The following is a 72,089-nucleotide window of genomic DNA, read 5'->3' on the forward strand; positions in this document are numbered from 1 at the left end:
GTGTGTAGGAGAGAATCACCAGCAGCAAGGTGAAGATGAGGGTCACAGCAGCCAGGAGGAACTGGATCACTTCTATGAAGTGTGTGTCTGAACAGGATAAATGCAGCAATATAGTATAGTCACAGCAATAGTGATTGATGATGTTCGATGCACAAAAAGGCAACTGAAGAGTCATTGCATGAGGCACAACAACAACTATAAAACCAGAGAACCAGGAACTTAAGACTAGTTGAAAGCAAAGTCTCCTACTCATGACAGTTGTGTAATGCAGGGGTCTGCAAATGGCGGCATAGCGGTCATAGGACATAACTGCTAAGAGGTAAAATTCGGTTGCTCCCAGAAGGATTGCGAAAAAATACTGTGTGAAGCAACCGGCAAAGGAAATGGTCTTGTCTCCAGTGCCAATACTGACTAGCATTTTGGGAACAAAGACAGAGGTAAAAGATATCTCCAAAAATGCAAAATTTCGGAGGAAAAAATACATAGGCGTCTGGAGGCGGTAATCCAGCAGGGTCAAGAGAATGATGGCCGAGTTTCCCGTGGCACTTAAGGCGTAAGTTAGGAGCAGAAAGAGAAAAAGCACAGCTTGAAGGTTGATGTCATTTGTTAATCCGAGAAGAACGAACTCTGTCACTGATGTGTGGTTTACCATCTTCAGCTTCAGGCAAGTCAAAATAGAGAGTAACAATGACAAATGTTGAAATGAAATTGAACTTAGTTTCAATATAAAATCAGGATCCACAACTAAAATCAAATGTTTTGAACCATGACTCTTTTTTCTATACTTGTCTTTGAAAGGTAAGTATACTAGAACAACAAAAAACCCTTGATGTATTGACCTGTTTTACTTCAGAAATATAAAAGTCGTCCTACTTGGGGACCAGCTGTTATTTCTTCTAAATTATATCAACGCATTTTCTCATTGGCTTATGTTCCTTTCTTATTTTCTGTTCTGATTTTCCTCTCTGGAGTGATTAGCAGCTGTCATATTTTCATAGATTTCTAAAGAAATATGCATGGATGGGTGTGACATAAAAGTAGAAGGGGATTAGGTGGGAAAATGAAAATGACTTGAGAAGGTGAAAGGATATAAATGTATTTAAAATATATACTACACCTGAATAAAAATCCTGCTATGAGAGCCAGAATTTTATGTAATGAATATATGCTGATGAATTTTTAGAAAAAAAATGCTTATTAAAATCAGAATTTTTTCAAGGGAAAAGTTATTTATTAATTCATAAAACTCTGAATCAGAGCCAGAAATATTTAAAGAGAAATTAAAGATGGGCTGGAAATGAGAGACTTACTAAAATTTAAAATAATGAAAATTTAAAATGAACAAAATTAAGTCTTATTTTTGTGGGGCACAGAAGGATAATTAGGACTTTCACTCAAGTGTTTCCATTTTATAATAAACAAAATTATATACTCATGAAGCTCAACCTTTCTTACAGAGAAGCTGTATCTCAGTTAAATAACACAAGGAACTGGGCAGGAAACACAGCTTTTACGGAATGACATCTATTTTGCCAAAGTTAATTTGAGCTTCTACAATCTGTTAAAGAAGATGCTGATATGTAGAACAAGCTTTAGTAAGGATTTAACAGGCCCTCAGATGACCTGGAAGAAACAAGCAATTGTTAGAAGTTTAAATAAAATGCATATCATAATATATGTAAATGAAGTTCAAAATTACTGTTGCAATAAGCAGAAATATTATTCTCACTGTGCAATTTAAGTTGATACTTGCTCTCACATTAGGCTTATCAATAAAGCTTTTAAAACTAGACAATATCAAATCAATTTGTTAGTCACAGATAAATGTTATCCAAGACATGAACTATCATATTAAAACTGAACTTGTTATATTTAGGGATATATATGTATATACAAATACAAATACATATATGAATGCAATAATAGTTGGTGAAAAAAGAGGCCATTAATTTGGAATAGGAAGGAATGGGTGAATAGAAGGGTTTGGGGGCAGAAAAGGAGAGGGGAAAATGTTTAATTATATCATAATCTCAAAAATAAAGTAACAAAACCTGAGCTTGGCTGTTATCACATCTTTGTTAATTTGCACTTTAAAATTATTTTTACTTTCTCATTTTAAATAACACTGTGTGGCTGCTGAAACTCAAATATTTTGAGCTTACTCCATTAAAGAAAAACAGCTTCTCCTACATTTTTATTTGCTTATTTTGTGTGCGTGGAAGTGGAGAATGTGTGGTAGTGCAAGTGTGGGTCAAAGGACAGCTTGTGGGCGTTGCTTCTCGCCTTCCAGGGATTAAAGTGGTTGTCAGGCTTGTTGGTATTGCTGGTCCAGTTTAATCCCACCTAATAGCATTCAGAATTCATACTAACCACTTTTCCTGTGCTATGATGAGGTTGTGCTATGACAGCTACTGTGAATTCCTGGTTTGTTATGGCTGTGTTTTATAAATAATCCTCACATTTACTGAATGAAAGATTAAAAAACAAGAGCAAATCAATTTTTTGTTGATCTTTTAAGATGGCCTTGCTATGTAACTCTGGCTACCTTTCAACCTGTGGCAATCCTCCTGCCTCTACCTTCTGAGTGCCAATATTACAGATGTGTGCCACCAGGCAAATATTTTTGTATTAGTAAGTCATATCTATTAGATTAAGCAATGTATTATCATTCTAAAAGAAAAATATATTTCAAATATTTACTAGCATAAAATATTTTACAATAACTAGTGGTATGCATATGATAATCTATAGTTATATAGATTTATATAGTTTGTATATGGTTATATATAGTTATATATGTAACCAAATAATAAAGCTTGATCCAATAAATTTTGTTTGGCAAGAAATAATTGCCTTTCAGAAAACATAAAATAATATTTTATATGTAGTTAAAAGACCATGAAAGAAGCTTTCCAAATTTTTCCAAAAAATGTAGAGCTATGAATTTACTTATGACAAAAATTATCTCCATAATGAATTATACCACTCACACATTTGCTTCTGTTCTTCACATGGTGGAACACAAAGGCTTAACAATCACCTGCTAGGATATGAAAAGAAATGGTTCCACATTACATAAGGAGGAAGCTAATGAAATAGACTCCATGGGAAGGAAGAATGACACAGCATAAAACATAATTTGACTTATTTTACCATTTTAAGCTCTAATTGTGTGTCACTGAAGTTTTCTACATATGCCAATATCTTACAAGTCATATTTGTCCTACTCGTTTAAATCAAAAAAGGGCATGAAACATGTATGTGAAGTGATGTCATCAAAGATGAACAGTAGCTGTCACAATAAAAAGGCAACAGATCACTAGTTAAGTTCAGCTATTGCCAACCCCCTCCTACCTCAAGCAGAGCCAGTTCTATCTTTGGTACAAATTAGATCCTTTTGTAGCTGAACTGGAGAATATAAAGGTTGAGAGCCACTGGGAAATGATCCCTGGGCCTTCAGAAAGAAAGAAAAAACACACCCAGGCTATTTGTGTGAAGGTGAATTCAAAATTACATAAATTTATTCATTCCACTTGCTGTATAAACCATCATCCACAAAATTATATAATCTTCTTATTTATCCAGAACTTTAAATTTTTGTTAACTTCCATGTTTATCAGTGTATACATGAGCATTGCTAAAGTATAAATTTTCCTCACAGTCATTAATGCTGCAAGGTAAAGAATTGTCCAATGTTTGGAGGAGGCATTTTAAAAGAATTTGAGCCAACTTAAAATGAGCTAATTGCTTAGACCCAGGAACTGCCTTCTCAGGCACACGTTCTTTCCATCAATGTTTCAAATCAGTAGACTTGGCTTACTGTTATCTCCTTGTGTTGTTTCATGGTCGTTTACAGAGTCAGGGAGGAAAATACTCTGTGACATCTTTTAGTACCAGAAATACATAATGGAAGTGATTTGAAAGACAGAGTTGCTCAAAATAATGACAACAATAACACACAGGCCATTTGAGCACCAAATTACATGAAGATAATATCAAATTTGGAACAATACAAATAAATTAACATACTTGCACTGACTCCTATTGATTGTCTAAAGCGTAATGGAGCAAGGATAAGTTTACAGTGAAATTTCAATTAATGAATTGGAAAAAAGGAAATTGAAGACAAAGATGAGGCAAACACTATAAAAATTGTTACAGATATGATATATAATATATGAATAGAAACTTGAGAGGGAACAGAATTTTCATTACCTCAAACTCCCTTTCCCAAGTATTTGGCAGTTGTGAAAGGGGACGGGAACTTTGCAGTGTGGAGGGAGTGGCAAGCACCAGCTTAACTCAGGGAATAGAATGTAAGTCACTGGTAATAAGGCACAGTAATACCATGAACACTTTGTATGATGTGCGTAGACACACATCTTTTGTAGTTGTGTCAAATGCACTTTGTTATTCCATTCATGTAAAAACACAAGCTCAGTCAGCACCGAAGGACTAAACAACTGGTAAGTGTTCTTCCAAACTGTCAGCATGGATCTTGAAGGAGTTGGGGAGGAGTGTGAGATTAAATATGATCAAGATACAGCTTATGTGCACATGAAATTTTCAACAAAATAATACCAATGTAATTTAAATGTCACATCGTAAAGTGAAAGTGAAGAGACTGATGAAAAATGGAGTCAAAAAGAGTAAGAAAAAAAACAACTTGAAGGTAACATGAAAACCTGGTTCAGGAAATTGACTTTCAATTGAAACCATTTGAAATATTTATTTTAGTTAAGCATTTCAGTAGGGTTAGTGTGCTGGTTTTTATGTTGTATTATTATAGTTTTACCATATGCTAATCACATGTAACTAGGGAAGTAGATCAAGGAGTGTATGGAAACTGTTGTTTTAGCAACTCTCCTATAAATCAACTAGCTCAAAGAAATTTTTGTCTTAGTTGCCTTTGCAAATTCAGAAAACAGAAATAAAAAATGTAAAAGTCAGGCTTTGTCAATTAAAAATATCCAGAACTCTTCCCTGGGCCTGGGAGCAGATGGTATAAATGTCTCTTTAATGTTGAGCAATTAACACTTAGCATTTTAGCCATTTATGTGTCTGCTTTAGACTGTAGGAGCCACAGGAAGGAGAGCACTCCTAAGAAGCACCATCTCCTGCAAATGATACAGGCATTACAATCACTGAGATGCAATAGCTGTTACCATCTGTACAAGACCTACATATATATGCACTTACACACACGTGCACACACACATAGGAAGGAAACTAGTTATAAAGAACAGCATCAGTAGGATTGGAAAGAGGTACAGGAGGGTAATGGGAGTATATACAAGCATAATGCATTGTGTACGTGTATGAAATTATTCAAAATAAAACAACTAAAAATTTCCAGGAATGTCTGACTTTCTAACCCAACATTCACACATTGAGTAAGAGGTAAGATCAAGAAAGTCAGTCCAGCCAGGCAGTGGTGTCCCACACCTTTAATCACAGCACTCGGGAGGCTGAGGCAGGTAGATCTCTGTGAGTTCCAGGCCAATCTGATCTATAAATCCAGTTCCAGGACAGCCAGGGCTGTTACATGGAGAAACTCTGTCTCAAAAAAAAAAGAAAAGAAAAGAAAGGAAAAAAGAAAAGGCAGTCCATTGTTAGAGCATATGATCAAGTGCAGCTTTTGTAGACACTGTTTCTTACCTGTTAGAATTTTCTGTTGCTGCTATGCTTAACTTTGTCTCACATCATGCTACTTCTTGGTCACCTAAGCTCATTTTCAACTCAAAGTCACACTACCTGCTGTTGAGTTGCCCTGTACATAGTGAACTACACACTCTAACTTTGGCTGTAACGTCACTCACCCCCTCTGTGGGTAGAACATTCTATGTCATTTTGGTACTTTGTGCTATTTAATTCATTTTCCTTTTGTTGCTCTGAATTAAAATATGCTAAATTTAACTTGTCTTATTTTTAGCTTTTAACACTGTTCTATCTTTTATCAGATATCATACTTCCTCACACCACTCGAATCTCAAATATTCATGCCTAGGAAGAAGCTTCCTTGACCATGCCACTCAAGATAGCCACTGCCCATCATTGCCCAGCCCACGAACTTGCTTGATATTGCATACAGAGCAGCAGCTTTTGTTCACCTTGTTGGAATCAGAATGGCTCTGACCCCTCTAAGACTGTCCCCACCTCCCCTGTTCTGAGTGGCTGAGGTCAGGTTGTTCCATGGATGTTTTGCTGATCAGTACATCTCCTGGTTTGGCAGCTGTGGCTTCCTGGGGCGTGCTGGCCTTTCCTAGACCCTGGGTGCTTGGTAAACAATTCTGTTTGTTCCTCCTTCTGAAAGGGTATATAAGATGGGGAAGAAAGAATAAAAGGGTCCTGATGCTTGCAACTTAACTGGTGTGTGCTGTGTTCATCCTGACTACTCCCGCCAGATTTCAGGCTCAATTGCCATGCAGGTGCGGCACACCTGACTTCTACATTTCACACACACACACACACACACACACACACACACACACACACACACACACACACGCTTAAGTTTTAATTGTCTATCATTTTTACTCCACTAAGTGAAGAACTTTATTTAATGCCATATCTCTAAGTTTAAAAAAGTGATTAGCATATATCTGGATTTCTGAGTATAATTTAATTGAATCTTGTGTTTTATATGAATCTTATTGTATATTAGCTTTATCCATACTCCAGAATGTTATGTTTACATAATTTTTAAAGAATCAAAAATCTTTGAAATGTTTTTGTTTCATAAACAGCCTCAAAATAAGTGTATGGTGTAAACAAACTCTAAATGAATGTTGAAGTATGTAACATTTTTGTTTATGTTACGTTGACTTAGTAAGTTTCCAGTTACAGAAATAGATTTCTGATTGGGGACAAAAGTGTTTGCTGTGTAAACATGAGGATCTGAGGTTGGATCCTCAGCATCCATGTAGAGAAAAGCTAAGTACAGTTTCAACTTCATGCATAATTTTATTGTCTTGCCTTTTTTTGTAAAATTTAATTCAGATTAAAGTATTTTCATAGTTAAGATTTGACTGTGGCTGGAGAGATGACTCAGCAGTTAAGAATGCTTGCTACTCTTGCCAAGGACCTGGGTAAAGTTCCTAGCATCAGATGGTGGCTCAAAACTATATACAACTTCAGTCACGGGGGATCCAGCCAATGCCCTCTTTTGGCCTTTTTACTTTTTCCTTCATGCACTGTTTTCTTTGTATTTATTTAGAAGTGTGTCCTTTCCTCTCCTTCTTTTATCAGTCATTACTGAGAATGCTATCCTAGCTTCCATTTAGAATGTTTTCCTGGTGCTTATTTTTAGCAGTGTCTCAAATACCTGTTTGTTTACTTCTGCCTAATTGAAACATCATGTTCTTACCAAAAATTATTGTTTTAGATTTACTTTTGCCAGCAGCTGTGTTATCTAGCTTTGTGTTGCTATGACTTACATCAGACACAAAATTTAAAAGAGGAGGGATTTATTTTGTCTTGCAGTTTCAGGGTTTTCAGTCCATGGCCCTAGTGTTTGCAGTTTGAAATAAATCACAGGATGATCGTGGCAGCAATGTGGCAGAGTGAAGTCACCCACCCCATGGGGGCCTAAAAGGAAGATGCCGAAGAAGGAGAGGGGAATAAAATGTGTTTTTACAAAGCATGTTCTCAATAACCTACTTCCTCCTCCTAAGCTCTCCTCCTACTTTTCTATATATCATAATATCATATATATGGTATTGTATATATAATATACGTATATATATATATATATATACTTTTCCATATATCATAATAACATTATATCATGATCCATCGAGAGATTAATCCATTGATAGGGCTACCCACTAAGAACTACCTGTTTCCCCAAAAGCACATCATCTGACAAACAAGAAAGACCCCAACACACAAGCCTTCAGGATGTCTCATACTGAAACTGTGCATTGGTTTGAATTAGCTTTGATGCCATCTGATATGTGATTTCTTTTTCATTGTGGATTTAAGTTCATTTACAATTCTACATTTTTTCCTCACATATTTGTTGATCAATTGAATGTCTCTTTTTGAGAAAATAGAATTCTTTGTTATTTACAGATTACATTTTTTATATTCTTGAAACTATGCTGTTTGAATTTATTACATAGTTTAGATACCAACCCTTTGTAAGATGTATGGCTTATAATATTTTCTTCCATGATTCACATCAACCTTTCAGGATGATAATTTTTTCCTTTGATCTGTGGAAGCCAGTGTGCACAAAAGTAATCAAAAGAATGCTAGATTGTTACTTCTTTCACACTGGTGATTGATTGTATCAGTTTGCAATCCTTACAAGCTTTACATAATCAGCCTATTTGTAATGAAGACTTCTTTTTCGCTATTTGCTTTTTTTTGTTTTATTTATTACTTTGTTTGATAATGACCAGAATGACTAGAAAATTACTTAAATGTTAATAAGACAAAAGTGTTCAAAATTTCATTGTTGGGAGAATTTGAGTCAGTATGTGGGGTTTTGTTTTGTTTTTCTTTAAGTGACTTTGCATGACAAAGTGCTTTATCATTTCAGGTTTTCCTGTTATGAAAATATTTTATTTAATATATACACATGCATGTAATATATGTGGATCAAATCCAACTCACATTCCATCTCCTCCAGTTCCTCTCCTGTTCCTTCTACCAATTTTCTCTCCCAACTTCTTGTGCTCTTTTTTTTTAATGTCCAATGATTTCATACAGTGATGCTCATTTGTACATGGGTGTGAGATTATCTACTGGAGCATGGGTAACCTCTTAGGGACTGCATCTCTGAAGAGAACAGTATTTTCCTCCTCCAGCAGCCCGATTATTCATCCAGATAGGATTTTGTCTGGCTTGATCTGGTGCATATAGTTTGCATACTGTCACAGTCACTGGTCGTTCATGTTTGTGACTGTGCTCTTATGTTCAACAAATACTATTTTGCTGAAAAATCTACTCCTTATGTGTAGCTTAAAGTTTTCCTGCCTGGCCCACAGTCAGGACAAATCTCTGACACCCGCCAGTCCCACAGCCATTCAGACCCAACCAAATAAACACAGAGACTTATATTGGTTACAAACTGTATGGCCGTGGCAGGCTTCTTGCTAACTGTTCTTACAGCTTAAATTAATCCATTTCTATTAATCTATACCTTACCACGTGGCTTGTGGCTTGTGGCTTACCGGTACTTTACATCTTCCTTGTCCTGATGGCGGCTGGCAGTGTCTCTCTCACCCAGCTTCCTGTTCTCTCAATTTTCCTCCCTGTTAGTCCCGCCTATACTTCCTGCCTGGCCACTGCCAATCAGTGATTTATTCATTGACCAATCAGCAACACATTTGACATACAGACCATCCCACAGCACTTATGTCTCCTAAATTTTTTCTGTTCCTCTTCCACAATGATACCAATGCCCGGGAGATGGAGGTGGGAGGTATACAGCCACCCCATTTAGAGCTGAGCACTCAACAGTTTCTTATATTATGCACACTGAGTATTGTAAGTTGCTATATGAATCACCATCTAGTGCAAAAAGAAGTTTCTATGATGAGGATTGGATGATACACTAATCAATGGGTATAAAGATAAGAACATTGAGGGCAGTTTAGCATAATAATATTATGGGTTTCCCCCCGGACCCTATGACCTAGTCAGGTTTTTTGTTTGTTTGTTTTGATTTTGTTTTTGCCAAATTAATCATGGGTTCCATCTTGTGAAGTGGGCTTCAGAGCTATTAGAAAGTGGCTGATAACATGACATTCATGTTACTATTGTAGGAGTAGGCACATCTTGCCAAGCCAGTCATTACTGAAGCTCACAGGGTTCACAGCTTGGTAAAGCTGGTGATGACTTCTTCCTTTAGTAACACTTATAGGACCTTCAGCACTATGAAATCTACCCAATAGATATGAAGCCTCCATGTTGGTACCAGCTTGATTACTTCATACCCAGTGACTCAGATATGTGGTATCTACAGCTATAAGTTCTTACCATCAAGTTTTGGAGAGTAACCAAGAGCAATGGCAATAGCATATTATGTTTGGGGTGGTCTACCAGACCCCAGTGATCAATAAGTCAAAAAAAGGTAGTCCATACCTTGCACTAGGCTTTTTATTTAATAGTTTTTTGTGATGGGGAAATATTGTATCCCTGTAACTTTTTTAAGTCTCTAATGAATATAGTTTTTGGCTTTTCCTTTTCTGTGCTGATCCTTATTAATTGAGATACCCTGATTGATTTTTAAATCATAACTAATAGCATTCACTGAATAAATGCCATCTTATGATTTACCCTTTTCTCTGATGTTACAATTGACATACAAACATATATTAATTTTTGTTCTATATTTATAGCTGACATTATATTTTTAAATTTTATAATATTTCATATGGTGTATATGTTATGTTCCCTTAAAGAGTTGGATTGTGAAAATTATCACTGATTATTATTATTTTATTAATTTAATATTATGGTGTTTTAAAAAGGAAAATAAATTTGGCCTTTTATTTTTTCCTCAGGTTTTTGTTAGTTTCACTGGTTTCCTATATTCATTATAAATGTCCTTTTGTCTTAATTTAGATTTAATTTTCTCTCTTTTGCTTCTTACAAAGAAAACTAAATTCATTCATAAATTTTTATTTTAGTATAAACAGTTGAAGTTACAGTATTCCTTTAAATAAACTAAAGTATTCTTAGATGAATAAGGAAATTTAATTGGAGAGTAGAAAAGATAGAGAGATATTACTTTAGTAACTATGATAGGAGATTTAATGTTCAAACATGTAATATTGGTCTGAAGTTAGTAAATTTCACTTTTACCGTGGCATTGGATATAAATTCTAGAACTACCTTATGCATAGTTAGGATAGGCCAGCTTAGTTAATAACATACAGACATTATTAGAAGCCAGGTTTCACACCATAATAGTCAAGAAAGAAATACTGCAAGAAAGAAAGGGGCCTGGTTAGAGCAAGTTAGTGTAGAATTGAAAGTGGACTTTTCCCTTCAGTTCATAGACTTTAGAAAAGCAGTTGTAAAGGTAGACAAATGTGTATATGTATATGGCTGTACTTCCTAACTCTGTTCATTAAAAAAATAGCTAGAAATGGTGGCAGTCTGAACTTCTAAAGTTCCTTTGATTGCAAATACCATTCTCCAATAAATGAGGCAAATAATTTTAAATTATCTTTTAAAAACAGATATTTATTTTAGAATATTTTTGATTATATTTTGTTTCACTCACAGCCAGAACACCAACTAAATAATCCAGGTAACTTTCTGTGAGTAACAGAACAAAAAGCTGAGGGACTAAGGGTGCAACAGTAGCTCTGCTGTAACTGCAAATTCGTAAACACAGTCTTGTCATAGAAAAGTAACAGCAAACTTAAGGACAGGTATCACTTACATTGTTCGCAAAATAACTACTGGTATTCTTTATAAGCAAGGAAGTCCTGAGGGATACAGAACACCGAGGAATCATTCATTAGAGCATACAGAGACCTTAATACTGGACACAACAGGTTAGCTTGAATTGGACTCTAGACTTTCTCTCCCTTCCAAAAATCATTTGTGTGAAAGTTGACAAAACTGGCTTCTGGCATTAGCTTAGCAAATTGTGTTGTGTTACTGTCTTAATTTAAAACACAAACAAAAAAAACTAGTTGTGATGTGCTTAAGGTCATCTATGTTTCAATGTACTTTATTTTTGTTATATTCATTTGGGGGTGTTGTTGACATAGGATAATGTGAATGAGTTGGTTCTCTCCTTCCAGCACATGGATACTAGTAATCAAATTTTGACCATGAGGTCTTTTAGAACAGGGCGTTATCCACTGACGCATCTCAATGGCTCCTCAATGTACTTACTTTTAGAAAATGTGTAACATCAGTATCATATTGAAAAATGTTTTGAGAAAGAGAGCTAGGGAACAGTATGACAAAATACACTATGTGGGCCTTGGTGAAGGATATAGGAAAGTCCTTTTCCTACTTTTTGTTTTTAATTGGATTTAATATATATAATTATACAAAATACAGACAGAAAATTTAAATAAAATGTATTGTTGGTTATATATACTTAAAAATACTTTTAAAAATTTAAGTACTGCTGCTGTTCTATTCACAATAGAAAGAAAGTGGAATCAGCCTATACATCAGGTTCAGAAAGACAAACACCACAGTTCCTTCTCATAAAGGATCCTAACTTCTAATTTTCACATGTGTTATTTATGGGGGAGTAAGTGTGTATAGATGCTAAAAACTAGAAAGAGCCTAAGATGGGGATGGGCTTTAAGGGAGGGTGAGGAAAGTGGTAGAAGAAATATGGTAACTAATTGGAAGGGGAAATACTGGAGTTCGAAGGATTTAAGCAGGGATGGGGCCATTGAGGGAGGGGAAGAATATGAAGATGAACAAAATCAGTGTATGAAAATGCCGTAAGGATGCCTACTGTTTTCTAAGCTAATTAAAAATAACTTTAAATACTTTCAATATTAGAAAAAAAGTAATAAGTAATGATTTAAGCCCCTCCTAGCGAGATACTTTCTAGGGCAGAATGTAATTTTCATGGTACTTACAATGGGAATAAATCATTCTAAACATAACAAATAAAATCTGAGTGGAGATGAAAGGGAAATGGTTCTGGGGAGAGGGGATGTGTGTGTGGGGAGACTGGGGGAGGGAAAGGAGGGAGAAACATCTAATGTAATGTATGAAAGAAGAGTTAAAAAAAGAAAAAATAGCAAGTGTAATAAAAGATATTGCTTTGGAATCAAAGCAGTTGCTTTGGAATTGATCAATAACAATACCAGACAACTTATTCTTACACAGCTATTGTTGGTCAGTAAATTGCCACATATACTTAAAAATACTTTAAAAAATTTAAGTACTGCTGTTCTATTCACAATAGAAAGAAAGTGGAATCAGTCTAGCTTGGATCACTGATGATACTCATAAACAGAGAAGATAACATGAAAAACAAAATAAACAAATAAACAAACAAAAACCACCTCTGTTATATGTGTAGATCCATCTCTACTTCCTCTAAAGCAGTGGTTCTCAAGCTTTTTAATGTTGTGATCCTTTAATACAATTCCTTATATTGTGGTAACCCTCAATAATAAAATTATTTTGTTGCTACTTCATAACTGTAATGTTGCTACTGTTATGAGTTATAATGTAAATATCTGATATGCAGGAATCTGATATGCGACACCCCCCAAAAGTTGATAATTACTGCTCTAGGCAAATGAAGTTTCAGTTCAGGTGAAATATAGTAAGTCAAATCAATGTAAAATTCTAGGAATTATGGGCCTCAAAATATATACTTTCCCTCCCTAATCTCTAAATATGCAGTAAGTACATGACTAGTTAAAATTTTTGTTTGCATATAACAGAAAGAAATTAATTTTACTATTCAGTCAATATGTAACATACATACATAAAACATTTGATATGGAGTATGCATTATAAATTTTGATATTATATTCAGATATTGTTTGCTATGTGTTAGGTACATTCTTAATTTTCACACATTATCTAAATTTTACCATGTTAGACATAAACACATATTTTAAAATACTTGTGAACTACTAATTTTATCTTACAATTCTGAATTCTGTTCAAAAATTGCATTTAGATAGAAATCATTGTGACAGAATTTTGCCTGACCTTAATAAAATTCATTTTAACTCTCTTAGGACTTTCAAAATTAAATGTCAGAGAACGATTTAAAGAACATACATTTCTAATCTCAACTAATACTTCATTATATCAAAAACTAAAATATTCATCACAACTTACAAATTCATGGTAACTTAAACATTTTCTGGGAAATTGACAAACATGATAGATCGTAATTACTGGTTGAAATAACTAAGATAAACATTAAGTGATAATTATAGAGGGGAAAATATCATCATATACAACTCTTGTATTTAAACCAATATGTTTGTACCGAGTTTCCAAAATTAAATTTGGCTCATATCATTATTTTGTCTCTATTATTTTTAAATTTTAATTTTTGCTAGTTAGCATATAAGGTAACAAGCTGTAATTTTCATACATAATTTGCTTTGGTTAATCTTTCCCCTTCTTCTCCCACATCTTCCACACTCATCCACACTGTATCCTTCCTTCCCCAATACTCTACTTTCTAGTTTCATTTCACATGCGTTCCATTTATTATCTCCTGTCCCTAACAACTGTATTCACCCTCCAGGTCTCATTTCTAGTTTCATGGTCTATATCCACACTCCTTTTCACATAAATACATGTACATAAAACCTACAATCTAGGACCCACATATGAGCAAAGACACATGGGATACATCTTTCTGAGTCTGAATTACTCCACTTAATACAGTAATTCCAGCTTCAACCATATTTTTGTGTGTGAAAATATTCATCAACAAGTGAATGGGTCATGAAGAGGTGTGGTATGAGTGGAATTTTATCCAACTTTAATGAAAATGCATGTTATTTTCAATGTCAAGCTAATTTAGGTGGTAGCTTTATCATAATAAAAATGTTACTAAAGCTATTTATGACATTAATATAATGGATTTAAAATTCAAGAAGAACAGATTTAATTGAGAAGCAGTTATCTCTCAGTAATTCTGCTTTGTCAAGCTATTTATACTGTTTGATACTAATTTTCTCTCATGAAAAACAAAAATTCAGCAGAATTTACCACTCGATTTGCCTCAGGAGTATTATCACAGTAAATCACATTTGTAATATTGCTACTATTTTAATTTAAACATTTTTTCTTACAATATATTTTGATAGTGCCTTTTTCCTCCCCATCTTCTCCCAGATCCTCCTCCCCTATCAACTTTATGTTCTTTCTCTTTCTCTCCTTTTCAAAAGGAATACAAAAATGAAATTCAAATAAACACAAAACCAATTAGGCAAAAGCAAAGCCAAAAATAAACAAAAAGCTCATAACAAAACAAAACAAAACCCCAAAACATGGAGTTCCTTTTGTGTTGGCCAACTACTCCTCAGCACTGAGCCTGTCCTGGAGTATGATTGATATACTCAGTGGTACTCCATTATAGAAAACTGAATTTCCCTTTGCTTGCATGAATCAGTTGCAAACAGATTCCTGGTTTGTTATGGGGCCACAAATCTACCTCCCCCTCTCAGTCCTGGGAGGCCGCCTGGTTTGAACCTGTGCAGGTGTTGTGTGCTGCCATAGTCTCTGTGAGTTCATATGTGCGTCAGTGCTGTGTCTGGGAGACACTGTTTCCTTGGAGTCATCCATCCTCTTTGGTTCTTACAATCTTTCCACTTCCTCTTCCCATAGATCTCTGAGCCTTGAGAGAAGTAGGAGTTTGATGAAGACATCCTATTTAGGACTGAATGCTCCAAAGTCTCTCACTCTCTACACATTGTCCAGTTGTGGGTCTCTGTGTTAATTCCCATTTACTGCAAGAAAAAGCTTCTCTTATGAGCAAAGCGCTGGTCTATGGGTATAGCAATGTATCACTAGGAATCATTTTACCGTTACATTTGTTTAGCAGAATAACCACAGCAGATTTTCCCTTAGGCCTGTGACCTATCTGTTCTCAGATAATTAGCCACATTAGCACTGGCCATTATGAGGTCCATCTCATGGAGTGGGCCTTAAATCCAATCCGAAGTGGTTGATAACTCCCATAACATTTGCACCAACTACATCAGCATGTCTTGCAGCAGGTCTCTGTTCTGCTTTTGTGCCATGGTGTACTGTGAATATTTTTATTTAAACTATAAAAACAGGTGATTAGTAAATAAGTAATACCTAACTTAGTCTCTGAGCAAAAAGTCCATAATTATATAATCAAACTTTAATTCTAAGATAATTTTATTTTAAAGGCTCATTTAAGTATGGAATTCACATTAAGAGTTTGCATTATGAATTCCTTGAATCTGTAAATCTCATTTTTTAGAAAATCTACATTAATAAAAAAATCACTTAAACCACATTACATTCTTCTATCTCATTAACAATAGATCACAAGTTTGTGGTGGATATTTACATTTACTCTGCATCATATTTGTTGCCCTTTTCCATCTGGCTTCATTCCCTAAAAGTCTGGTCTTCATATACTGAGTCAAAGACAGTTTCACTCTCTGCTTCAGATTTGGTTTGGGGAAGAATAGAAGCAATCATATACTTAAAATAAAAACAGGATAAGACTGGGATCACTGCTGTTTTTTGGTGCAGAGCTCCTGTAGTTTTTTCATATATCATGTTCTGAGGAATATCTGCATATGTGCAATTAATAAAAACACTTACCACTTCAGGCCAAAGGGTGTCCAATTTCCATCATATGACCTGAGTGGCAATCACATAAACTTTCCCACAGTTTTTAAATGGTCTGCTTAAAATCTTTTCCTCAACTACTTCAACTTGAGAGTTCCATTTCTTCCTTGTGAGGACTCTGATCGATGGCTTGGGATGAGCCCAATATTGAAGTTATTCTGATGAAACAAGAAAAAACATCCACTCCTTTCCCTGAAATGTAGGTGAATACTGTATCCCCACTTTGCTAAGAAATGCTCTGCATGAAGGATCTTATAACGCATCTAACTTCTTTAAGACCTTTCGAGTGATAGTTCTCTTGACTGCTCCTTTCACTTCATTGTTCCTTAGGCTGTAAATGATGGGGTTTAACATAGGTGTAATGACAGTATAAGACAAAGAAACGAGTTTCTTGCTCTCAGGAGACTGGCTAGATTTGGGCCTTAGATAAGTCAAGCTGGCTGTTCCATAAAAGAGGGATACCACAATAAGGTGTGATGAACAAGTAGAAAATGCCTTTTGGCGACCAGTAGCAGATGGCATCCTCAAAATGGTCCCAATAATGCGGGTATAAGAGACCAAAATGAGAGAAAATGGAAACATGATAAAAAGAAGAGTGGATGCAAGTGCTTGCATTTCATATGTAGTTGTATCTTCAGTAACTAATTTTAAGACAGGAGGACCATCACAAAAAAAGTGGTCTACAGAATTGGGCCCACAGAAAGGAAGCGCCATCATCCAAGCTGTCTGAAGCATGGACACAGGAACACCAGACAGCCAAGAACCTATGGCCATATACAAGCACAGGGACCTATTCATTATGACAGAATAACGGAGAGGGTTACAGATGGCCACAAAGCGGTCATAAGCCATCATCGAGAGGAGAAAACATTCAGAGCTGCCAAAGAAGAAGAAGAAGTACATCTGGGTGCCACAGGCCACGAAAGAGATGACTTTCCTTGTTGACACTAGGTCTACCAGCATCTTTGGCACCATGACCAGAGTAAAACACACTTCAAGCAGTGATAGGTTTCGCAGAAAGAAATACATGGGTGTTTGAAGAGCAGGGTCCACACTGGTAACTGTGACAATGAGAAAATTCCCCAGCAAGGTAACTGAATAGATGGCCAGAAACAAAACGAAGAGGGAAACCTGCATGTCAGGGTTGCTTGTGAATCCCAGAAGAACAAATTCAGTGACTCTGGTGTGGTTTTCACAAGTCATATTTTAGACAATTTCTAGTAAAAAAATCAAGATAAGATATATCAAAAGCATTCATCAATATAGATACCATCTTAAATAAAATAAGTAACAATAAATAACAAACAATAAAAATCCATAAAATACATTCTTGTTCTCAGTAGAGTATTGGATTCTAATTTAATTAGTTATATGTTACTGAGGCTGAAACATTTATTCATGACCACTAAAAAATTAATTGACCTTTTAACACAAGAAATAAAATTTTATTTCTCATTCTAGTTGATTCTGGGAAAACTGTATTTTTTTATAAAAATAATTTTGACTCAGTGTTGTTATGTGATGAGTATCTATGAAACCTATGAGTACCTACAATATGAAGCTGGTGTGATGGTCTTAGGATTTCCCCCAAAACAGCAGGACTTCTAACAAGCCTACATGCATATGAACAAATACCTTGGTGTCTGAACTGCACATGCTTGTGTGATTAAAGTCCAAAGTGCTTCTATGTACATCACTATTGCTTTATCAATGAAATCAGCCCAAATCAAATTTTAATAAAATATAAAATAAAATAAATTTTATTACTTTTTTAAAGTAACCAAATTTTTAGCATCCCATGACTTTCCAGGTAATACAAGTGTTCCATCATTTGTTTTATTTTAATGCAGGACAAACTTATTCCATCTTCTCTAATTAAACAGTTCCATTATTTTTCTTAGAATATTTGGGCAATACAGGGATGTAATATAAAATAACATGTTTAAAAATTGAAGTTGAGAGGCAAAAGAAATTACAAAGAAATCTCTGGATATATCTTACCAACTAATGGCTGACATTTCTCCTTTAATTTGAAGTCCAACCAGTTTTTCAAAGGGTAATGATAACAGAACTTGAAATTTTTAATATCTCAGTCTTCAATAAAACAAAAGGCTTAGATAAACTAACCTGCTTTGTTTTGGCACTAAATGGTGAATGTGTTTTAGTAACAATATTTAAAAGTGTAACTAACCTTGGGGAAATGATCCCTGGGACATTGTAAAGGACTACTGTTAATTGAACAACATTTTACCCCAAAGGGAGACTATGGATTGCCTTTTAGAATTGACTATGATTTCTGTAAATTATGACTACATTTCAACATACACTTCAGAATAATGCTTCTTTTGTTATGGGACTCTTGGGTATTACAAATATTGCTGTATTAAGACTATGTGAAGAATATATTTTAGTTTTTCCTGTAATATTTTCACATTTATTATGAGAAAAAATCAAATTCAATATTTATATAAATTTATAGCCCACACTTAGAACACGACCTTTAAATTTTATTTTAAATACCAAATAAACTCATCCAAAAATGGTATGTAAGATAATATTTAAACATGAAATGTATATAACATTTTTTCACTTGAGCATTTAAAACTGGGGATATATATTTTGATTATATGACTGTTCTGTATGAACTCAGAAGTTACATTTAAAAGTGAAATAATGTATAAGAATAAAAATAGAAGCTAAAATGTCTCTTTTAAGGTAGGATTAAAATACCACATACACATTTGAGATTTTTTTTCATATAGATTAAGAAATTAATGAAAAGTTTACAATAAGAATTATTCATTAGAAAATTCTAAGGGTAACAAAAAATAGTCATAAACATGCTCAGTCAAACATTTACCACAATGCTCCAGCACATGGCTAATAATAAGCATCAGGTGTATGTTCCCTGATAATTCAGTTCCACTCTATTACAAGAGAATTTTGTATTTCCAAAACAGATGGGTATCCTAGCTAAGTACCAGCTTTTTGAAGTTTTTAGTAATAAACATATTATAAATTCTTGATGACACAAGTAAGATTTATAGATTAAAGTAATATTCCAAATGTCACTTCAAATAAATGTCCATTTATTTTGTCCATTTTTTTCAGTGCTAGAAATGAAACACAGGGTTCTGTGAGTGTTAAGCTAGCACTCAAATACTGAACTACAATGCCAGCACTATTTACTTTATGAGAATTTAATGAACTAAAAAATACTTACCTTGCCACTTAATAGATAAAGACATAGAGTTTTAGTCAGAGCCCAGGATATTCCTGAGATAAACAAAGCATTTATTTTGGCGCATGGCTTCAGTCCAGGGCCACTTAGCTATGTTGTTTCTGGGTATGTAGTAAAGCAGAATGCCATGGCTGGGATCACATGGCTTATTATAAGGATTTCCCAAAGTTATCAAGTCCTGATTCCTCTTTGTTTAAGTTATTGGCTCAACTCTCTCTCTCTCTCTCTCTCTCTCTCTCTCTCTCTCTCTCTCTCTCTCTCTCTCTCTCTCTCTCTCTCTCTCTCTCTCACACACACACACACACACACACACACACACACACACACACACAGACACAAGCACTTTTTGTATAAGTTTCATCATTTTGCTAGGAAATTTCCTCAGTTAGCTACCCAAGTCCATTTACAAGCTCTGTTTCCAGACCGATTTAGTTTTCTTTTTGTTGTTATTATAAAACACCAAAGACCTTGGAGAGAAAAGGGTTTACTTGGCTTACACTGCCAGTTCAGAATCTATCAAAAGCAAAAGTCTATGTAGGAACGTGAGGCAAGAACCTGAAGACAGGAAGCCATAGACAGGAACCTGAAGAAATGGTGTTTGCTGGCTTAGTTTCTGGCTCACCCATAGGCTCGTGCTTAGTATTTTTATACAGAAGAGGACCACCTGCCCAGGAAATATTGCTACCTCACAGTGGTCTTGGCTTCAGAGATGTATAAAATAAATGCATATAAAAAACTTACACAGTCTTTGGTGAAATTATTAAGGCCACTCCACGTAGTTAAAAGGAGATTTATTTAATGGCGTAACTTACAAGTTAAGGGATAGGTAGGTCGCGGGGTCTGGGGAAGGTGTATGGCAGTCCAGCAGTGTTCTCTGGAGCTCTGCTTGGCCCACCTTCACCGTCCAAGGTCCCGAACCGAGTGAGTGCGCCACCCATCCTGATCTCAGGTCTCCAGGCACCTCCGTTGGCCCCGCCTTGTAGGCGTGACAGTTGCCGAAGTCTCAATGGGGGTTGGAACTTCCAGATCAAAGCTGGAATGGCTACCCACTACATAGTCAGATGTAGTAACACATGCCTTTAATCCCAGTAACTGGGAGGCACTGTGAGACTGAAGCCAGCCAAGTCTACAGAGTTCCAGGACAGTAAGAGCTACACAGTGAAACCCTATGTTTGAAAAAAAAAAATTAGAATGTCCAGTGCTCTGGGTTTGAACATTATCATTGCAAAGAACACATAGATAAGATAAAGAGCAAGAAATTTGACAGTCTTTTACATTACTAAAATGCTAATGCAAAATGAAGGAAATTAATATTGTTTTATAGTTTTGCAGTTACTGCTATCAATAGGTAAAGTGATACAAGTAATAGATGAGATAATACATAGATAAATTTCTTGTTTCTGGGTCCACATAAGTGAAATTAGAATTTTAATATATATTTTTATTTTTTAAAATTCATATAAGAATACCTTTAATAACATAATTTCTACCTCTCTTGCTTTTGTTGTTGATTTCTCCATTCCTACTCCATAATTCCTTTTCAGATTCATGACAATTTCTTGAAACCTACTGAGTCCATATAGTGTTGCTTGTTGTACTCATATGCATCCAACACTGTCCATTTGTTACAGGCTAACCTATCAACCTATAACCTATTCCCCAGGATCATGTGGGGAAAACGATTCTCTCTCTCTCTGAGCAGATACTATCTTACAGATCTTCATTCAGGGGCCTTGTAAAATTGCTCTCTCATTCCTGTTGGCATGTCAGTTGGTGTTGTTATTATGCAGGTCTTATTTAGGCAACTATATTGTTGAGATTTCATGGGTACATCATGCCTTTTGTGTCTCATAGACAATATCTAGCAGTGGCTATCCTGGACCTCTGGCCCCTACAATCTTTCTACCCATTTTTCTGCAATAGTCCCTGAACCTTAGGTATAGGGGTTGTGTTACAGATGAACTAATTGGGGTTGGGCACTCCATGGTAACTTACTCTGTATTTTGACCAGTTGTGAATCTCTGCAGTAATCTCTGTCTGCTGCAAAATGAAGCTTCTTCAATGAGGGATAAGGCCTACTCTCACCTGTGGGTATAATAAGTGTTTAGAATATAGTTAGAAGTTATACTGATTTAAGAAAATTTTAGTAGTAGTTTCTTCTCTAGGGTACATGACCTCTACAGCAATAGATACTTACATAGGTTTACAATATCAGTTGTTGTGGGATAGTCTTTTTGTACACTGTGAAGATATGTCTTTGCCAAGGCACCTTCTGATTGGTTTAATAAAGAGCTGAATGGTCAATAGCTAGTCAGGAGAGAACAGGTGGGCCTTCCAGGGACAGAATGGAACTGGAGATGAATCTAGATGAGGCATGACACTCACAGAGACTGAAGCAGCAAACACAGGGCCAACACAGCTCCTCTGCATATATATTATAGCTTTCAGTTTAGTATTTTTATAGGACTCTGAGTGTGTTAATGAGTGAGTCTCTGATTCTTGTGCCTGTTCTTGGTATTCTTTTCCTTCTGCTATTTTGTCTTGTCCAGCTTCAATGTGATGGGTTTTTATTGTATTATATTTTATTTTGGTATGTTTTGTTGTTATGTCATAAAAGCTTGTTTTTTTCTAATGAGATACAGAAAGGGAGTGGGTCCAGATTGAAGGAGAGGTGGGGAGGAACTGGGAGGAGCAAAGGCAGGGGAAACTGTAATCAGGATATATGTATGAGAGAAATATCTAATTTTGATAAAAGGAGAAAATAAATAAAAACTTTAAAACAAAAAAGTAATAGAAATTATATACTGCAAATGGAGAGAATAAGAGCCACATCCAGTATAGGCAGATGTGATCCAATTATAATTACCTGAAGTTGTGGAAAGCTCAGAGAGATAGAAATCTGATAGGGAAATGCCAATTTGAGTATCTCTTTGAGTGTGGATACACTCTTTCTAATTTCTTGGGTATGAAAACTCCAAGATCTCTGGCTTTAGTGGCTTATGATTATATCTTCAGATTCTCAAACTTCCAGTCTCACACTGAAAACTTACATGACAAGTTTTTCTGTTCCTGAGACCTTTGGGATGGAACCAACATCCCAGTGTCTCCAGCATGTAGATGGTCTGTTGTGGAACATCTTAGTCTCCTTAAACATGTAGTCAATTCTATAGAAATTCCAGTACTATCTGATCAATATATCTCAATTTATGTATCTATCCACTCATGTGTCTTTCTCTTCTTGAATAATTCTCTCCCTTGGGACTTCTCTCTTCTAAAAACTCCAGTGTTTGACTGCAGTTGGTAGCTGTAGAAGAAGTAGAAACAGATCTACCTAAGATAATACCTTCAAATTTGGTTTCTCACTGTTCCTTTCTTTTGCTTTTAATTCTTATGATAGTACCTGAGGATGTTGGATGTCAGTGAAAAGACATACTTTAACCAAAGCATTAACTTTGAATTAAAAAAATTGTAATTATATCATTTACTTATTTGTTGTGTGTGTTTATGTGTGTGTGTGTGTGTGTGTGTGTGTGTGTGTGTGTGTGTGTGTGTGTGTACACATGAGCATGTGTGGTGACTTCCTCACCATCTACCATATTGGTTGAAGGATTAAACTCTGGTCACCAAGTTATTACAGCAGATTTCTGTTGTGGGAATTCGTTCCACCAATAGTTTTGTGATACAAGCCTTGGGGCGTGGCTTCTTGTCTGTATATGTCACTGCTTAAGAGGGAAGAGAGAGAGAGTCCTGCTCTCTCTTGGGGTGAGGAGACTGGGTCAGAAAGCAGTGGAAGTGGCTTGCAGTTGGTCCCCATCAGCCTTGAGGAGAACAGAAGCTGGATCAGCAGCGGATCTGCAGCACATCTACCTTGCTTTGTGTTAGTGAGTCTGTTTCCCCATTGCATCCCTCAGATTTCGTTACCCACTGGGCTGTGATGCCAGACCTCAAACTGTTCATTTCTTTTTTTATTTTTATTTATTAAGAAATTTTCTACTCACTCTACATACCACCCACAGATCCCACCTCATCCCACCCCCCAGCTCTCCCTCCCAAGCCACCTCACATCTCCACATCCCCCAAATCAAGGTCTCCCATGGGGAGTCAGCAGAGCCCTGCACACTGAGCCTAGGCCAGTCCAAGCCCCTCCCCACTGTACCAAGGCTGCACAAGGTGTCACACTGCAGGCACTAGGCTCCCAAAAGCCTGCCCATGCACCAGGGACGGATCCCGATCCCCCTGCCTGGGTGCCCCCCAAATAGTTCGAGCCAATCTTCCATATCCAGATAGCCTAGTCCAGTCCCATGGGGGCTCCACAGCCACTAGTCTACAGTTCATGGGCTACCACTAGTGTGGCCAGTCATCTCTGCACATTTTCCCACCATGATCTCAATGTCCTCCGCCTGCAGAATCCCTCCTTTCTCTCATTGATTGGATTCCCAGAGCTCAACCTGGTGCCTGGCCATGGATCTCTGCATCTGCCTCCATCAGTCACTGGACAAAGGCTCTATGATGACGGTTAGGGTATCACTAGACTGATCACCAGAGTAGACCAGTACAGGCACCCTCTAGACTACTGCCAGCACTCCAAGGTGGGTGTCATCCTTGTGGATTTCTGAGAACCTCCCCAGCACCCTGCCTCTTCCTTTTCCCACGATGTCCTCATCTATCATGGTATCTCCCTCCTGGCCCTCACACTCTGTCCCTGTTCCAGCTCGACCCTCCTATTTCCCTATGTTCTCATGCCCCACTCCTCACTGCCAACCCCCCCACTCCCAGTCCACTCATGTAGATCTCATCCACTTCTCCTTCCCTTGGCCATCCATGTGTCCCTCCTAGAGTCTTTCCCTGTTAGTTAGCCTCTCTGGAGCTGTGGGTTGCAGTCTGGCCATCCCTTCCCTCGAATCTAGTATCCACTTATGAGTGAGTGCATACTATGTTTGTGCTTCTGAGTCTGGGTTACCTCACTCAGGATGATATTTTCTAGTTCCATCCATTTGCCTGCAAATTTCATGATATCATTTTTTTTTTACTGCTGAGTAGTACACCATTGTGTATATGGACCATATTTTCTTTATCCATTCTTCAGTTGAGGGGCATCTAGGTTGTTTCCAGGTTCTTGGTATTATGAATAATGCTGATATGAACATAGTTGAGCATGTGTCCTTGTGGTAAGAATGAGCATTCCTTGGGTATATGCCCAAGAGTGGCATAGCTGGGTCTTGAGGAAGACTTATTCTCAATTTTCTGAGAAACCACCATACTGACTTCCAGAGTGGCTGTACAAGTTTGCATTCCCACCAACAGTGGAGGAGTGTTCCCCTTGCTTCACATCCTCTCCAACATAATCTGTCTCAGTGTTTTTGATCTTAGCCATTCTGACAGATATAAGATGGTATCTCAGAGTTGTTTTGATTTGCATTTCCCTGATGACTAAGGATGTTGAGCAATTCCTTAAATGTCTTTCAGCCATTTGAGATTCTTCTGTTGAGAACTCTCTGTTAAGCTCTGTAGCCCATTTTTTTTTTAAAATTGAATTGTTCATTATTTTGAAGTCTAGCTTTTTGAGTTCTTTATATATTTTGGAGATCAGCCCTCTGTTAGATGTGGGGTTGGTGAAGATCTTTTCCCACTCTGTAGGCTGTCGTTTGGTCTTATTGACTATGTCCTTTGCTTTACAAAAGCTTCTCAGTTTCAGGAGGTCCCATTTATTAATTGTTTCTCTCAGTGTCTGTGCTACTGGTGTTATATTTAAGAAGTGGTCTCCTGTGCCAATGAGTTCCAGACTACTTCCTACTTTCTCTTCTATCAAGTTTAGTGTAACTGGATTTATATTCAGGTCTTTGATCCACTTGGACTTGAGTTTTGTGCATAGAGACAGATATGGATCTATTTGCAATCTTCTGCATGTTCACATCCAGTTATGCCAGCACCCTTTGTTGAAGATGCTTTCTTTTTTCCATGGTACTGTTTTGACTTCTTTATAAAAAAACGAAATCATATGTTCATAGGTATGTGGATTGTCAGGGTCTTCAATTCAATTCCATTGGTCCAAAGTTGGTTTTTATGAAAGTACCAAGCTGTTTTTATTACTATAGCTCTATAGTAGGGCTTGAGGTCAGGGATCATGATACCTCCAGAGGTTGCTTTATTATACAGGATTCTTTTAGCTGTCCTAGGATTTTTGTTTTTTCATATAATGTTAAGTATTTTTCTTTCCAAGTCTGTGCAGAATTGTGTTGGGATTTTGGTGGGTATTGCATTGAATCTGTAGATTGCTTTTGGTAAGATTGCCATTTTTACTATGTTAATTCTACCTATTCATGAGCATGGAAGATCTTTCCATTTTCTTATATCTTCTTTGATTTCTTTCTTCAGAGACTTAAAGCTCTTATTATACAGGTCTTTCACTTGCTTAGTTAAAATTACCCCAAGGTATTTTATATTATTTGTGGCTACTGTAAAGGGTGATGTTTCTCTGATTTCTTTCTCAGTCCATTTATCATTTGTATATAGGAAGGCTACTGACTTTTTTTTTGAGTTAATCTTGTATCCTGCCACCTTACTGAAGGAGTTTATCAGCTGTAGGAGTTCCCTGGTAGAATTTTGGGGGTAACTTATGTATACTATCATATCGTTTGCAAGATGTAGCACGAATCTTAAAAGGTCTTATTAATAAAAACAAACCTGAAGCCAGATATTGGGGTGAATGCTGGAAGATCAGAGAAGCAGAACAAGCCACAGTCACGTCGTCACCTTGCCAATTCCTCAGCTGATCCTGTTTCCTCACACTGGCAGCTTCTGAATCCTCATCCAAATGGATCTCAGCTGAACTGTGCTGCTCAAAGCCTAAAAGCTTAATCAGCTCTAGTTCTTGGTTTTCATGCCTTATATACCTTTCAGCTTTCTGCCATCACTTCCTGGGATTAAAGGTGTGAGTCACCATGCCTGGCTGTTTCCAATGTGGCTTTGAACTCACAGAGATCTGGATGGATCTCTGCCTTCAGAATGCTGAGATTAAAGGTGTGTGCCACCATTTTCTGGCCTCTGTATCTAGTGGCTGTTCTGTTCTATGACCCCAGATAAGTTTACTAGGTGCACAATATTTTGGGGAACACACTATCACCACAGCAAATAGTGAAAGTTTGACTTCTTCCTTTCCAATTTGTATCCCCTTGATCTCCTTTTGTTGTCTTATTGCTCTAGCTAGAACTTCAAGTACTATGTTGAATAAGTATGGGGAGAGTAGACAGCCTTGTCTTGTTCCTGATTTTAGTGGAATCGCTTTGAGTTTCTCTCCATTTAATTTGATGCTGGCTGTCAGCTTGCTGTAAATTGCCTTTATTATGTTTAGGTATATTCTTTGTATTCCTGATCTCTCCAAGACCTTTAACATGAAGGAGTGTTGGATTTTGTCAAAGGCTTTTTCAGCATCTAATGAGATGATCATGTGGTTTTTTTCTTTCAGTTTGTTTATATGGTGTATTACATTGACAGATTTTCGTACATTGAACCATCCTTGCATCCCTGGGATGAAGCCTACCTGGTCATGGTGGATAATTTTTTTGATGTGTTCCTGGATTTGATTAGCCAGCATTTTATTGAGTATTTTTGCATCAATGTTCATGAGGGAGATTGATCTGTAATTCTCTTTCTTTGTAGCATCTTTGTGTGGTTTGGGTATCAGGGTAACTGTAGTCTCATAAAAAGAGTTTGGTAATGTTTCTTCTGTTTTTATTGTGTGGAACAATTTGAAGAGTATTGGTGTTAGCTCTTCTTTGAAAATCTGGTAGAATTCTGCACTGAAACCATCTGGTCCTGGGCTTTTTTTGGTTGGGAGACTTCTAATGACTGTTTCTATTTCCTTAGGGGTTATTGGTCTATTTATATTGTTTATCTGGTCTTGATTTAACTTTGGTATGTTGTACCTATCCAGAAAATCATCCATTTATTTTAGATTTTCCAATTTTGTGGAGTACAGGTTTTTGAAGTATGATCTGATGATTCTCTGGATTTCCTCGTTGTCTGTTGTTATGTTTCCCTTTTCATTTCTGATTTTGTTAATTTGGATGCTCTCTCTCTCTGCTTTTTGGTTAATTTGGATAAGGGCTTGTCTATCTTGTTGATTTTCTCAAAGAACCAACTCTTTGTTTCATCGATTCTTTGTATTGTTCTCTTTGTTTCTATTTTATTGATTTCAGCCCTCAATTTGATTATTTCCTGGCATCTGTTTCTCCTAAACTGTTCATTTCTTTTTTCTTTTTTTTTTTTTTTTTTTTGGTTTTTCAAGACAGGGTTTCTCTGTGTAGCTTTGCGCCTCTCCTGGAACTCACTTGGTAGCCCAGACTGGCCTCGAACTCACAGAGATCCGCCTGGCTCTGCCTCCCGAGTGCTGGGATTAAAGGTGTGCGCCACCACCGCCCGGCAACTGTTCATTTCTTAAGAGAAAAATGTTTCATTAAGATATTTCAACCAATTCAATGGGAAATTTAATAGTTATTGGTCATTCACACTTTTTATGCTACTCCAACTGAAAGATTGATAGTGAAGGGCTTGGAATGTCTTTGTGGGTTGTTTGGACTTCATTTGTGTTTTAAACAACAACCACTGGTATTGCAAAGATCTGAATGGTAACTCAGTAATAGAGCTTCATTAAGGATGCTATAGCACAGTCCTTAGAGTTTCAGGTGAATCATGGGTATCAGTTAGAAACTTTTACTTTACTGTGTCTTCAATGAAATACTTGATAGTAATAGATTATCTCTAAAAATATACTAAAAAAATAAAAGCCAAGTTGCACAAAAAACATCATTTTGTGTTGTTGTTGAACATATTTCTCCTGAGACTAACATAATTACACAATACAGGGATATAATCCCTATGGTCTCTCATAAAAAATAAAAGTGTTGCTTATGCTTATAACTCATGTCATTTGGCATTGTAAAACACAATACCAACAGCAAGAAGAAGCTTTTCCTTCTAGGCAGTCTTCCAAGCCACAATATCCTGAAAAAGTTTATTAATGTTGAGAAGATCTTATATGTTTTTCTATGTCTGTGTTTCTTATTTGTCTAATCATTAACATACTCTATTTAAGCCAAAATTAGATTGTCATGTAGATAAATGCTAAACTAAGTGACTGGAATAGACTTTCTTTCTGTTGGATATTTAAGTGGAGCCTTGAGATGATTGTAGAGGTCAGATAATTAGATGACACTTCCTTATTTAATTTTGTTCTATAATTGAAATACTGTCATATGTCAATTGTAAAAGAGCTTGTGTGAATTACTAGGTGAAAATTAGAATTCTTTACTTAGATGCCTTTTTATTCAAGTTTCTGTGAAAACAGAACAAGATCCACAACAGAAATATGCATTCACTTGAATGGGATGTTTGTCTCACCGGCATTCAGATGTCTCTGTTCTTTTGTTAGCACACTGGTAGTGGAAGAGTTCCATTGCTGAGGGTGATTGGCACTGATCACTGCTGACTGTGTCCCTTGGAACTTTCTGCCTGCTCTTTTGTCTTCACGGATGTCTGACTCTGAGCTCGTGAGGAATGGAAGCCTGTCTCTCTGCACTGAATTCACATTGGTGGCCTTTTCTTCTCTAGCAGAGCTGCAGCTTGTCCTCTTCTTTGTGTTCTTGGTTATCTATTTGTTTACTGTGGGAGGAAATCTCCTCATCATCTGTGTGATCTGGGCCACCCCTTCCCTGCACACTCCCATGTACTTCTTCCTGATCAACCTCTCCTTTCTGGAGATGTGTTATATCAGCAGTGTGGTGCCTCAGATGCTGGTGCACCTACTGGTGCATCCCAAGACCATAAGTGTGGGAGGCTGTGCAGCTCAGATGTATGTATTCACCATCTTGGGACTGACAGAATGCTGCCTGCTGGCAGCCATGGCTTATGATCGCTTTGTGGCTATTTGTTACCCACTGCATTACACTCTGCAGATGGGTCCTTCTGTCTGCTTGAAGTTGGCTGGGATGTCTTGGATGACTGGAACAGTGGTGGAGTCTGTCCAGACCACATGGATCTTCACTCTGCCTTTCTGTGGAGCAGGAAAAATTCAGCATTTCTTTTGTGACATCATGCCTGTGGTGAAACTGGCATGTGTGGATACCTCCCAGAACGAAATTGTGCTATTTATCGTTTCCCTGATCTTCATTATGAGTCCCTGTCTCTTTATTCTGTGCTCCTATGTGCGCATCCTTCTGACCATCTTGAGAATGCCTTCAGCAGCAGGCAGACACAAAGCTTTCTCTACCTGTTCCTCTCACATTCTGGTCGTTTCTCTTTTCTATGGCACTGCCTTGTTCACTTATCTCCAACCCAAGAGTTCACACACCCCAGACACCGACAAGGCTACTGCTCTCATGTACACTGTGGTCACCCCTGCTCTGAATCCTGTTATCTACACTTTGAGGAACAAGGAAGTGAAAGAAGCCTTTCGAAAGGTAACACAGAAGAAGCTCCTTAGACAAATGGACTAGTTTCACCCCAGCAGCTGAAACTTTTACCTTTGTACAGAGAGTTTACTCTATTCTATGACCCCTCTAACATTTCATGTTGTTATTGAAGCACTGATACCCTAACAAATATGTTTAGTTTAGAGTTTTCAATGTAAACAACTAAAGAGTAACACATACTAGGATTATTTATTTGTTTAATCATTCATTCAAGTTTTTTATGGTATTTAGAATTGAACTCAATCTAAGACAGTGCACTGATATCAAGCTAAATCTACTCTTTTTTTTTAACTTTGAACTTTCAGACAAGCCTTAAACTCACTCTGTAGTCAAGTTAGGCCTTGAATCCATGGTTTTCCTACCTCAGTCTCTTGAAAATCTGGGATTTTCCCTGAAATTTTGTTTAAAGCTTGGTCCTAGAAGATTCTCATGCCATTGCTTGCTCACCGTTGGCTAGTGCAGATTTATAGAAACACAGTAAGGAATTCCTGTATTTGTTATTCACCATATTAAAGAAGATGAAGGATGCGTAGAAATGGTAAAGAATTATCTTGTATAATGATTATTCTTGGTTGTCAACTTGACTACATCTGGAATTAACAAAAAACCCAAGCCATTGGGCACACCTGTGAAAGATTGTTTTTAGTTAATGGTATCATTTATGGTGGAATGATCCAGTTTAAATTCAGATCACTTGAAGGTGGAAGACCTACCTTTATTTTCACACCTTCTCATGGCAGACTATATAAAGGACAAGAAGAAACAAGCTTTTGTTCTTTGCCCTCTTCCTTGACTCTCCTGGCAAGTTTTTTCCTTCATTGTCACTAGAGTCTACTTCTTTGTGATTCCAGTGTAGACTGAAGACCAGATGAGACATCCAGACTTGTTGACTGAACAAATACTAGATTCTTAGACTTTGGGAGATAGCCATTTTGGACTGTCTGGACCACAGCCTCAAGGCACTCATATATATATATATTCTATCAGTTCTGTTCTTCTACAAAACCCTAACAGAGACTGTGGTCCCAGAAATGGTTCTAGTGAAACAGAATTGTAAGGATGAATTTTAAGTATGTTAAGTATGTCTGGGAATTTGCCAATACCTACGGTTACTGGAAACTCCCCAGGTAGTATGAAAAATACTGAAAGCCCATGGTTAGCAATCTTTGAAAGGCTTGCTGCACAGAATAAGGAATTCAGTGACTCTGAATATAGAACTTTTAACAATTGATTGAAAAAATAAGGAAAATAATGATGCTGGCTGCTTCCTTCTAGCATTTCTGGATAAGTTGACAATAGAAAAAAATGATTTTAAGGATAAAATTAACCAATTTCTATTATCTCAGAATACAGTGGCAAATGGAAAAGAGTGAACTCAATGAAACAATCACCTAGATCCAGATTGCATAAACAATCTAAAGGTTTCTAAGTGTGCTTTGGAAGGGAATCTTCTCTCTGGCAGCCATAGAACTCAAGTTGTGGAATATCAAATCTATGCCCTCATAATAAGATTGGCTGAATTACAATTAAAAAGTCAAGTCCCAGTCTCAGAGGTGTCAGTTCTTAAAGTAAGGGCACTGATTGGTAAGGATGGGATCCTGTAACTTGGAGTGGAGATGCGTGGGAAGACCTTGCTGAAGCTGTGGACTTTGTACATTCTGATTTTGAAGGGTTTATGTCACTTGAGGAAGTAATCTCTCCATCCTTAGCAGAGGATGTATTCCAATCCCCACCTCTTGTGGCAATTAATCCTTCATTGTCAACCAAACAGCAGTAAATGTCCCTAAAGGAGATGCCAGGCAAGAAAATACTGATGTCTCTCAGGGCCCTTCAGTAGTTACCTCTAGATCTATAACCAGACTCAGAGTAGGCAGGCTCCCAGATGGGAGATAGAAAGTTAGTCCTTGAGGAGGTGTTCCATACTACTAGAGTTTCTAATTCATTAAAACAGAAATTGGTGTGCAAATGGATTTTAAAAGATGTACTGGACATAGATATCCTCAATGATCTGTCCTAAGTGACAGGGGTGTCTTATCTCCTTAGGTTCCAGATCTGCCCCGAAATAGAATCACAGGCTTGAACACTTGGGTATATAGAAAACGTTTCTAACCATGACATTTTTAATGCAAAATGATATAGTCACTCTCGATTAAAAAACATTAATTTTTATCGATGTAACTGGAGTCTTTCTGTATAAAAACCATATCTTCATTTGATGGGGGAATGTCTTTCTGTACACTGCGAATATGTGTGACTCTGATCGGTTGATTAATAAAGCTGTTTGGTTTATGGCAAGGCAGCTTAGCGGCAGGTGGAAAATTCAAAAGGGAGAGACAGGAAGAAGGCAGAGAGAGAAGCCAGCCTGCCATCCAGGGAGCAGCATGTAATGGCATACAGGTAAAACCACAGAAAACGTGGCAACATATAGATTAACAGAAATGGGCATAGGAGTTAGTCAGTGGTAGGCCTGAGCTAATGTCCAAGCAGTTTTAATTAATATAAGCCTCTGTGTGTTTACTTGGGTCTGAGTGGTGGCAGACTGGGTGAGACACAGGAAACACTTCAGCTACATTTATTAGTTATCAATATTTTGCGAATTCATGTTCCTAAAAGCATCTCTATGGTAATGATAAGAATCTTTATTCATAATGAAGAGAATCAATTCATACTATCTTCAAGAGGTAAAGGGTGAAACATGTGTGATATATCCATATGCTGGGATCATTAACAATTAAATAAATGTTAGGATTGCGAAGGCATATATGAATTTTAAATACATAGTGACTGAATAAAAAAGGAAGGATTGAACAGAAGTATACTAAGGGAATTGGTTCCATTTAAATAAAATTTTAGGAGACATAAGCTCATACAGAGGAAACTTACAAATCAGTGTTTGTCAGGATTTTGGTAGAGGGTTTTAACAATTGTGGATCTTGAAATTACACTGAGTGATGCATTCATTCTCTAGAATATCTTCAGTTTGACAGTTTTCAATACACAACCTGCTCAGCAAAGAAATAGTAACATCTATCTCACTCAGTTCTTCTTGGTGCATGTACCCAGGTTCTGGCTAATGGAAACAATTGTCTGTAAAAAAATATTTCTCAACTCATTGTTCTGGAAAGCAGTCAAGAATACAGTAATAAATGACTATGAGAACATATTTTGAAATTTAACATTGCATCATTATCCTTTTCATTAATGATGCATTCTTCTTTCTCTTTTTTTTTTTTTTTTTTTTTTTTTTTTTGGTTTTTCGAGACAGGGTTTCTCTGTGTAGCTTTGCGCCTTTCCTGGAACTCACTTGGTAGCCCAGGCTGGCCTCGAACTCACAGAGATCTGCCTGGCTCTGCCTCCCAAGTGCTGGGATTAAAGGCGTGCGCCACCACCGCCCGGCACATTCTTCTTTCTCTTAACTGCAGACCCATAGCATTCTGCTAGTGTAGTCTCCAGACAGGAAATAAGAAGTCTTCTACTTGATCTTGTCCCCCTCAGTTCCTCAGACCTGGAAGGTGAGGTCTAGAGAGAGGTATTTGGATCACAGGGTAGAGCCCCAGAAGAGAATCAATACCTATCTCTGCTTTCTGTTGTGAGTTAAATGGTACAGCCTCCTGATCTTGGACTTTCTAGCCTTCAGAAATTTTAACCAAAATAAAACTGTTTTCTTTATATGCACTCTGTTTTTGATATTTGCCATATACATCTTTTATCATATTGTTGTATCAACATCTTCACTAAGTAAACAAAATCTTGAATATTTATCTGATAGAGAAACAGAAAACAGACAAAGAAATAGAGTTAAAGAATTCCAACTTGAGGCTGGGAGGTGGTGGCACACACCTTTGATCCCAGCACTTGGGAGGCAGAGGCAGGTGGATCTCTGTGAGTTCAAGGCCAGCCTGGTCTACAGAGCGAGATCCAGGACAGATACGAAAACTACACAGAGAAACCCTGTCTCGAAAAACAAAACAAAACAAAAAAGAATTCCAACTTGAATTAAATTTTATAAAAATAAACTTGTCCCTCATTTTCCTGAACATTCCAGGTGAGAGTCTTGTGTGGTGGGGGAAAGGGATGAGGATGTAGTTTCATGGATCCCCTGGATTGGTAGAACTATAGGTGAAGAAATCTTTGCTTTAAAAGTATGGGAATAAGTATTAACATTTTTGCCTTGCAGAACTCTCTGGAGACTTTTTTCTAGAAGTAAATGTCCTGTGCACAGCTAAATGGCTTCAGGAGACTTACTTCAACTGACTGATGTGTATGAAATCCTCCACCAGAAGATTTTGTCAGGATATTGGGGAAAATGGGGACTGCTACAGTTCTTTTCTGGTTCCAATTTCATCTATGCAATTTCCAAACAAAACACCTCCAGACATCCTCACCAGGCTATTCTTAGTCATAGAACAAGACAGCCTATGTCACATAACATGGTCAGAGTAAATTGATTATGTTAATTTTATTGTCAACCCTTTAAAACTGAATTGGTAGTCCAAGATATACCAGTGAGGTACACAGTGATGTAGGAAACAATTCAAGCCTAATACAGGCACATAAACAATTAGAATTAAATACCTAACTAATGGTTATTTTCTTAAATGTTATAGCAAACCCTTCTCAAAGCAATTTATACTCAAGTCTCTAGTCATTGTTTTTCTAAGCACATTTTTTCATTTTGTTTTTATTTGTTTTTACAAGTAACATTTATTGACAGAATAGGTTATATTTAGGAATATATGTATACACATATATGCATACACACACACACACACACACACACACACACACACACACACACACATATATATATATATATATATATATATATAATAACTATTAGTGGAAAAGAGGCCATAAATCTGAAGGAGAATGGGCAGGGGTATGGGGCAGGGTTTGGAGGGAGGAAAGGGAAGGGAGAAATGTTGTAATTATAAATAAATAAATAACATAACATAACATAAAATGATATATATCATTGCTATATATGTTATGCTTATATTTACATATATACACACATATATATAATGCAAAGCTATTCATGTGTCTACTTGAGTATTAACCTTTTTCTTTTATATTGAAAATAGATTTTTCTCTCATACATCACAACCACAGTTTTCCCTCCCTCCACTCCTCCTAGCTCCCCCTCCATTTCTACTTCAGAAAAGAGCAGACCTCCAAGAGAGGACAGACAAACAGGACAAAACAAGATACAATAAGACTAGGTAAAAGTTTATCATTTACTTAACAGCTAATATGTTGAAGATGGACAAGGTAACCCAATAGGAGGAAAAGAGTCTCAAAAGCAGGCAAAAGAGTCAGAAATACACCCACTACTACTGTTAGGAATCCTATAAAAACACCAAGCTAACAATCATAACATATATGCAGAGGACCTGGTGTAGACCTATGCAGGTCCTATGTTTGCTGCTTTAGTCTCTGTGAGCCCATGAGAGCCCTGCTTAATTGATTCAGTGAGCCATAGTCTCATGTTATTCTCCATCATCCCTCTGACTCCTACAGTCTTTTCTTTCCCTCTTCCTATGGGTTCCCCCATCTTTGAGGGGAGAAACCTGGTAGAAACCTTCAATTTAGACTCTCTCCTCATAATGTCTGGCTGTGATTCTCCACACCTGCTCCCATCTGCTGCTACAGGAAGCCTCTCTGATGATGACTGGATAAGGCACCAATCTATAGCAGAATATCATTAGGAATCATTTCATTTGATTTTTTTTTTCAGATGTGTTTAGTTCCACTCTAGGTCTCTGGGCTATCCTGTCTCTGGTTCCTGGCCATCCAGGCAGTGTAGGGCGTGGACTCCCTCTTGTGGCTTTGAGTTAAACTAAACATTGCTGGCCACTTCCACAAGTTCTGCACCACTATTGCCCCAGCGAACCATGCAGGCAGGACAGATTGTAGGTGGGGGATTTTGTGGCTGGGTTGGTGTCCAGGTTTCTTCTTCCATAGCCTGAAAAGTAACTTCCCCCTCCAAAGAGACTAGAACTTAGGGGTGAAGACTCCAAGCTGGCATCAGCTCAATGTTCCTAAGTTCAATGGGCTGTGTAGAAGTTGTCTTTGACAAGGAGGTGAGCTGCCAGTTTTCAGAAAGGGACTTTCTATCCTAGCATCAGACTGGATGGTTTAGTGCTCTCCACGGGACCCCCAAGGCCAACAACTCAACTGAATGTAATCCAGACCAAACACTGGAAGACTTCCTTGGCTACAAAAGATGGCCAGTTCAGATTTCATACCCTCCATTACTAGGAGTTCCCACTAGGGTCATCCTCATGTATTCCAGGAAGTTTCCACTGCACTAGGTTTCCACACTGCCCCCCCCCAATGCCTCCCAATTCCAGTTGTCTCTCCCCACAGTCTCTCCCTCCACCCTCCCTACCATCTGATCCCTCCTGCTCCATCTCAGAATATATTCTGTTTCTCCTTCCTAGGGAGATCCATCCTTCCCATCTACAACCCTCCACTTTATCTAACCTCCCTAGGTCTGTGGATTGTAGCTTGGTTATCACTTACTTAATAGCTAATATCCACTTATAAGTGAATTCATACCATATTTGTCTTTCTAGGTCTGGGTTATGCAGAGGGAATCTTAGAAGGTCTTATTAATAAAATCAAACCTGAGGCCAGTTATTGGGGTGAATACTGGAAGATCAGAGAAACAGAACAAGCCACAGCTAACCTCACCTGGCCAACTTCTCAGCTGATCTTGTTTCCTCAGATTGGAAGCCTCTGTGTCCTCATATCTGAATGGCTCTCAGCTGAACTATGCTGCTCAAAACCTAAAACCTTAACCAGCCAAATGCTTAACCAGCCAAATGCTTCTAGTTTCTGGTCCTCACGCCTTATATACCTTTCTGCTTTCTACCATCACTCCCTAGGATTAAAGGCTCACTTTCTGGGATTAAAGGCGTGAGTCACCATGCTTGGCTATATCCTTGAACAGATGGATTTCTGCCTCTGGAATGCTAGGATTAAATGTGTGTGCTACCACTGCCTATCCTAAGTATCTAGTGGCTTTTCTGTTCTCTGACCCCAGTTAAGTTTATTAGGGTACACAATATTTTGGGGAACACAATGCCACCATAGGGTTACCTTATTTAGGATGATTTATTTTTCTAGTTGCATCCATTTGCCTACAAATTTCATGATGTCATTTTTTAACAGCTGAGTAATAGCCAATTGTGTAACTATACCACATTTTGTTATCCATTCTTCAGTTGAAGGACACCTAGGTTGTTTCCAGTTTCTGGCTACTATGAATAACACCACCATGAACATAGTGGAGTAAGTGTCCTTGTGGTAGGATGGAGGTCATTTGGGTATATACCCAAGGTGGTATAGCTTGAGGTAGATCAATTCCCAGTTTAGTTTTCTGAGGAACCATCATATTGATTTCCATAGTGGTTGAACAAGTTTGCACTCCCACCAGCAATGGAGGAATGCTCCTCTTGCTCCACATCCTCGCCAGCATGAGCTGACACTTGTGTTATTGACCTTAGCCATTCTGACAGGTGCAAGATGGAATCTCAAAGTACTTTTGATTAGCATTTCCCTGTGGCTAAGGATGTTGAACATTTCTTTAATCATTTCTCAGCCATCTGAGACTATTCTGTTGAGAATTCTCTGTTTTTAAAAATATAGATTGTCTGGGGAGAACATCTGGATAACATGAAAAGTGCTGAATCCAAGGGAAATGTTGTTATGAATCTCAAATTCTCATGAGAATTTTCATTGTCTCTTTAAATGTTGATTCAGGAAGTAAGCACATGAAAACTCCCTAAGATTGAGGTTGATTCGTATTATATGGCAGTGTGGACAATAAGTAGAAAATGATTCAATGCATGGACCACATCACTGCAGTAAAAAGAGGACTTAAACACAAAAATCTTCCTGTAAAACTATTGCTAACAAAATTGTCTACATGATTGTCTTAATAGGTGAGTAACACACATCATATATTGTAGTTTAATGGCAAATGCATTCAGAGAGGAATGCAATGTCTCTATTAATATCAGCAACTTGATCAAACAGTTTAGTATGAGCAGTCTGGTCCAAGTACATTTATGCTAGTATCTCTACCTTTTTACGATATGTGTAGGGGTGTGTGTGTGTATATGTGTTTGTGTGTGTGTGTGTGTGTGTGTGTGTGTGTGTGTGTGTGTGGTGTGTTTCAAATAAATGCTTGTACTTTTTAGATGTTTACACTGTTATTTGGGATTCATAAAGATAAAAACATTTGCAAAAGTTAAAAAATATTTTCTGATAGGTATATTTAATTCATTTAAAAATTTTCTATTGAACAATTGATGTTTTGATCACCTTTAAACTTTAATAGAGAAAATAAGATAAAACCTTTCACTGTAGTGATAATTATAACTAAAAACTTTTTCCATTTTAAATTAATCTGATACTCAAAATGGGTGATATGACTAAATGTAAGTTCATTCCTAGATTTGACTTGAATGTTAATTCTACTTTTTTCAGAGTATTTTTGTGAAATTGTTGGTATGTGTGATTGAAGTTGGAGAAATGAATGATCTTAAATAATAACACTGTGATTTCTGTGGTATATATACACAAATTCCTACATTTTTTGTCATTGAGGTAATCTGTGTACACAAAGAAAGCATGTAAGAGATGCCTTCATGAATCTCTGAATGTGAGGGAACATCTAATAAATGATGGTCTCTTCAGCCATGTTTGTTGACTGGGATGGTATGCACAGTTCTGACAGCAGAACGCTCCTCGTAGCTTCTAAGTAGATTATGGGTTTACCAGCACTTTGCCTCAGTTCTCCTCACTATTCTGGAAATGTTTTATTCCATTTCTGTTTCTCAGTCTAAGACTATCATAGAGTCCAAATGTTTCCTGTAAACATTTCTTAATATTATCTGAAACAAGTATTCTTTGCACTTGAATATCTGTTTGCTTGTTTTTTATCTGTGACCTCTCTTGGAACTAATATATACATTAGAGGTTGAAAATAATTAACATAATATCCTGAAGACAAAAACTAATATTGTAGAATGTCATGCCCTTGATGGAAATGTAAGCATCTACATGTGAAGATCCCAGCTAAGAGGTTTTCCCAAGAGATATTATTACTTCTAATACTAGACATCCAACTTACTGGCTATGTAAATCTAAGCAATTTTATTTATTAATAGCACCATTTCAATATATACAGGTATCTACATCACTTGTTAATATCTTTCCTCATAGTTCCCACTCTTTCTTCTCCTCTCCTCTCCCCTTGACATTCTATTTCCCTGTAAAGCCCAAAGTCTTATGTAGACTAGTCAAGCACTCTGACACTGAGCTATATCCCCAATTACATAATTTTTCATTAACTGAATGTTTTTTTTTCGGTTTTTCGAGACAGGGTTTCTCTGTGTAGCTTTGTGGCTTTCCTGGAACTCGCTTTGTAGACTAGGCTGGCCATGAACTCACAGAGATTCTCCTGCCTCTGCCTCCCGAGTGCTGGGATTAAGGGTGTGTGCCACCACCGCCCGGCTCATTAACTGAATGTTAACTAGAGATTTTAATATTATTATGAGGGAAAACATGTCAACTAAAATTTGAGTCATGTTATTTGATAATACAATACTTTTAAAATTTATATTATTCATATATATAATTTTTATATATTAAGTGCTTTATAAATTTACCAAATAATCCTTCTCTTTTGTAGGTCATGTATTCATTTTGTCAATCTCTTCATAAGATGAACCAGGAAAATATAAGCTTTAGACATACATAAAGAGAGGTTTAAAGATTCAAAAAAATCACATTTGCTTCACACACACACACACACACACACACACACACACACTCCTTTAAAATTTTCCTTTTCAAGCTCATTTCCCATCTCTAAATAGCTTATATCTCAGATATTTCCACACAGATTTTTATCCTCTCACCTCATACAACCTCCTAAAACTGTATTTACATGTTTCTCCCTGTCTGGTGCACCTGCCACTCAAGATTTATTTTCTTGATACTAGAATCATAAGAAATCACAATGGTTTACTATGGACACTGATAGTATCAAACTGTTCCTAATAAAGTGGTATGGGAAGGAAAATTCAACAGTATATAGGGTGACAGCAGAAATCTTTAAGCAATAGAAATAGTAATAGAAACTGTAAAGAAAATTATTCCAAATTACTGAATTCAGTAGAAACTATAAACATTACTTCAATGATTTGTTTTCAATTTTGAAACTGCATCACTGCCATGGAAGTAGTGAAGTGGAAATCAGACAGTTCAGCTGGATGAGCTGAGTAAACTGTAAAGGTATACTGGCCCTAGTGCTGCTTTTCTCTCTCCTTCTTTTCTTCCCCCACTCCCTTCCCCTCCCTCCCTCTCTCCTCTTTCTCCCTTCTACTCCTTTTCAATATAGACCACTGCATGTCAAGTGACTAATGTCACTGAATTTCTTTGAAAATATTTAATATTGTAGTAAATTAAACATCTTTAAGTGAACTAGAAATATGACTTGCCATCCTAACTGTTGTATGCTCAAGAAACAAAACAGCTTTTTTTGTCTTCTAGTGTCATCTTTTCATTGAAAAAAAATTTTTCAAATGGACTCCCGGGGGTCAGGGAGAGGGTAAGGCTTGGGGGATAGCAGGAGGAGGGATGGATGTGTGATTGGTATGTAAAATGAATAAAAAAATTCTTAGAGAAAAAATATATTGAAATAAATAGAAAAAAATCTTTTCATTTTGCATACTAACTACAGTTCCCCCTCCCTCTCCTCCTCTTGCCCCTCACCTTCCCCCACGGCACCTCTCATCCACTCCTCAGAGAGGGTAAGGCCTCCCATGGGGAGTCAATAAAACCTGGCATATCAAGTTGAGGCAGGACCAAGTCCCTCCCCCCTACATCAAGGCTGAGCAAGGCATCCCACCATAGGGAATGGGCTCTAAAAAGCCAGTTCATGCACCAGACCCAGAAAGAAAAACACGGTATGTACTCACTCATAAGTAGATATTAGATGTAAATCAATGGATAACCAGGCTACAATCCACAGCCCCAGAGAAGCTAGGTAACAAGGAGGACCCTAAGAGGGACACACATGGAATGCTAGGAAGGGAAAATAGGTAAGATCTCCTGGGTAAACTGGGGGCAGGGGGACAGGAGAGGATGAGAGATTCTAGGGTCTTTTAACTTCCTGATAATTCTTAAAAGAGATGAATAGATAACACCATCATATAGATTGTTCTAGAGTGAAATCAAAAGTAACTGTTAATTTTTGTCCAGATACCATGAAGCTATAAGCTACTATTTTCCTGGTACAGCTCTCTTTAGACCATGGATGAGCACTGTGTTGCTGTCTGAAACCTGGTCCTTGCAATGACAATGATATTTCAGCACTACTTATCACTAGGATAGTTCTGTAGTGATAACCTCCCTCCACCCATCTCTCTTGTCCTCTTAGACCAGCTAACAGCCAGAGGATCACAATGGGGAACCACACAAGGGTGACAGTTTTCATTCTAGCAGGTCTGACAGATGACCCACAGTGGAAAGTTGTGTTATTCGTCTTCCTGCTTCTTACCTATCTGCTCAGCATCACTGGCAATCTGATCATCATCTCACTCACCCTGGTGGATACTCACCTGAAGACCCCCATGTATTTTTTCCTTCGGAACTTTTCCTTCTTAGAGATATCCTACACTACCACATGCATCCCCAAATTGCTAGCTACAATGGCAACTGGGGACAAAACCATTTCTTATGGTAATTGTTTGACTCAAGTGTTCTTTGCTTTCCTACTTGGAGCATCAGAATTTTACTTGCTGGCAGCCATGTCCTATGACCGATATGTGGCCATCTGCAAGCCCCTGCACTACATGACCATCATGAACAACAAAGTCTGTGTGCAGCTGGTCCTCAGTTGTTGGCTTGCTGGCTTTTTTGTCATTTTTCCACCACTCCTGTTAGGCTTGAATCTTGACTTCTGTGCTTCCAACATCGTTGATCATTTCTACTGTGACACCACTCCACTCCTGCAGCTTTCCTGCACAGACACGCAGCTCCTGGAGATGATGGGGTTTGTCTCAGCTTTGGTGACACTCTTGATCACACTGGTAATGGTGGTAATATCCTACACCTACATTGCCCTGACAATTCTAAAAATCCCTTCAACCAGCCAGAGGAAGAAGGCATTCTCTACATGCTCTTCTCACATGATTGTGATATCCCTCTCTTATGGCAGCTGCATCTTCATGTATGTTAAACCATCAGTCAAGCAGAAAGTATCTATTTCCAAGGGAATTTCCGTGCTCAATACCTCAGTGGCACCACTTCTGAATCCCTTTATCTACACCTTGAGGAATCAGCAAGTGAAAAAAGCATTCATTAATACAATATACAGGATTGCATCTTTCTCAAAGAAATGACTATTCTACTTCATTATATGAAGGAAATGAAGAAAGAATATTTAAATAACACCAATGATACCTAAGATAAGTCTGCTTCAATTTCCTCTCCTTGTTTTGTTATTCATTTGCACATCTCAAAGAAAATTCTTACTCTTTAGAAGCAAATTTTATTTGTGTGAAGAGCAGGAAATTAACTAAACTTAGAGCTTTCCAATGTTAAAACAATGTACTACTATTGAGCTATGATCAGAGCTGTATGCAACCTAAAAATCCAAAGACTGGTTCCCCACTAAAACTCATCTTCCCCTTTTCTCTAAGTGGGAACTAAGAGAAATTGAACTTATTTTTCTATATCCTTTTGTCCTTTAAAATTCCCGTTATGACTTAGAATTTGAGTCAATTGTAGAGGGACTGCCCAACATGAATGAGCCTGATTTTGAACCCAACACTACAAAGTACATGGAAAACAAAATGAATTTTAAAATTCAAATTAGTGAAAACTATGAAATTCTGTTTTATTTTATATTTAATGGGAACATTACTATATTTTATTATTGTATATTTGTGATCATTTATAAGCAAAACACCAATATTACATAATATTTTTATTTACACCTTTCTAATTTTTAGTGTGTGTTTTACTCAAAGAAATTAAGGACTAGCAAAATGGGTTAGCAAGTTAGGGCCCTAGCTGCTAATAGTACTTGAGTCTTGTCCCTGTACCCACATGGTAAATAGACAGAACCAACTTCCTACAAGAGTTTCTCTGACCTCCTTCAAAAGTGGTGCTGTTTTCTCTTATATATAGACTCACTGACAAAATGAGTAAATAAAATGTAATAAATTTTTAAATTAAAAATTTGTAGCAGAATTTATCCATTATTGTGGTTACTCATCTTTGAAAATATATATATATATATGCATATGTACATATATGTATGATAATTGTTATAAAATATTTTATGGAATTTATTTTATAGCTATTTAAGACTTAAGTCTTATTTATATTCTACAAATGGTTCTAGCCATATCTAAATGTAAATGTGTTAGTCTTACTTGTTCGTTTGAATATTAGTAATAAAATGGGTATTGATGCCTTCAAAATTTTGAGTAGCTTACTATATTTTTTGAGATCATGGGAGATGATTTGTGAATGACTACTAAATAAAAACAATGCTAGCTCTATCATTTCAAAACTTGCTTATCTGATGTATATTTTAGACATAAGTTTATGATGGACATAAACAATGAACAAAGAGGAAAATATATACATGTGTAGGTGTCCCATTCAACTTGTGAAACAAAGTTTCAGAGTCAAGTCCTTCTCTTCAGGGAAATTTTTAGCTGTTGATCAAAATCCACAATGGATTATAAAGTTAATTTGTGTGTAGTTATCAAAATTTCACGAAAGTATAGTAGACAGTAATACTTTTGCAGCTATATACCTTATTTCATGAAATATTTCATAAATATATGTGTTTTTCTGTTTTACTTTTCACATTGTAGTTTTAAAAATGTGAATCAGTTTTAAATGTTAAAAATTTTCATTTCAAAAGTAAATATTGCTTGTTTTGTTTGAAAGTTACAATGTTTAAATGCAATCTCAGCTTCTGAAAGGAATTTTTTTTTTCAAGAAACATATTTTTCCTTCTTAAAGCAAGGTGGCATGGAGGCATAAGATGTATTTAGGAAGTGAAATTGCTTCAGGACAGTAGGTATCATCTTGTTCATAGAAAGGGTAGTAGTTCTTAGGGTATTATTATTGTACTTCATAACTTATATGTATTATGTTTTTTAATATACATTTACTCCTTCATAACTAAGATTTCCTGCAGTTTACCTAAAGTTTTGTGAAAGAAATTATGCTATGTTTTCACACTTTTAAAAACATCTTAATGTCTCTGAAATTCAGGCATGTGTTATTATAAGTGAGATGTACACTGTGGCTAGTTTTATTAGCAGTATTTTTCCTCCTGGTGCTTCATGAAGCTATATTTTCTGAGACATAACACTGATATCTACTTGAGTTCAAAGTCAAGAAAGCAGAGATCTATGTTTGTATCTTTAGCAGAGAACATCTAGATTGACAAGTAACATGAAAACCATGAAACTTCTGTAGAATGCTTATCAGCATGATTTTTACAAAATTATTCCCTTTCCTACCATAGTTTTCAGGAGTCCTGGTAAGTATTTCTTCTTGACAGTCTTACTCTATCACATTATATAAGTATAGGTTCATACATATAGATAACATGATGATATATAGTAAATTGGGTTTCTAATATTCTGATCTGAGTTTGATTGCTGATTCCAATAAACAAACATGCTGTTAGTGATGTTATTTAAGGAGATGCAGATAGAAAAATATATATTCAGCTGTTTGGAGGACAGCTGGGAAAAAGAACAGTACTGATCCATGTTAACAGAATCAACAAAGATGCCAAACTCTCACAAGCTGAAGGAAGACTTCATCCTTGCTAGACACCTCCACGCATACTGGTCTATTATTCAGAAAGAAGGGCCATAACTCTTATGGGTACAGTCTTTTAAGGTCTTCCTTGATAGTCTAAACCACATAAAGGTAAGTCCTGCTGATTCCTCAGGTCTCCCTTGGTGCACAGAGTTGTCACTCTGATAGAAAATACTGAGGAAGTGATTGTGGCATTCATTCCTTGAATGAAACTACCCATCCTGTGCCTGGTTCTGCTCATTAGAGCAGATCTGCTTCTCATAGCAGTCACTCTGCAGTTCTGTCCTAACAAGTCCCAGGCACAAAACCAGGGTTGGAATGCAGCTGGAGCTCTTACTGTACATGTAGAATGAAGAGTGAGCTATTTAGTCTTGTAATCTTCTTTGAGAGAAAATATGTCCATATTGTGAACAGGTGATGCTCTTCCCTAAGTTTCTCCATAACCTGTAAAAAAAGGGTGGTTTTTCAGACTCTTTCTCTGAGATATTCAGTTTGAGAAGCAGCTCTTGACTCTTTTGAGGATGGAATATGACTCTGGACATGGGTAGAGACATGGATGTAACCATCTTGTCTAGAAACACTGAAATCGAATAGACTGGCACATGGCTTATACTTGAGAATAGAAATGGTATTACTCTGTAAATTTATCAGGATGAATTGAGACTATAGGGTCACATGGGCACATTAAATATCTTATTAGAGAAACCACACCTAACAATTTTAGAATACTCTAGATCAAGGAAAGGATTTAATTCCCTAACTTGAGTATATAAGGAAGTGAATATCTCAAATTAGAATGGTAATGGACCCCCACCAACTTGTCATATGATTACCTTCAATAAAGGACCAACAGGCAGAAGATTCTTGACTGTCCCTTGGACTGTCATTCTCTGACAATGATTTGACCTATTTAATTGATATCTGCCTGTACCAGGAATTTTAACAGGTCTTATTAATAAAATCAAACCTGGAGCCAGGTATTGGGGTGAATGCTGGAAGATCAGAGAGACAGAACAAGTCACAGCCACCTCGCCTCACCAATTCCTCAGCTGATCCTGTTTCCTCAGATTGGAAGTCTCTGAGTCCTCATCCAAATGGGTCTCAGCTGAACTGCTTCTCGAAAGCCTGAAAGCTTAACCAGCCAAATGCTTCTAGTTTCTGGTCTTCACGCCTTATATATCTTTGTGCTTTCTGCCATCACTCCCTGGGATTAAAGGCTCACTTCCTGGGATAAAGGTGTGTGTCACCATGCCTGGCTGTTTCCAGTGTGGCCTTGAACTTACAGAGATCCAGATGGATTTCTGCCTTTGTAATGCTAGGATTAAAGGTGTGAGTGCCACCATTTTCTAGCCTCTGTATCTAGTGGCTGTTCTGTCTCTGACCCCAGATAAGTTTATTAGGGTGCACAATATTTTGGGGAACACAGTACCACCACATCTGCCATCCTCCTGTACCCCACACTGGACTTTATGCACATCTGTCTGCCTATTCTTTTATCCGTGAAAGTATTTCCTTAGCAGCTGGACTCATCTCTACACTTATTAAAACTAAATATTCGGCCGGGCGGTGGTGGCACACGCCTTTAATCCCACCACTCGGGAGGCAGAGCCAGGCGGATCTCTGTGAGTTCAAGGCCAGCCTGGGCTGCCAAGTGAGTTCCAGGAAAGGCGCAAAGCTACACAGAGAAACCCTGTCTCGAAAAACAAAAAACAAAAAAAAACAAAAAAAAAAACTAAATATTCATTCACATGCAACACACATACACACAAAGAAACACACACACTATGATATGTGAGCAGAAAGTTAATATTAATAGTTAAAATTGAGATAAAAAATGCTAGTTTGTCCTCCATTGTTATCAAGAAATTAAGAAATATGTGGAAAACAGCTGCTGTTGAAACTGCTGTGCCTTGTGAATTCATTGTTTTTCAATATAGTCTGACATTGTAGAAAGACACAAGCATGTTCATCTATGTTTCTGACATGGCCTGTAGATGACAGGGTAGGAGTAAAGTATACCTTGTATGATGGCTATTCTTGGTTGTCAACTCAACGTCTGGAATAAACTAGAAAGTCAAGCCATTTGACAGGCACACCTATGGTGATATTTTATTTGTACTGAAATGTGATTTTATTTGTATGTTAATAAATAAAGTTGCCTGGGGGTCAGAGCTAATAGCAAGCCATAGCAGAGCTGGGCGTTCATGGCACACGCCTTTAATCCCAGCACTTGGTAGGCAGAGGTAGGTAGATCTCTGTGTGTTCAAGGATACAGCCAGCATTGTAGACACACGCCTTTAATCTTAACACCATAGAAGACCTGGAGGGCTTTACAACAGACAGTGACGAGGCAGTCATGTGGTTGGTTTTACAACCAATGAGAAGGCAGAACAGAAAGTCTATATAAAGACAAACAGACAGGAAGTAGATCTCTTTCGGAGAGGTCTCTTGGCTTAAGAGGCTAGCTGCAACAGGCGGGTAAGGCTCTTAGCTCTGATCTCTTGGCTTTCTTCTTTGCATTGGTTCTGTGTTTCTTCTTTCATAAGACGGTTGGTTACATCTACACACACCCATGAGGGATTTTTGGTTAATTTGATCATTTAAGGTTGGAAGATCCAACTTAAATCTAGATTATTTGGTCACACCTCTTTATGGCAGTCTATATGAAGTACAAAGTAGAAAGAAGTTCTTGTTCTTTGCCTGTAATTGGAGGCTTTTTCTCTGTCCTGCCCCATTCTGCAGCCATTTCCCAAATAATCACTCAAAGGCTTATATTAATTGTAAATGTTTGGCCGGTGGCTCAGGCTTATTACCAGCTAGCTCTTATATTTAAATTAACCCATTTCTATTAATCTATGCATCGTCATATGACTTACCAGATCTCTGACACCTTGTTCCTTGGGCGGCTGGATCGTGTCTGCCTCTCTCCGCCCTCCTTCTCCCTATATCTCCATTTGGCTTTCCCATCCACCCTTATTCTGCCTGGCTATAGACCAAAATAGCTTTATTTATCAACCAAAGGTAGCAAAACATATTCACAGCGTATAGAAGGATCCTCCCACAGCATTTACCAGCTTGCTCTTGCTGGGAAGCTCATTCCTCCACTGGTATTAGAGGCTATGTCTTGTGATTCCAAGGTATATTAAGGACCAGCTTTGACATCCAGCCTCATGGGTTGAGCAAGTACTGGATTCTTGACCTTTCCTTTGGGAGACAGCCATTGCTAACAAGACTAGCTGGACCATAGCCTGTAAGACACTCTAATAAATTTCCTTTTTATATTATGGAGAGCACAGCCAGTGGACAATTAGAATGATCACACAAGATTTGTCTTTTGAATATGTTCAATTTTATGCACAAACATTCCTTATAATACTATGCTAATATAAAAGTTAAACAGACATCTCTTCAAGTGAGGAATAGTCAGGCAGGCAGAAAACTACAGGGCTCCACTAGAAAATCTTCTCTAGTGAGTATAATTTGGAAGCTTTGCAATCTTGAGCCATGTCCACCTTTAAGTCCTTCAGCTGTGATAAGCCAGGAGGATGGCACTGGTGGAGATCCACAAGGTCCTTGAGCATGTCAACCTGTGGCTAGTGCTGACTTCCAGGCATGTATAAGCCCCTGCAACAGTACCAGAAGTTCAAAGGTTACTGAAGCCAGCAGCACATACAGAGGCCAGTGTAATCAGGCTTTCTTTGGACTGTCAGCTCCTAAATAATGATATGGAGACTTATTAATAAGTCTGAAAGCTTGTCCTTAACTTAGGCTTGTTCACAACTAGCTCTTATAATTTAAATTAACCTGTTTGTATTAATTTATGTTTTGCCATGTGGCTTGTTACCTCTCCTCCATACTGTTCATCTAACTCCCTCTGTGTTTCACTGGTGAATCCCCCACCTCTCAGATTCTTCCCCCGAGTTCCTCTCTCTCCTCAGAAGTCCCACCTATCCTCTCCTGCCTGGTTATTAGCCATTTAGCTCTTCATTAAACCAATCAGAAGGTTCCTTAGCAGAGACACATTTTCAGTGCACAAAAAGATTAACCTACAACATTTCTCCCTTTTTGTCTAAATAAAAAGGAAAGGTTTTAATCCTAACACAGTAAAACTATACACAATAAATGTTAACATTCAGGCCCACCCCTTGGGGACCCACCCAGTGTCCTGACAATGTTATCTTACAACAAGTCCTCTTTAAGAGGAAACCTCTCCCTCTTGTTTCTCTTCCTTCCTTTCTCTTGCCACAAGGGTGCACGCACCTCCTCTCTCTCTCTCCCTCCCTTTCTCTCTGTGTCTCTCTCTATTTTTCTCTCTCTCTTTCTCTTTTTCCCTCTCTTTCCCTGTCTACCCTTCTCCCTTCACCCCAATAAAACTTTCCAGGTGGGTACCATGTCTCCCTTACCTCCCTTACCTTTGGCTCCACCCACCAAGGCCTTCTCCTGCCATTTTACAACAATAAGAAAAATTATTAAGTAAGAATTACATTCACAATGTCTAGTCCATTTGTATTTGCAACTTTAGAGAAAGTACTATTCTATCTTATTTTAGTGAGTCCAAAGTTTTGTACCTAAATCACTTTCTATCATAACTTATATTACCAACCTGAAAACATCTTTTTAGACCTTAAAACATTTTCTTAGATAAGCGACTTAAGGTTCTATGTCTCTCAACCTTCATAAACTTTACATCTCCTTTGTGAGTTTCTTTTTTGAATTTAGTAACTAAGAAAACTGTAAGACTCTAACTAACTTAGTCTTCAACCCCACCAGAGAACTAAGAAGGATAAAATATTACCTAAGTAAGCAGGAAATGCAGAGCAAATAACTTACAAAACTATAAAAATGACAGAAACATCTGGCTGCTTGGACAGCCACCCAAGGTTCCTCTGCAATGTTAGGGCATCCATCTTTGGCCTATAGGCTTAGAATATCTGACAGACTTCTGTGAAGCAGGAATTTTGAAGGACTGTTCTACCTTATCTTGGCAAAATCCAGCAGTCACCTTCTTTTGCATCCTACTTCTCTAATTTGGACAGCATACTGTCAGCAGTTGAGGCAAGGGCAGTTACTTACCCAGTGGCTAGCATGCTACTTTGAAAGCAAACTCCATATGGAGGTTTTTCAATGCCCATCATCTTCTCTGAATTAGATTGGTGCTGCCAGAAGTAGATGTATCTCACTGTCATGAAAAGCCTTATGTTATTAAAACATCTTAAATGCCTTATTCTGTAGATCTCTGAAGAGTTTGAAGACTACCCATCTATTTAAAATATATCTCTGCTTACCTTGAAAACATACCTAATATGACTATAAATTTGATTACTGTAGATGAACAACTACTAACCCGCATTTCTTAATTATCCTAAGTTGTTTGTGATAATAGCTCTCAAGGACTAGAAATTTGCCTAGCATTTTTAAATGAGCTGCATAGGTACAATACCTTAAATAATAGTAGAAGCATATATATAGTATATTATAACAAAAATAACCTTAAAATTGCATCAATATACAAAAATCCATACCAGTGTAAAATATTTGAGACTAAAGATGCTTTTTTAGTCTAAAGGTAGATTCAATAATCTAACCTTTTGTCCTATCATTCCTATATCCCCCACTTTTTTTTCACTAGATAGGAGAAAAAGGATAGAGGAAAAAGAAAGAAAGAAATTCCTTAATCCAACCTCCTTTGTTAGTTTCCTCCTCGACCATGAGCAATAACAACTTACAATTAATCCCCCTAAACATCCATAACCCACTGAACAACCAAAAACCACCAATACCACCTCTTGGGAATGTGGATGTCATGTTCTTAAAATTACACCTGTTGTCTGAGGGTGATGGCATCTTTAGGGGATCCTAAGAAAATTGAGATAATGGTCAACTCCTAGGAGAGCTAGCTGTATCATTTGTTGTTCAGTCTCTGCATGATGAGAAAGTGCAGAGCTTAACTGAAATCCTGACTGGAGTAGTCTATGAGGCTGAACCATCTCAGCTGGCCACTTTGAAGTTGTTCTGGATGTAGATTTTTGAGGAAACTGCAAGAGGCTATTTGGATCACCTAGGCTATTTGTCTTCTTCATTGGTGTCTGGTCCTTTTGTTTTGAAAACAAATTTTTAAAGGTAACATACATATCTGTATTAACACAGGTATGGAATATGTGGTATGAACAAATCAGCTACAGGTGATTCTATGTTTGAGCACATGAAAGGCATCTGTCAACTTAGTAAGTCCGTTTGGACTGCATAACCAAACTGTAATAAAAATCTCCATTCATGCCATATGAAAGGATGGCATGTAATAATAAGTCATAAGCACTCTGTAGCCAACAAGAGTTATCATGTCTAACACAGTCTCAGCGCTATCCCCATGTTGAGGGATCAGCATATAAGTCACCTGTCTTGTAGTTTTTCCATGATTTCTTTCTTCATGTCTGTAGCCAAGATTTTCAGGAGATCTCCCCTAGTCAAATCCGATCTTTATTAATTTTGAAGGAATCTATAGCTTTCATTTCCTGTGGAAACTAAGACGTAACTTCTCCCTGAACCCAACACATTTCCTGACTTCCATTCTGAAGTTGAAACATTCTTAAAATATATAGGGTAGTTTAATTCAGCAGTTTCCATAATTCAATGTCTCTTAGCAGCTGTTTTATTTGCTCATTATCATTTTAAAAGCTTTAAATTAATAAAGCACTATATAGCATCCAGATGTCCTGTGTATTTCCCATCCTTAACATGTTTTTTTTAAATATTACTTTACTCTTTCTTTAAAGACTTAATTTTATTATTTAAACTATTTTATGACTTTCTATACTCATTTTCTTTTCTTCCTTAAGCATCTAAGCACATTTTCAAGCATACTACACCTGTTCAGAGGCTTTCTAGATCTGTACCTGGCTTTTTGTGAGCCTGTAGCCTTCTCTGATCTAATGAGCCAAACCTTAAATGGCCAGGCCACCTGCCTTGTGGCTCTGTTATGCACATGTTACTGGCAGCTGGCTCCACCCACCTCAGGTGGGTCCAGTAGGCTACTCCACTGGGTTCTGGGCTGCAATGGCTTTTTGCCTTTTCTTAGCCTGATACCCCTGAGCATTGGTGAGTATCCAAACTTACCCACCCCAGCTCTGGGAAGTTGTTAAGCCCACACTACACTGCTGCAGGTTTTTCTACCCAGTGTGAGTAGAGTGCCAGCTGCTCCAATGCACAGCAGAGTCTCTTAAAGGGCTCATGTCTGGTTCACTAACATCAGTGCCTCCTTGGGGCTAGTTCATTAATATGCTTATCCGAGCTTCCTTGTGGTAAGCTTCTATCTCACATTATTCTAAGTCACACAAAATAGCTTTTAAATTACACAAAATGATTTTACTTATGTTCTTAACACACACGTGTGTATATATATATATATGAACATATATATAATCAGTTCTGTTCTTCTGTATAATCCTGACTAAGACAAACTGGTATCACAAGTGGTTCTAGGAAAACAGAATTGTAAGAATGGCTTTTCTAAGTATCTGGAGCAGGTTTGAAAATTCACCAATAGCTACAGTACTGAAGACTCCCCTGGTGGTAGGGAGAACACAGAAAGCCCATAGTTAGGAATATTTGAAAGGCTGGCTGTGTGAACTCAGGATTACTGACACTGTATATAGAACTTTTTTTTTTACTTTTGTCTTTGTTTATTGGGTTGCACTTATTATATATTTCATATCTACTGTACATCATAGCAGTACAAAATCAAATGTTTTTGCTATAAAGCATAATTCTCATTTTTGGGGAAACTAGGATAATTTTTTTTTTATTAAGAGATTTTCTATTCATTTTACATACCAACCACAGATTCTCCTGCCCTCCCGCCCCCCAGCATTTCCCCCAACCCACCCCCCATTCCTACCTCCTCCAAGGCAAGGTCTCCCATGGGGAGTCAGCAGAGCCTGGTACATTCAGTTGAAGCAGGTCCAAGCCCCTCCTCCCTGCACCAGAGCTATGCAAAGTGTCTTACCATAGGCACTAGGCTCCAAAAAGCCGGCTCACGCACTAGGGACAGGTCCTGATCCCACAGCCTGGGGGCCCCCTAAACAGTTCAAGTTAAACCACTGTCTCATTTATCCAGAGGGTCTAGTCCAGTACCATGGGGGCTCCTCAGCTGTTGGTCCATAGTTCATGTGTTTCCACTAGTTTGGCTAGTTGTCTCTGTACTTTTTCCAGTCATGGACTCGATATCTCTTGCTCATAGAATTCCTCCTCTCTCTCATTGATTGGACTCCTGGAGCTCTGCCTGGGACTGTGTGTAGAACTTTCAATAATTTATAGGAAAATAAGGAAAATGATGCTGGTCAGTTCTGGTATTTCATAAATGGACAATAGAAAATAATATCTTTAAGTATAAAATTAACCAACTTCTAGTTTCTCAGGAAACAGTGAGAAAGGAAAAGAGTGAACTCTGTAAAACAATAGCCTGGCTCCAGATGCACATAATCAATCTAAAGGTGTCTAAGTGTGCTTTGGAAAGGAATCTTCTCTCTGCCAGCCATAGAGTTCAAGTTGTGGAAAATCAAATGTAAAAGCCTTCAGTATAAAGTTGGATGAATTACAATGAAAATTCAAGTCCCCATTGGTGTCAGCTGTTAAAGTAAGGGCACTGATTGGTTGGAAATGGGATCCTCTTGGGATGAAGGTAAGTGGAAAGACCCTGCTGAGGCTGTGGACTTAACCTCACATTTTAAAGGGTTCGTTTCACTGGAGGAAGTAGACTCTCCCTTTAGGAGAGGATGTATTCCAACCTCCACTTCCTGAGGGAATTTTAGTAACCTTTCTTGAAGGAGATGCCAGGGAACTTATACTGATGTCCCTCAGGGCCCTCCAATACTTTCCTCTAGACTTATAACCAGAATTAAGGCTAATCAGGCTTTTAGAGGCAATATAAAAATTTGGTCCTTGAGCAGGTATACTATACCACTAACCAACTTAATGAGCAGGATAATTCATTCAAGCAGAAGTCTGGGGAATGTGTGGGAATGGATTTTAGGATGTGGGAACAATGATGGAAGGAACATAAAACTGGATCAGGCTGATGTTACTGAAATGGGATCACTGAGTGAAGATTATAGGTTTGATATGGAAACTCAAATAGTTAAACTTAGTTTTAAAAGTTTTTATGATTGATTGATTGAAACATCTGTCAAAAGACAGCCTACTGAAAAGGAGCTGGAGACAGCTGATATTCCTTAACTTAGTGCTGACAGTGGATTTTAAGGGTCAGAAAATCCAAATGCTAGAGTGAGCACATGTATAAAACCTAATCCTTCACTGTTGGAAGGACCAGAAGACATGCCTTTCACTAATCCTATAAACTGCAAAAACAGGGAGGGGGGCACCTACAGACTTTGAATAGAATTGTTATTGACTTTTTCCTTGTGCCAGACATTATGTTTGGAGAAACTTAGTTGGTTGAACTAAATGGAATGAGTTTAATTGGGTCATGGAGTAGCAGGGTTCAGGTAACAGCACTGAATTCTCAAAGGCAAGGAGACAGTAGTTATAGTAATGGGCAACATAGGCAAAGTAATGTCCATAATAGCCTGATCCATAATTGTTAGCACAGACTAAGTGCTTTTTATGATGCATGACTTGTATGGATCTTGAGTACTGGCTAGTCAGTCATGATGTTTCCAGGCATGAAATTGATAAGAATACTATGTTTTTGTTTGAGCTCTATAAGCAGAAAATTTCTCAAACAAATGAAAAAAAGTCTACATTGGGTTGTGGCAATAGGCAATCTTGGCCCATGAACCAATTACATACTTGAGCCAGTTTTCAGACTCAGAACTCCTTTGAATGAATGGAAAGCCATGTGTCTCTGAGGAAAGTTATTGATAAAATACCTAAGAGTTTTACTCTTAACCTTTCTCCATATCTTCCCCCTAAGGGACCTATGATGTTTTACAAGGGTAACTGTACACTGAGGGAAAGGAAACACTCAGACTTTCTAGGGCCTATTGGGTATTGGTTTTAAACTGACACTGATTCTGGAAGACCACAGGAAATATTCTGACCCAAGAAACAGTTAAAGTAGTATCTTACAGAAGTCAGGTGATTAATAGAATTCTGGATGAAATCCAGCTCATGGTGGGTCCAGTGGGTCGCCAAACTCATCCTGTGGCTATTTCTCCAGTCCCAGAATGTATAATTGGGTTAGATATATTTAGAAGTTGTCATGATTCCTATATTGGTTCTCAAACCTGTGAAGTAAGGAGTATTATTATTGGAAAGGTTTAATGGAAGCATTTACAGTTGCATCTGCCAGGGAAAACAGTGAAACAAAAACAATATTGTCTCCCTGAAGGAACTGCCAAAACTAGTGCTACCATCAAGGACTAGAAAGATGCAGGGGTGGTAGTTCCCACTACATCTCTCTTCAGCTCTCTTATTTGGCCAGAGCAGAAGTCAGATGGAGAATAGAGAATAGCAGTTCAGTATTGCAAACTTAATAAGCAGATAGGATGACCAATTCTGTGGACAGTCAACCTCTTTTCACAGCTATCCCTCTCATTGCCTAATGGACACATGAACAAGATGGCTATGGTGGAATGGAAGTTATCCATGGGCTCAACAACATGGACTTTGACTCAACAAGGCTGATCTATCCACAGCTATTGAGTGCCAGGTCTGCCAACAGCAGAGAACAAATCTGAGCACCAGATGTGGTACCATTCCCCAGGGTGACCAATAAGCTATCTGGGGACCAACTGACTACATTGGACCACTTCCTTCTTGAAAAGGTCAATGTTTTGCCCTTACTGGAATAGATACTCTGGTTATAGATTTGTCTTTCCAGCACAGAGTGCTTCTGACCAAATTAGCATCCATTGACTTATAGAATGCCTTATCCACTGTCAATGCTGTATTCCACACAGCATTGTTTCTGACCAAGGAACTCACTTCACAGCCAGAGAAGTACAACAGTGGGCCCATACTTAAGGAATCCACCACCCTTACTATGTTTCCCACCATCCTGAAGCAGCTGGCCTGATAGAAAGATGAAATGTCAGGGGCTGGAGAGATGGCTCAGAGGTTAAGAGCACTGGTTGTTCTTCCAAAGGTCCTGAGTTCAATTCCCAGCAACCACATGGTGGCTCACAACCATCTGTAATGAGATCTGGTGCCCTCTTCTGGCCTGCAGTCACATATGCTGTATACACAATAAATAAATAAATCTTTAAAAAAAAAAAGAAAGAAAGAAAGATGAAATGTCCTCTTAAAGACATAGTTACAGTGCCAATTAGGTGGCAGTAGGCTGTATGACTGGGGAAGGGTTCTCCAGAAGGTGGTATACATATTAAGTCAGCATCCAATATACAGTATTGGATCCCAAACTGGTATCCATGGGTACAGGAATCAAGAGGTAGAAAATGGAATGGTTCCATTTACCATCACTCCTAGCGACCCATTGGGTAAAACTTTGCTTACTGTTCCCAAGACCTAAAGTCCTGCTGGCCTGAAAGTTTTGGTTCCTGAATGTGGAGCATTACTGCCAGAGACACAACAAGCATTCTACTAAAATGGAAGCTCCGACTTCCACCTTACCTCTTTGGGCTTCTGAGGCCCTTAAGCCAATAGGAATAACAGTCATAGGTCAGGATTATTGATCCAGATTACCAAGGAGAAATTGGATTGCTTGTCCTTGGTGGAGGTAAGCAAGAGCATGCCTCCAGGTTCCTGCCTTAGTTTTCCTCAAAGGACTGTGTCCTAGGATTATGTAAGCCAAACAAACCCTTTCCTTCCAAGGCTGCTTTTGGTTATGATCTTTATCACAGCACTAGAAACTAAACTAAAACAGTGGTGTGTGTGTGTGTGTGTGTGTGTGTGTGTGTGTGTGTGTGTGTGTGTGTGTGTGTGTGTGTGTGATAGAGGAAAGGATTACATGCCATGGCACACATGCATGTGGAGGCAGGAGGACAGCTTTTTGTGTTGTTCCTTGCCTTCCACTCTGTTTAGGACAGTGTCTTCTTATTCATTGCCTCTGCAAAGCCAGCTGGCTTTTGGGGTTTTGAAGGAATCTCCTGGTTTTTTTTCCTCACATCTCCCCTTAGGTGAAGTAGGATTATAATGCATACTAATATCCCTGACTTTATATGGCTTCTGGGGATTTGAACCCAGATCCTTATGCTCTCATAACAAGCACTTACTCTCTTAAGATATCTTTTAATATGCTCAAATTTTCTATAAATAATAGTTTTCTGTGATAGTTGAAGGGCACAAGACAGAGCCTTCAAGGTTTTATGTCAGTATCTAAAAGCATATGAAAGATAGAGATAATTAATAAGGAAGGGTTATTTTGAGTGTAGTCCAGAGGAACCATAGCAATGTAGAATTAGCCTTTATAAACGGTTCCAGGACTCAGAAAAAGTAGGGTGCTCCACATCCACTGCTTCCTGGATCTCTCTTGTTTAAATTTACTAGAGAACATGGACTTAAAAAGTGAAAGACATCAACTGAGTTGCAAATTCATTTTATTGAAAGTTTTATGTGTTCCAAGTGTATGGATTTTATTAATTAATATAGTGCCAAGAGTCATAGAAACTGATGAATATATCAAGGGGGTATGTAGAGAATAAAAACTTGTTGGGAAAAACTGAACCTTTTCATGGTTTCCTTTTGAATGGAATGAGTCTTGTTACAAATGTTTTGCTCCATATTTGGAAGCCAGCTACATATATACAGTATTCATATACTTTGTCTTGCCTTAGAAAAGAATTTAACGATTAGACTTATCTATGCTCACATAATTTCTCAAGTTTCATAATCTACCACATCAATGAGAATCTTGTTCATAGCACATTGCTATCAAACTTTGAATTAAAACATCCATTCTTTAGCCTATATAGCATACAGCATTTATAAAACCTATTCACTTTATGTTCAGAGATCTTCCTTTGTTGGTATTCTAAAATTTTTCAACTACTTTAGCAAGAAAACCTCTAGCTATCCATAAAAATCAATTTTAAATCCTTTGAATTTTAGAAGAGAGTGCTTGTCCTTTTTAAGGAAACATGTATTTCCTCATGGTAAGAACAAACTGTCATCTCAAAGAAATAAATAAGGTAAAGAATTGATAGTGGGCATATTAGAAAATAAAGTATTTTAAAAAATAAAAATTATTAATAGAATGATACTTGTTAAGAACATGAAAATATTTTAACTTTTATGTGTGTGTGTATACATATGTACATGTGTGTGCACATGCATGTAGAGGGCAGAGGTCAATATCAAGTGTCTTCGCCAGTTGCTTTCTACCCTATTATTATAAATTTATTTAGTGTGTGGGTGTGTATATGAGAATGTACCTGTTCCATACAAACATGAAGTCCAACTCATGAGTTTGCCTCTCATATTACAGATGTTACAAAGACAAAACATTCCTCTTTCATCTTCATTTCCATATGGTAAGCACTAACATTGTACTATATCAATTTGAAATAGGAAACCCAAGTTTTATCTGAATTCTCAGTTGAAAGTTTAAGGCATTTCAAACTAGACATGCTCACATTTAATGTGTCAATAACCCTACCTTGAAAATGGCATCGTCCTTTTTTCTATGTGTTAGCATTAATTACTACACCTTCCATTTTGTTATGGAAGAAAGAAATCTTGGGCCTATTTTTCTAGTGTATCTTTATTGCCTAATCTTTCATAAAACAGTGAGTTTTGCAACTGAAAATGAGAGTAACCTTACCTACTCTTTATTTCCTCTGACAAAATCTAACCATTATCTTAGACCCTTTATTTACCACCCCCATGTACATTTAGATCGACTTGCTTACTAATTTCCAGTATTCAATCTTAGTGAAAATTGCAAATTTCATTGTATCACCAACGTGTTTAAGTAGAAACAGTAGTCCCCAATGCTACTGAGACTAAGGTAAGTCTTGAAGACATAACTATAACAAAAAAGTTTTCATGTGAAATCCTAAGAAATTAATTTTTTTTGTTTTAGTGATTATTGAATCATTCTCTAGGAAAATGTCCAAATCTTACTGTGTGTTTCTAAGGCAGTGCAAGAATAAAATACTTCAAGTTGGAAGACATTGAAGTAACTAAATATTATTAACAAGAATTGATTCTATATTTCAGTAAATAATCAATTGATAGTCCATCATTATCTATCAGTCCTTCAAAACTGCATGTCACACATGTATGTGTAAATGCATATACACATATTTATATATTGACTAGCCCTGAAAAGTGGAGTTCACTGGAACTAACATGATTCTTGGTTTTGTTTTTTAATTTAGTTTTGAAAAATTTCATATAACATCTTGCTCCACATCCTCACCAGCATGAGCTGTCATTTATGTTATTGATCTTGGCCATTCTGACTGGTGTAAGATGGAATCTCAAAGTAGTTTTGATTTGCATTTCTCTGATAGCTAAGGATGTTGAACATTTCTTTATGTATTTCTCATTCATTTGAGATTCCTGTATTGTAAATTATCTGTACAGTTAGATCTGTACAGATCTAAACAGAGACTATTTAATTGGATTATTTGGTTTGTTGATGTCCAGTTTCTTGAGTTATTTATATATTTTGGACCAGGCACTGACTTCTATACAGGGAAATGGGAAGAGAGCATCAAATAGTCATGACAAGTGTACTTGTCAGACCCAGAAGAAGAAGGGAAGGGAACGCTGAAATACAAGACATTATATTGAGAGTGTATCATGGAAATCAGTGTACATTTTTACATGTGTTTCATGTGTGTATTGAGAAGTATGCACAGCTGCTCATGTGCCTATGGAGACCAGAAGATAACTTTTGGTGTCATTCTTCAGTTCTGACCATGTTGAAATGGGATATCTCATGGACATGGAGCTTCCTGAGACTGTTTGACTATGTGACCAGTGAGCACCAAGGATCTGTCTGTCTTTGCCTGCCCAGCACTGGGACTGCAAATGTAGAGTCACACTTTTTTTTAAATTTAATTTCAAGGTATCAAATACAGGTTCTTGTTCCTACAAAGCAAGAACTTTACAACTAAGCTATCTCCTTAGCCTCATAGAAAATAAGTTGTAAAAAAAAATGTATCTGTAAATAACACTGGACTGCAGTTATCCATCTTGATAATGACTGAGTTGGGTAGCTTGTGACCACCTTAGATGTTCCCACCACACTGAAACTTTACATGGTTTAATGTATAAAGCAAAACACTAATTATATAATTTAGATTAAGGGGAAAATGTGAACATAAATGTTATAACATGGTCAAAAGAATGATGCATGGTGAACAATGTCCTGAGGAACTGTGAGAGAGGTTCCAGGAACAAAAATAAAGTGCCTTTTTATCTCAAGTGCATTTTGTTCCCTGGATTGTTCTTGAATATGACTTCATGCCTTCTATGACATTTACGTTCAATTTATAAGGTATGTTTATTTTTGTTGGCTATCAGAACATAACTTTAGAACACAATATGGTGAAAGGATATGCTGAGTGCTGTCCTCAGTGTGCCTTGAATCTGAATGTGGCCTTCTGCTTTGCTTTCATGCTTTCCCAGATATAATCTACAGTACCTGATTGGCAATTGTGTTTAAATTGGTCTTTCCTGAGAAAGTTCTGGGAAAGGGCTTCTCTGTTAATATTTAATGTGTGCTTATTGGCATTTATTTACCTATTTTTCTGATTGTGTTTTTTGTGAACTCAAACAACCTTCCTTTGATCATTGCTTTCTTTGTTTCATTCTTGCATAAAAGAATACTGAAACTGAAGTAAAATGGTCTACAGCACTAGGCTGTAGTACACCCATTCTTTCAGGTCCTCATATCCCAGGTCTCAAAGACACAGATCTACACAGTTTCACACAGTCAAATTATTGGTTACTAAATAAATGCCTTATAAGAAAGGAAATTTCTTCCTAACGCTATTCACTGCACACAAAAAGTAGTTATTTTACTGTATAAAGGATGAGGCGATTGACATGCAGATGAAAAACTTAGCAGTGCCATCTGGTGGACAGAATTACTGTGGCTGTAGCTCAATGTTTGCTGTATCTATACATTTCATACTTACAAAAACTCCAATATGACCCATTGTGAAATTTAGCTCTCAATATAATGTGATTAATGCATTTTCATTAAAATGTTATGTTTATTTAAAGTTTACTCAAGTTGCCTCATTCTGTCCTTTGCTCCTTCACTCTGTCTTAGGTGTATACTAAATGCAGAGCTCATATATGGCTCACTTTTTGCCACTTAACTCTATTGTAAAGCATGTATAATTCCATGGCGAGAATTTTCAGTGATTTTAATTGGCTTCATATTAGGGAAGCTTCTGTCTTAACCATTAATGATTTCCATAATACTTAACCAGAATGCCCATGCATGTCATTATTCTTCAAAAGGAAGATCTACATAATAGTGAAAAAGATACTTTTTAACTATAGGAATAAATTAGTAGTATGTCAAATTATCAGTATCACTACATTTTGAAATTCAAATATTTTAGTGGAGTCAGTTGACAGTGGTGACCAGAGTTGTTATGTTTGGATGGTATAGACAAGATTTAACCACAACTGTTGTAAAAGCTCAGTATTTTCTAGAGAAACCCAAAGCCATTGCTATTGTGTATTTAAAGGATGCATATAAGAATTAGACCAATTCTCAAGGACACAAAGTGTGGAACTTAAAAATGACATAGGGATTCAATGAAAATTTTTTGATTTGAAAAACCCTTTTGCTCAAAAGGAGGAAAACTTCTCAACGAACCAAAGCAATTGACTGAAAATGAAATGGACTGCCTTGGAAAAATAAGAAATTCTCTAATGTGGTGCTATGATTTTGCCATCTGATTGACTATTGATTCAGAAAGTATTCAATTACTTGTTCAAGTATTCACTTCGAATAATTTAATTGTTTAAAATATATCTATGGCACTCAGGAGGCAGAGACAGGAGGATATTTGAGTTTGAGGCCAGTCTGATCTACAGAGAGAGTCCAGGACATCCAGAGCTATTATAGAGATACCCTGCTTTGAAACACACACATACATATGTTTTAATATATTTGTATAATTTATATTATATAATATATTATTTTATATTATATTTTTATATTATATAATATATATTTATATATAAATATAAAAATATTTTATATAAAATATAATTTTATATTATATAATATATATTATTTTATATTATATATAATATAATATAAATATATAATTTAATATATACACATATATTAAACATTAAATGAGGATATCTGAAATCTAACTCTCTGTTTTGTTTTTCTCTAAAGTTTTTTCTTCCTTCTTGTAGGAAGATGATGATTTTGAGTCTTTGAGGATATTATTTATGTGAAGTTATATAACACAGGGTAAATGTTTCCTTAGGAATAATTATTTTCTGCCACATAGTTGGCTGATACTCTGTTGTTAAAAGTGGTATTCTCAGAAAAAAATTACATGGGTATGCGTGGACTTTAGGAATATCTTTAAAGCACTGACTGTCTCTTTAAGTAGGTGCCCTCTACTTGATATAGGTCCTAGGAAATGTAAAAGGATAGGTTTGAAATACTTAATCACTTAATATATTGATTTAACATCAGTCACCAAATACAAAATGCTTTAATTTTGATTGACAGATAATATAATGCCTTATTTTCCTTTTCTAAAGATTATTTTATGTAGATTATAGAAATAAGACATTCTTAGCATTCCATTCTTCTCTTTTGTATTTAACAGTTTTAGTCATTACAATCATAGAGTTAATTCTCCTAATTATCTTCCTGGTTATCCCCAGTTTGACCAGAATTTAAAAATTGATTGAGTATAATAAGATGTCTTTGAGAAGTCTAACAAGCACATATATACTCAATTATTGTATTTTGGAATGTAACATTAATCTCTAATTGATGTGAAGTCAAAAGATCATTAATGATGGAAAAATCAATTCATAATTCTGCTATGTGTCTGCTGTTTAAAATAACTAACACATTATAATATATAGTACCTAATGTCATTTGAAACAGAAAAACTGTTATTGACCCAAAAATAGCTGTGAGGTTGCATATGTGAATATCATCTCCACACCTTGTATGAGCTGAATGGAAAGCAAATAATGAATAACCATCAAGTGATGGAAACTTTGCTGCACACTTAAAGGACTAGTAGATATCTCTTACAACTGTCCCAATAAATGCTAGTAGCGTATTAAGAGAATTTGTTAAAATTTTATAATGACATTCAAAGTGGACTTTTAAAAGGAAAAAATTCAAAAAATTCCTTTTGAAGGAATTGGGCAAAATATTATTTTAGATAACTGTACTGGAAGCAATTGAAACTACAGGCCACATGTTTTTACAGAAAAGGTAAAGACTTTCTGAAAAAGAGCTTTGAGTTTTTCTATCTGTTCTAAGCTATATTGTTAATCTAATATATAATATAACAGCATTTCCACTGAAGGAATGGTAAGTGGACGTTGGTTCTAAATTACTTATAAAGATTAATATAAAGTCATTTATAATGAAAACTATAAAGTATTTTTTCAAATAGATTTAAAAGAGAAAGGAAGAAGCATGGCATAAGGTAGATATAAATTTCCATGGAAGGTTGCAAATACACAAAGTTACTTTTAATATATAAACTAGTTGGGAAATAGTCTAATACTGTTTACATCCACTGAGAGAGAGTCAAAATCTCTCTCTCTCTCTCTCTCTCTCTCTCTCTCTCTCTCTCTCTCTCTCTCTCTCTCTCTCTCTCTCTGTGTGTGTGTAGGACAACTCTGGAAATTTAAATTTTTAAAAATTTTTCTCTATGACTCTGTAGTTCTTAACATCTAACACACCACTTGAAACTCTGAAGTCATCTATTCAGGGATTTCTTCGGGTTACTTCTAATTTTGTTCCCTGCTAAATTCACTTTTTAATAAGGCCCTCTGAGACTGATTAAATTCTTGAGATATTTTACACAGGCTTCACTGGAGATAATTCACAGCAGAATACAAAAGTTTCACTCCATCCTTTGAGAATCATCTAGTTGCCCTGCTACAATTAGTAACTAATTGTGACAAAGCATATAACTTTATTAAGTTTGAAGAACTATCTTTTGTACCTAAATTGTACCTTGAGACCAGCAAGGTCCCAATTCATATTAACCTTCTCAAAGACACAAATTTAATCTTTTGGGACTCTCTAACTAATGCACCTAACTATAAAAATGGAGTATTAGATTAAGCATCCTTAGGGAATCACTCTGTTTGTAAATCAGCAATGTAAAATTGGCTTGAACATACTATACTAAGAAAGACTTTATCTTTAATTAGAAATATTTGTGAAAAAAGGTCTCAACTGATGAAAATAATTAATGGCAAGGGTAGAAGAGTGTTATGCAAACTTTTGGATTTTCTCCAGTGTTCACTGCAAATTTATATTGACTAAAAGACTTCAGAAACCATCCTTACTTTCAGTGAAAAAGGCACCTTGAAGGGATTAATGGAAGAAGAGCCTGTCCCAGAGCTAAGATGAAGTTCTTCTCAAAAAACAATCAGAAAATATTTCTATCAATTTAATAAGTTTACAGGTTTACAATGTGGATGGGGTTGTGGGAAACTGTAGAACTTAGCAAATGGAGAATTGTGTTGCACTGGGGAATTTGGACCTGTGATGAGTCTGAATATGCATTCATTACTTTGCTTTTTGTGAACTCCTCATTTTAAAGTATGAAGAACCCTACGCTTATGGCATAGACTGTTTTAAAGATTAAATTGAAGAGTCAATGAAAACCAAAGCATGTCTATTTCTTATTCCAGTCTTCAAACTGATGCAACTTCAACCCAAATATAGGTAGCTATCATACTTTAGAAAATAAAGCAAAGGCAAAACCAAAAATTCGCCATCACTTATTTCCCTTACACTTCTCATTGTAGTTCCGGTTCTTCTTGTCAAAACAAGGACTTGGCATGTTGTATTTTTGAATTTAGGAATATATTTATATACATATTCCTAATTGTTAAGTTTGAGGAATTATCTTCTGTATATCTAAATTGTATCCTGAGACAGCAGGGTCCCATCTCACATTAACCTTCTCAAAGATACAAATTTATCTTCTGGGACTCTTTAACTAATGTGCCTAACTATGAAAGTGGAGTATTAGGTTAAGCATTCGTAGAGAATCACTGTATTTGCAAACCATCAATGCAGAATTGGTTTGAACATACTATATTGAGAAGGAATTCATCTTTTTATTTTTTAAGACTTCAATTTAATTTGAAATATTTGTATAAATTCAATGGATGAAAATAATTAATGACAACAGTCGAAGAGTGTTATGTTTGGATTTCCAAATTACGGGTGTGTGTGTGTGTGTGTGTGTGTGTGTGTGTGTGTGTGTGTGTGTAGGCATGTCTGCATATCATATCAATTAAAGAGAAACAGGCCATGAATTAGAGAGAGAAGAGATGGTGTTTAGTAAGGTCTTAAGGGAGGAAAAGTAAAGGGTAAACAATGTAACTATAATTTAAAAAAATAAATATTATTATGAAAAAACAAGCTATCATTATTAATTGAGTTCTCACAATTTACTCTGTATTTCTTCACACATATTTTGTTTGACCACACAGTAAGGAAATATTCACAAAAATTTCACCATTATGACTAATATGGCAAAATGAGCTGATTTAGTTAAAAAATATAAGGAGAAATTGAAGTATTTTCAGAAACAACAGACAAGTGGGGAAACATAGAGAAGATATACAAGAAATAATAAACATCAATGAGTCTTTATTATCACTGAAGGAGAAAAATCTGATAAATTTGAAAATAAAAGCAAGCCAAACTTTATAAAAGGGTCTTAAATTTAATAACAAAAATCTCTGAAAATTTAAATGATTATAAAACAGTTTTGAATAGTAGTATGCATATATTTGCTAATACAGAAAGTACCATACATTTTTTTATTTTGTTTTATTAAATATTTTATTTTGTTAAAAAATGAGGCTAAAAGATGCTTAATTGTGGTTAAGAGCACTCATTGTTCTTGAAGAGGACCTCAGATTCCCAACACCCATCCTGGATACCTCACAAATGTTGTCAGTCTCATTCCAGGGGATCTGAATCCTCTTCTAGCCTCCATGGACACTTGCATGTACATGGTGCAAGCACACACAATAAGAAACATACACATAAACAAACAAATAAAGATAAGAAACTAAATACTGTAATCAAGAAAATAGAAAAGGAGTGTAGCTAAATATTAGAGTGTTTGTCTAGTATACATTAGGTTGTAAGCATTATTTCCACTCTAAAAGAAAAATTAAGAATAATAACAAGAATAAGAACTTGCTCTGGTTGTCATTAATAAACAATATCTCATCTGTTCATAAATCACCAAATTGCCATGAATCTAGTAATATCACAACACAGATAGAAATCAAAGTGACAAAGTTGAATAGTGTGGTATGAATAAGCGATCTAATCTCAGTATAGGATAATAATCATAGAAGTTCAAGGTTTCTTACACTTTTCATGTTTTTAAATAATAATGTCATCTAATAAATGAAGTGCTTTGTGTCTTAAGAATAGCTCACTCTTTCTAAAATTTTGAATATGTATGTTTTGTTATTTTAATATGTGAGTTTTGTTATTTGACTACTTAAATAATATTAACTTGCACATAGAAGACAGCAAGAGGGATTCCTCTGGCCAAAAAGGAGTTAGTCCTACCTGTATTTGCTTAATTCAAATTTATTAAAGTAAACACTGTCAGAAACATTTGTATTACATAATAAAACTTATAAGGAAAATGACAGCATGAATTCATGTGATAGAATGAAATGAAAATCTAGTGACACTTTTGTGATATTCTTACAAAAGATAGAAGTAGTAAATCCACCCATGGGGGCTTTTTCGGAAAATCCAAACTCATCATCATTCTCTGAAATAGGTAGTCAGTAATATCCCATGTTGTCAGTATTGTGAGTATTAAAAACACTGAGAAGTCATTTCAAACTGAAGGAGTCCGAGAAGACATGACACTGGGCTGCAATGTCTACTTCTGACATGGATATTTTTTCTCATAAAAAAGAGTTGTTGGAAAAATTGGTGCAACTTGAATCAAGTGTCAGATTAGAAGGAATAATATTGATACCTTGATTTTTAATAGTTACATATCTAGTTTTTGGAACAAAATAATTTTGAACTCAGTCCACCCACTTATAGAGAAGTATTTTTATTAATTTACAATTTGAACAAAGCAGATAAAAATGAGACACATCACAATGAGATACATCACAAGTATACATAGATAGCAATCTGTTAAAAACACTAAAATCTATAATAAAACATTTTTTAAATGGGCTGAATGGCACATATCATTGAGTCTGGTGACCTGGGTTCAATCCACATATGGTGGAAGGAGAGAACAAATTTCCAAAAGTTTTCCCCTGACTTCCATATGCATGTCATGGAATGTGCATTCATTCATATGCATTCACACATACAGATATTCACTAAACATAATTTTTATGGAAAATAGTTTTTTCTCACATAATATATGCTGATTACCATTTGCAGTCCCTCTATTCCTCCTGGTTCCTCACCACCTCTACTCCAATCTGGTCCACTCCCTTTCTGTCTCTCACTAGAAAACAAACAGGCTTCTAATAAAATAAAATATAATAAGATAAAAAAAAAACCAGAAGGAAAAGAACATAAGAATCAAAGACCCAGTAGTTCTCACTCCCAGGAATCCCATAAAAACACTAAATTTGAAGCCATCATATATATATACACAGAGGATCTGGTTCAGGTCCATGCATGTCCTGCACATTCAGCCTCAATCTCTGAGTTCATATGATCTTAGATAATGTTAATTTTTGAGGGTCTTGTTTTTTTGGTGTTCTCCATCCCCTCTAATTCTTACACTCTTTCTACTCTTCTGGTTCCCTGGCTCCTGAGGAGAAAGATTTGATGCAGACATCCCTTTTAGGGCTGGGTTGTGGAATATTACTTTAACAGGGAGAAGATGTGTTACATTTGTTTATGCTGCAGAATATTACTTTAATTGTGTAAAGGTGTGTTACATTTGTTTTGTTGCATTTGTTTAATTATGAAAAGATGTTGCTATTTCACCTTGCCTGCCTAAGACACCTGACTGGACTAATAAAAAGCTGAATGGCCAATAGCTAGGCAGGACAGGGACAGGGAGGTCTGGCAGGCAGAGAGAATAGATAGGAGGAGAAATCTAGGCTCAGGGAGAGAGAAGAAGGAGATGAGGAAGAAAGAAGGACACTCCAGGGGCCAGAAGCCATGCAACTTCCAGCCAGACACAAGAAACAGTGAAAGTAAGTAGAAAGAAACAGAAGGAAGAAAGGTTAAAACAAAACAAAACAACAACAACAACAACAACAAAAACCTGAGGCAAAAGGTAGATAAGAGAAACAGGTTGATTTAAGTTAAAAGAACTAGCCAAAACCAAGCCTAAGCTAGGCCGAGCATTTAAAAGTAATAATAAGTCTCTGTGTCATGATTTGGGAGCTGGTTGGTGGCCCAAAAGAAAGTCTGCTATTGAGCTGCATATTCCAAATTCTCTCAATCTCTATATAATGTCTGGATCTGGGTCTCAGTATTTGTTCCCATCTGCTGCAGGAAGATGTTTCTCTGCTGATGGTTGAGGAAGGTACTGGTCTATGAGTACAGCAGAATGTCTTTAGGAATCATTTTATTACTACAGGTTTTTTGTTGTTATTTGTTTTTGTAAGAACAGTAGTATTTGGTTTTACCCTACCTAGTCTCTGGTTCTTGGTCAAACCAGCAGTGTCAAGTAAAGGTTCCAACTCATGAAGTGGGCATTCATTCAAATCAGACATTTTTTGGTTACTCCCACAAGGTTTGTGCTACTATTGCCCTAACATATCTTGTAGGCAGGACACCATTGTCGATCCAAGGGTTTGTGTCTGATTTAGTGTTTATACTTGTCCTCTAGTAGCTTGCAGAGTACCTTCCTATACCAATGATGCTAGCACATAGAAATAAAGGTTTTCTGTAGGCACCAACTTGACTTCTCCATGTTCAGTGAATTGTGTAGGTGTTGTCTTTAACAATAGGGCTTGCCTTCAATTTGTGGAGAGTAACCTATAGTCTTGGCAACAGCCTGGGTTGTTTAGTGATTTCCATGGATTCTCCTTTGGCTAATGACTCAATTAGATGTCATCCAACTCCTATACTGGAAGCTCCATTTGGTGACTAGAGATGTCCAGCTGGGGCTCTGTCTCTTCTATTGTTCGATGATTTCATTTAGAACACATTCATGCATGTCTATTTTTAAAGGAAGCTTCTATTGTACTAGGTTTCCATACTGTCCATCATAGGTTCTTAATTTTAGCTGTCTCTTCACATACTTCTTCCCTCATTTCCCTCTTTCTTTCTCCCTCCACTTGATCCTCCCATTCCAATATCTCCTAACCATCCACCCATAACTATCTATTCTATTTCCCTTTCCTAAAGAGATCTGTCTCCCTCTAGTGTCTTATTCTATATCTAAGCTCTGTGGTTCTATAGATTGTAGCGTGATTATCATTGACTGAACAGATAATATCCATTTATAATTGAATGCATACCATATTTGTCTTTCTGGCTCTGAGTTACCTCACTTAGTATGATTGCTTTTAGTCTCATGCATTTAATAATGAATTTCATGATTTCATTTCTTTTAAAAGCCAAGTAATATTCTGTTGTGTAAATTGATTGCATTATATTATTCTTCTGTTGAGGGACATCTAGGATGTTTCCAATTCCTGGATATTATGAATACAGCAGCAATGAACATGGTTCAGCAAGTGTCCCTGTGATAGGATGATGAAGCATCCTTTCAGTATATGTCTAAGTGCTATAGCTGGATCTTGAAGTAGATTGACTCTCATTTTCCCAAGGAACCTCCACTTTAGTTTCCATAGTGGCAATGCAAGTTTTCAGCACCACCATCAAAGGATGAATGTTCCCCTTTCTCCACATCTTCACCAGAATGAACTGTCACTTGTTTTATCGTTCTTAGCCCTTGTGATGGGTGTAGGAAAAATCTCAAAGAAAGTTTGATTTGTATTTCCATGGCAGCTAAGGAAGTTCAACATTTCTTAAAAAGTTTCTCAGCTATTTGAGCTTCTTTTTTTTTGAGATTTCTGTTTAGATCTACACCCCATTTTTTAATTGGGTCATTTATTTTCTTGATATCTATGTTTCTGAGATCTTTATATGTTTTGGATGTTAGCCCTCTGATGTGTAGCTGATAAGAAATCTTTTCCCATTCTGTAGGCTGCCATTTTGTTTGAATGATGGTGTCTTTTGCTGGGTAAAAGCTTCTCAGTTTCATGAGGTACCATTTATTAATGGTTGATTATCTGTGTTCAGGAAGTTGTCTCCTCTGCCATTATATTCAAGGTTATTCCCCATTTTCTCTTATATCAGGTTCAGTATATCTGGTTTTATGTTGCGATCTTTGATGCATTTGGAGTTGAGTTCTGTGCAGAGTGATACATATGAATATATTTGGATTCTTCTATATGCAGCTGTCCAGTTTGGCAAGCACCATTTGTTGAAGATGCTGTATTTTTTTCCAGTGTGTATCTCTGGCTACTTTGTCAAATATTTGGTGTCCACAGCTGTGTGGATTCATTTTTGGGTCCTCAATTTGATTCCATTGATCAATGTGACTGTTTTTGTGCCAATATCATGCTGTTTTTAGTACTATAGCTCTGTAGTACAACTTGATATTAGGGATTTAGTTACCTCTAGAAGGCTTTTATCATTTAAGGTTTTTGAACTATCCCATTTTGTTTTGTTTTTTTTCTTTTGTGTTTCCATATGAAGCTGAAGATTGTCCTTTCAAGAACTGTGAAGAAGTGTTTTGGAATTTTGAGGAGGTTGCTGTTGTTTTTGTATTTGCAGTACAGTGGCTACACCTAATCCTATCACCGCTTCAGCTGCTGACTGTGTCTCTGCAGCTGCTGCCTTGCTGCTGAAGCCATAGCCCAGGGGAGCCTTCATGTCCCACTGCCATCTCCATATAGGGAGATAAATGTTGTTTTAACTAAGTCTTTATCTTTATATTTTATGAATAAAGATTTGAGAGTCAGATGCAGCCAGCTGACTTTCCTTCATCTTCAACATCCCAGAAAGAGAGCTTCTCTTCCGCTGTCCCAAACTTTAGGACTACTAAACTCAAAGTCCCTCCCCTACTACTTCCTGTGTGTCTTTCTATCTGTATTCCTGACTCCCTCTTACTCTCTACTAGCTACATCCTGTCAACTAGTTGCTTGCTCTACCTCTTGACCTATGGTTGATTTTATTTAATCCTGTTTACAATAAACAGAAACCTCTTGAATTAAGGGTGTGTACTAGGGCTGGGCCACACCACAACTAAAGGCAGGTTTTTCCAGTAAATAATGCAATATTGAGGTTCACAGTGTGAACAAATATCTTACAAGAGGTTGCAGTGAATCTATAGATTGCTTTTGGTAGGTTTGCAATATTTATTGCATCAGTCCTACAGATGAGCATGAGAGATCTTTCTATCTTCTAATATCTTCTTCAACTTCTTGGCATAACTCTATCCAAGCAAATTAAAGATGTCTATGATAAAAAACTGGTGTCTGTGGTTATGCCCTCTTTTAATTCTAATTTTGTTAATTTGGATATTCTCTCTCTGCCTTTTAGTGAGTTTGGATAAGATTTGTAGATCTTATTGTTTTTTCTGGAAGAACCATCTCTTTGTTTCATTGTGGATTTTTAAAATTTAATTCTATTAAATTGATTTTAGTCCTTAGTTTGATTTTTTCTTGCAGTCTAGTCCTTTTGGGTACAGTTCCTTCTTTTTGTTCTAGAGATTTTATGTGTGCTGTTGTTATTAATATGAGATCTATCCAATTTTTTGAATAGTTATTTAGTGCTATGAACTTTCCTCTTAGAACTGCCTTCATTGTGTTCTATAAGTTTGGGTATTTTGTATATTAATCTTCATTCAATTCTAGAAAGTTTAATTTCTTTCTTAATTTGTTTCTTGATCCAATTTTCATTTAGTAGTGAGTTGTCCAGTTTCCATGTGTTTGTAAGCTTCCTGTTGTTTTTGTTGATAGCCAGTTTTAATTCATGGTGGTCAAATAAAATTCAAGGAGTTATTTCAGTTTTCTTATATCTATTGAGACTTGCTTTTGTGTCC

General features: G+C 36.7%; 5 protein-coding genes across 5 annotated transcripts in view; 2 read left to right on the forward strand and 3 right to left on the reverse strand.

Annotated features, from left to right (window-relative positions):
* Positions 1-652, reverse strand: part of LOC128120081 (olfactory receptor 6C4-like) — a 939-nt gene extending 287 nt beyond the window's left edge. Inside the window, exon 1 of the mRNA XM_052753835.1 lies at positions 1-652. This exon is cut by the window's left edge and continues 287 nt beyond it. Within this exon, the coding sequence (XP_052609795.1) occupies positions 1-652 (652 nt within the window).
* A 15,905-nt stretch (positions 653-16,557) lies between these two features.
* Positions 16,558-17,508, reverse strand: LOC128119978 (olfactory receptor 10A7). Its single transcript, XM_052753749.1, has one exon. The coding sequence runs from the start codon at positions 17,506-17,508 to the stop codon at positions 16,558-16,560; it is 951 nt and encodes a 316-aa protein (XP_052609709.1).
* Positions 17,509-29,076: 11,568 nt separating this feature from the next.
* On the forward strand, positions 29,077-30,039 carry LOC128119677 (olfactory receptor 10A4-like). Its single transcript, XM_052753113.1, has one exon. The coding sequence runs from the start codon at positions 29,077-29,079 to the stop codon at positions 30,037-30,039; it is 963 nt and encodes a 320-aa protein (XP_052609073.1).
* An 11,447-nt stretch (positions 30,040-41,486) lies between these two features.
* Positions 41,487-42,434, forward strand: LOC128120082 (olfactory receptor 6C74-like). The gene has a single exon (XM_052753836.1). It carries the CDS (start codon positions 41,496-41,498, stop codon positions 42,432-42,434), a length of 939 nt encoding a protein of 312 aa, XP_052609796.1. The 5' UTR covers positions 41,487-41,495.
* A 2,217-nt stretch (positions 42,435-44,651) lies between these two features.
* On the reverse strand, positions 44,652-44,993 carry Tmem243 (transmembrane protein 243). The gene is given in 4 exon segments (XM_052753750.1): positions 44,652-44,794; positions 44,797-44,865; positions 44,868-44,930; positions 44,933-44,993. Coding segments are annotated over 4 exon segments (336 nt in total).
* Between the last annotated feature and the right edge of the window lie 27,096 nt (positions 44,994-72,089).

The sequence above is a fragment of the Peromyscus californicus genome, unplaced genomic scaffold, assembly GCF_007827085.1.
Source record: "Peromyscus californicus insignis strain IS unplaced genomic scaffold, ASM782708v3 Scaffold_24__1_contigs__length_46423439, whole genome shotgun sequence".
Lineage (NCBI taxonomy): Eukaryota > Metazoa > Chordata > Mammalia > Rodentia > Cricetidae > Peromyscus > Peromyscus californicus.

What these genes read in the sequence shown, in the direction of transcription:
- LOC128119978 (XM_052753749.1), bottom strand. Translation starts at nt 17,508, where the DNA reads ATGACTTGTGAAAACCACACCAGAGTCACTGAATTTGTTCTTCTGGGA.
- LOC128119677 (XM_052753113.1), top strand. Translation starts at nt 29,077, where the DNA reads ATGTCTGACTCTGAGCTCGTGAGGAATGGAAGCCTGTCTCTCTGCACT.
- LOC128120082 (XM_052753836.1), top strand. Translation starts at nt 41,496, where the DNA reads ATGGGGAACCACACAAGGGTGACAGTTTTCATTCTAGCAGGTCTGACA.